Consider the following 67,855-nt stretch of genomic DNA (forward strand, 5'->3'; position numbering starts at 1 on the left):
GCTTAGAAACACAGCTTTACCTCTTTAGCCATCTGTGCGGCCTGCTGGTTCCTGCGGTAGAAAATCTCTTTATAGTCGTCCATCCAGACCTCAGCCAGTCGCACCTGGTTGCGGGCAATCACCTGCGTGCCCTTGGGGAAGGTGTGAGGGCTCTTGGTGCGAAACACATGGCCCACGATAGAACAGGGAATGATCTCCAGCTGACCCCCACACTGCCACACCTGCAGATAGAGCAGAAAAAGAAGGAACCCATCAAGAATATTTGGGATGCTATTGAAAACACTTTAAATTTTTGAACAATGAAGTGAAGACAGAGGTTTTCTCATTGGTATTTAAAAAATGCCAGGGAATTCCCAAACATTTCAGCTTTGAATCTGCAGAACTACGAGTGGAATCATTACAATTAGCAGTACATTTATCCATTATGTTGCTTTGTTGGATTTGGAGCCATAGCACATGCTATACGTCACAATTCACAAAAAGCTCGTCACAAAAAGTTCACAATTCCTCTTTCATGCATCACACCAAAGTAACTGGTTTAACTAGGTTGAGGTCATGTCATTTAATTTAAAACACTACATAAGTTGGGTTCCTTGGGTCGCTCCTGCTGTACTTTATGGGTCATTATCCATCTCTACTATGAAGAACCATCAGTTTTGCAGCATTTAACAAAATCGGAGCAGAAAGTATAGCTCTATATACTTCAGCATTCCTCCTGGTACTTCTATCAGAAACACCAGTAGCCCAGTTACAGTTACCCACTGGCAACAATAAAAGTACCTTCACAATGTTTGACAGGATTATACTGAATGCTTTTTATACTGATTTGTCTTGCTTTTTGTTGTCTTTCAGCCTAACAGATGCAAATTATAAGAACTAGGGAATAAAGCACACCTGGCCATGAAACCAACAGGTTCTCAGTCAACTGTCTAATAATAATAATAATAATAATAATAATAATAATAATATGGGGACTATGATAAAACTCCTAAATGGTTAATGCAATATTATTGTCAAACCTCTTGAATTAAAGCTGGAAGTCTACACTTTATCTACATGTTTCATTTCAAACTCATTATGGTGGTGTACAAAAGCATAATTGCATATTGTGTATACTGTACTTTGGCAATGAACTACAATATTATTTTATTCATTTTTTACTGCATTTGTAACCCTGTACAAATAAGTGTCACATTAATGTGTAATGATCATCAGATGTGATAATGACATTCTACATTTCATAAATTATTAACTGAAATGACCCGCTCTCTGTTAAAAACAACAGACAACATCACAGCAGATTGTAAACGTCTCTCTCTTACCCTGAAAGACATTTCAATATTCTCTCCTCCCCAGATCTCCATCTCCTCGTCATAGCTCCCAATGTGGTAGAAATAATCTTTAGAGATGGAAAACAGCCCTCCAGCAAATGCTGGTGTTCTGCACAGTACAGAAAGAGACTATATTAAAAAGGCTCATTTATATAAGTTTAAACATAAGCAACCTTTTACTAAATGGCATTTGTAAAAGTTCTAAACCATAAACAAGAGAAGACATAAGACAAAATATTATGCAAGACCGGTATAGTATCTATACAGTATCTTTCCTTATAGTATCTTACTTGATGGGGTAGGTCTCGTCTTTGCGTCTCTGTTTTTCGTGATCGGGCAGACTCTCCCAGCCAAAAGACAAGCCCCAGTCAAAGTTGCCCCGGTTATGATTCTGCCCATACGGCGAAGGCTTCATGAACTCAAATGTGTTCAGGTCGATGGTGGTGATGTCTGGGCTCACCACTGCTGTGAAGTTCTCTGCTATTCTGGCCAGCAAAGGCTCCAGCCACCCATGGAAACATTCACCTACACAAACAGAGCATGTTAAAAAATAAATAGGACTAGAGCTGACTAGAGGTGTAGAGCTGAACTGATTACTTTAATTACTCAATTACTGGTTGTAAAAATAATCGATTACAATTTACTGCTTCGATGAACCATCAATGATTAAATGGCAATGCAGAATGTAATCCAACTCTGCAGATCACTTTCTTACAGTAAGAAATGGCACCTCATGGGTGTGTAAGTATTTAACCCTGTGGGGTGGAAGCTTGGGGTTTACAAGAATGAAAACTGCGTTTTTGTTAGGACAATAGCTTTCATTTGTGTACATGCTTCCATGGGACAGGGGTCATTTCTTTCTTAGTAACGTTTGTCATATTGGCAAATCCATACCACTATAAATAAATAGCCTCCTTTCACCTTGTTCTACAGTGGTCAGGACCCCACAGCACCATTGCAGAGCAGGTATAAATTGGGTGGTGGGTCATTCTCAGCACTGCAGTGATGAAGGACTAGCATTCATGAAGGACTAGAGGATGACCAACACAAACTGTGCAGCAACAGACAAGCTTCTATCTCTGATCTATTGGCAACAGCCGAAGCAGTGGGTGAAGCCACACCGCAAAACAATCACTGACCACAGCTGAGATGGCTGTTTGTTTTGATCGAGTATGAGCCCTGCAGTGGTGTGTGGCTGAACATGCTGGAAACTACAGTATGGGAGTGGATCAGTGTGTGAACTGCAGTGTGACCTTGAGAGCCCTAAGCTCACGTTGACTCAGACATCTGCACTCACAGTGGGCGTCCAAGAAGGTGAGCGTGTCGCCAGTGGCAACGGAAGCTCCCAGCAGACGAGCAGTGATGAGGCCTTTCCTCTCGAGCTGTCGCACTACACGCACAATGTGTAGCTGCTTTAGGTATTCGTCCAACTCTTCCTTCAGTCGCCCTGTAGTAAAGGATATATCATTTTAGAAGTCAAGGACACCCTGTGTTACTATTCTTAGATACACTACATAGACAAAAGTATTGGGACACACACACACACACACACACATCTGACACAGATGTGCAAATGCACACACACAGCTTGTGTTGTCCCTGTAGACAAATACTAAGGACAGGACACTCTGGAGCAGATAAACATGAGCCTATTGGCACCATGCCTAATGCCAGGCATGGCCTAGAGGTGTACAACCCCCCCAAGCATTGATCTGTGGAGCAGTGGAATTGTTTTCTCTAGAATTATGGTGACACAAATCTGGTATTAGTAGGGGGAGTTGGGAATGAGGTGGGGTGAGCATCCAACATTCTGACCCCCCTGATGCTCCTGTCACTAAACGCAATTAAATCTTTACAGCAATGCTCCAAAATCTAGCAGAAAGCCTTCACTCTCTCTGTGGTAATCTGCCAGGCCCTGTCTGTGCTCTCCCTGAGTCTTTAGCCTAAGGATTACTTTTAGGACTATATCTTGTCACTGGGGTTCCTTTCAGGTGATTGAGAGAAGCCTACAGAGTGCAAGGCTCAAGGCATCGGTCTCCAGCTAAACACCCCCATGGCCACTGCTCCCTGAAGAAGAACTTTCACAAGCGGTTCTACTTTCTGCTCTACAGCCCTTCATGAGCAAGGGCCCCAAGATTGTCTCCAAAGCCCAGCTGGAGGGCTGCGCAGTGAGCCACCTGACTGAAAGCAGAATTCAGTGAAACACCAGGGTGGTCTGCAGGCCTGGGACTCTGAAGACTAGTTACCGTCTGTGCTGGCGTCATCCACCAGGATGACCTCCTTGAGAAGCAGAGCAGGAGAGCTGTGGAGTACGCTGTAGACCGTCCGCAATAACGTGCTCCATGCCTCGTTGTGGAAGACGATGATCACACTTGTGGTCGGCAAGGGCGGGCAGCGCCGGAATGTCTGCTCTATACATCTGGGGAGAGAGAAAGAGACATGGAACATTGTTGATGAGAGATGGAGCAAGCGAGATCCCTGCCATTCTTCCACAGCCATAAATGCTAGCCATTCAACCATAAGGTCAACGCAGCCGTGAAAAACCTGTGGTGCAGTGGATGACCAACGTGCTTGAAGACAGAGAAGAACAATAAAATTGGGCTTGGTGCTCTGTGAATCGCCCAGTCTAAATAACGAGGACAGGACCAGACTCGTTTAATTAGCCAAATAAAACTCAACCTCTTCCACCTCTCGTCTTTCTCTCTTCAATCAGCCACATTAACTGGGCAGACATGCCGAAACAATGTCTCAGGAAATAGTCCGTCTGTGGTTTTTCAGAGCAGTATTATGTAACAGTAGCAGCCAAAGCTACATGGTATGTTTGGATTTCAGTTTCTCCATCTGCTGAAAATATGTATTTTATCCTTTCTGTTTAAATGGTGGTCCTTCCACACTTTTTTGGGGGGTTAGGTTTGTCATGATTAGAATGAGATTTGATAGCCACCTCAAATTACATCACTGCACCACTAGATGGCGATGCACTTTTAAGTCGACCACTAATCACATGGTCTTACATAGTGCTCGACTGACTTACAAATTTATACACAAGCCAAGTGGAATATGCAGTGTTTCCAAATCAAATCAAAATCAGACTAAATAAGCCTAGTTTTCTATTAAAACCAGACAGATGCCAGATGTGACATTATAAACTAATTGAAGTGTAGCATTTCCATTTAGTAGGTTATTTTGCATCCCCTCTGGTTATTTGGTTTAGTATTGCTCATGAGGAGATGATTTAGCTGAATGTTAGGCATTTTTCACTTCATAACAAACTGTGGTCCCTCACTGGCTATTTGTAGCTTTAGTATAGCTCATAAAGGGACGCTTTGAGTGTAACTTTCTCCGACACTTAAAAATCACTCATGACAGTGTGCATCACAGTAATTAAAACTAAGGCCACAAAGCTATTTAAACACTGGTATACAGAAGTTCAATAAGTTCATTAGTGCTTAAAGTGATTGTCTGACAAAACAAAAACAGAGATTTTCACAATTACTTTAAATGTACTTAATTAGGACATGTTTAGTCTCTGAGCTTTGTTTCTTTAATTTCATAGTAGCTAGAGTCTGATGGAGCGGACGCTGGTAACAAGTAACACATGTTTATAGTTCACCAACTGTACAAACTTGCCTAAAGCATCCATTTGTTGATTGTCAAGTTGTTAAGCAATCTCAAATTGGACTGGCTCATGTGCTTTCGGACAAGGCAGGACACTCTTATACCACAATGGGCACTATAATTGCCTAAATATGATACTATATAATATTATATATATATAATATGATATGATATATATGCTACTACTGTTTTAAGTATGTGATGTACATTTCTCCATTTGTACACAACAGTGCCACAAGGGTCATTGAAAAATAATATAAGCATGATTTTTTTTTTGTCAAATTACGGCTTTGTATCTTGCTGATATTGGGCTACATACTCTGGAGGTCTGGTATCCGGGCCAAGGTCTCTGCTGAGTGAGATGCGGTCACTAGCGAACAGGTTAAAGCAGTGTTTCTCCTCTCCTTGCTCCTTCTCTTTCTGCTCCTCTGGGCTCAGGTTCTCCGTGTGAAAGGGCTTTCCCGAGGCCCCCGGGGCGCTTGGGTTTTGCGGGGGTCTTTCCAGCGCAGGTCTCAGCTCAGCAGCCGTGTAGTAGCCGGACAGACACGGCTGGCTGCCCCCGCTCTCCTGCTGCCTGACAGGGGCCCTAATCTGCATCTTTGGCATGGCATCCCTGAAGTTATTCACCGCCCCCATTACCATGCCCAGCACGGCGTCCCGTTTCCCCACGATCCCCTTCAGCCACGGCTCCTCCTCCTGCGGGCCCTGACTGACCACCTCTCTCTGCATCAGGAACAAAAACGTCACAAACACCAGGGCCACCATGGCAAGCTTCCATGGATGCAAGCGCCTGCGCAGCAGCCTGCGGAGCACAGTCATCCTTCTGTGGTGGGAAAGAACACAGAGGCGTGTGTGTGTGTGTGTGTTTAAACTGTTGCAGATAAAGCTTCACCTGACACACACCCTGTGAGTAACATCCCTGACTGAAGAACCTGTAACAAGAAAAAAAAAAAGAAAAAAGAAAGAAAAGGAAGAAAGAAGGAAGAAAAGCAATGACAAATATGATCTTCACTGTAATCACAACCTTAAAGCCACTACTCAATTACAGCTCTAAGAACATTGTAATCTCCAAAGCAAACCCAATTTAAACACTTCTGAGTGGAAGCTTCGGAGAGGAAAAACCTTATACTCAGTTTACTCCCGGTTCCAACAGCTAGGTTATCCAATATAAACATTTTCATTGATATTTAAGAGCTTTTTAGGGTGGCTGGGAAATGATTCTCTAGGAGAGAAAATGTTTTCACGAGCACATTGTGTTTTTTATGCATCCTCTAGGAATTTGCCATGAAGGTTACTCACTTCCCAAAATTACAACATGTCAATTTAACCAGTGGAAAAATCTATTCACAATAACATTTGAGATCCTGGAGGTCTCTGTACTTTGCGAAGCATATGGTAGTCTATATTAAATCAGTGCAGTGATTTAAACCGACGTTGTCAGGCTTGGAGCTCAGAACAAAGTCTGAGACTTTCAGCAGAGGGGCAGCTGAGACCTCCAACTTGTCAGCATTAGCCAGAAGGGTCAGCATGAGACACTCCGGCACTGCCATGCCAAAGACTTACCCGCACTACTGTCGAAACGTGCTGTGTGCCAGTACAAACATGACTAATCCAGAATTTCATCGAGCTAAAGCCCCAAGTGTTATTCCAAGCAGAAGTCCGACTGACCCAGAACCTGGGACGAAACGTCCACGAAAAGTCCCACAGTGGGCTTCAGGTAATCTCGACTCACTACTTCCGTCTCGTTGGATCCAGGTGCGCTACTCTCAGGTAGAGGGTGGAAACAAACTCCTGCCACGCATGCGCATTAGACGCCGCCCGCAGCAACCCATCCATGCCAAGTCGTCCCTGCAGTGTGTAGCCTTGTGAGTGAAACCACTAAAGCATCGTATCGGAATTAATATGAGAATCCTAATGTTAAACCTAAAAAATAGGGACGAAGGAAGAAATAAAGACACAAAAAAAAGACAAGAAAAAAAAAACACTTTAAAAATTAGACTAAATTATTCGTGGCTCTCGGGGACTTTCCCATAGTGGACACGGGGACTGTGTTACAGACGTCAGTCAGCGGCAGTGTGAGCTAACAGGAGTGCAGAGTAAAGTTAAACTGAGGCGCTTTCACTCACTGAAAGCTGCCGCCGCTGCTGCTGCTGCCGCCGCCGCTGGGAAACAGACAGCAGTCCTTTTTTTAACGCCCTTATTCCGACTTCTACGACACGATTGGCTACCGGCTCATATTCACAAGCAGTGCCACCGCTGTATGAAGCCCTAGCCAATAACAGAGCAGAACTCGGGTGAAACTAACCAATCATAGCTCAGAAGGCGGGGCTTGTCTGAAAACGGGTGGGGGAAAAAACTCATTCAGGCTCCCTCAAACTAGCGGTGAGAAATCTTAATGAATGTAAAGTGGGGAACTACGAACAATACAAACACTTAAACACACACACACACACACACACACACACTGCCACAACACCTAGAACATGAGGTTTAACGACCCCCAAACCAGTGAAACGGTCACCTTTATTCACTAACAACACGCGAACTGTAGAAACACTTGGTCGTTAGCAGCTCTCTCACGGAGGTCCGAATCTCTTAGCAACCGCGATGACTGACATTCTCAACGACAACAAAGTGAAAAGGGTAAAAACACTAAAGCGAGACTTCAACCCTTCACACTTCACCCTAAACGCGACATAAACCATGACAAGAAACTTACCGTCACACTCGCTAAAGTTTCTTTTAATCCACCATGGTGGCGTTTGCCGTGTCACCGTGCACACGGAACTCATGAAGTGTTGGTCGCTTGCGGGGGTAAAGGCAAGAACGCGGACACGATGGCCATCAGAGAGAGAAAGAGCAGCGGGGTGGCTTTGAATCCTCAGCTACAGGCGAACATCGTTTGCCAAGAAGGGGTGCTAGCCTCAAATCTACCGTGACTCCCCCCTCAGCCTTTACTGGCTTTTCACTGAGCAAGCAGAGTTGGGGAGGTGCAGCTGATGCGCAATTAAGAAAGTAGTAACACGCTGGTCCTCTCTGAACAAACGTGCCATGAAAACTGATGTTATTTTTGTTCTCTGAATGAAAGCAAAAAGATGCTGAAATAACTCAGCTACAGATCACAGACTACACCGTGGAACACCCGCCAAACACAGAGCTTTTCGCCCACACAAGAAGCTCTAAAAGCTGAATGAAAAGTGGATGCCTCGGGATCCAAAGAAGAGGTTAGTGTCTCCTAAAGTAACAGACCATAAATACATACATGAACAAATTAGATCACTGTGGTCTGTGCCAAAGTTAGGGCACCTAACATGGTCTACACACCCTTTCTCCACTCTACTTTGCAGAAGGCCTCTAGTTCTGAGATATTCTTGGGTCGTTTTGAATGCACAGCTTGTTTAAGGTCTATGATATTCCAGTCAGGGGCCTGTAAGCTATCCCAAAAGCTTCCGCTTGTGTCTCTTCAGGTAGTCTCTGGTGGTTTTCAGGTATATTTTGCAGTTTCATTCTGTAGTAGGATGCAAGAGAATGTAGAAAGTTTGGAAATTTGATGTAGCACTGATTCCTCCACCTTAAGGAATCTGAGATATTATAGAGATTATATATATATATATATATATATATATATATATAAATAATGCACCATGTGCACTCTTTTTTTTTTACATTATTTGGATCTGTCAGTTGTTCGTACCTTTGTGTCAAAATGTCAAGAAGAACAGACCAATAGAAATGCTGCAAAAATGACCTGGACTAAAAGCTTCCATTTAAAGGTTCCCTCCTTCCTTCCTGCTGTTTTGGAGGTTTTGCATGATGCACAATATTTCATATAATATATTAGTTATTTATCATACAGCTAATTTAAAATGAGAATACTCATCAGGTAATAATTCTTTATGTTTATTTGTGAGACACAAACAATATCACTCAACATTATCAAGCAGCAAGTTAATACAAAAGTAGATCACTTTTTTTTTTTTTAACGAACACCATTTTACAACATAGACTTTTTTTGACACAAATGGAGAAGCAAACACACACACGTATGCACGTACACACACGTACACACACACACACTTATGATCTTAAAGCAGCTCTTGCTTTGTCCAAGATGTCTTTTCTTATCCTTGGGTAGTTTGGATGTGCATCCAAGACCTGAATAAATGAGACAGGGTTAAAGCTTTTGTTGACAGGTTTTGCTTGATTTAGATCAATCCATAATTACCAATAATAAATAATCGTGTTTACTCACTTTGTGACAAACATCTATTGCATCCACATGTCTCTTTGCCTTCAGATAGTTGAAGGCAAGTTTGTAACCTTTAACAGAGATACAAGAGATATAAATGAAGGCCAAGAAAATTTAAAATCAACATCAGGAAATGTGAAAGTCTATACACATACCAATGGTTGGGTTGGTCTGATTGCCGTATTTCCAAGCCATTTCATAATTCATAGCTGCATCCCTGAATGATTGCTCCTTCTCCATGATGTAACCCATGTATTCATATGCTTTGCAGCACGACTGGAAAACAGACAACTGTCACATTCAAGATGAGGTTGCAACAGTACTACTCCTAGGGCTGGTTTCCCAAACAGGGTTTAAGACAAGTCATGGATATGTTCCTTAAAATGGAAAATCTCTATTTAAAATGCTATATGGTCCAGGACTAGGCCTAATTCCCGTCTGGGAAATCAGCCTCTAATGACACCATCAAAAATTGCTCCTGATATCTTGATCCAAAAACCGCAACAACAGTAGCTGAGGCCAAACCAAAAAATGTGCTAGCAAATTAAAAATAAGATTACAGACTAACAGGGTGACACTGTGATCAGTTCTTACAATTAATGCAAAGTTTTACTGTTTTTTTGTTACTACCACCACTAGATGAAAACCGTGCTCATGTTCTTTGTTAACATATTATGTGTCCATATAAACACCAAAGGGTAATTTTGGATATTATAATAAATAGTTTCAGTATGTGAAGGGAAGAATTTTTTATTAAATGATAAATCATATATTCTAATTCTCTCTTTACAAAAACAAGTTTTCAGGATTGAGATAGCTGGATAGCATTAAGAATTCAATTATAATAGAATTAATATTAAGTTTGCCCAGTATTTGAATCTTTTAAATAATTCTTACTTTTTTTTTTACAGCTTTGTAGCTTCTTACTGATTAACTGAAACTTGTGAATGAGCACAGAACTAACATTTTAGAGCCATTTTATACATATATCTGCTAACAAATATAAATCTGGATTTATATTATTGAAATCACTGATTCCAATCTTTTCAATGGAACAGTACATCACACAACAGACGTTCTCCAAGTTTTTCCAGCAGGACATTTTCCTTCTAAGACAACCTTATTGTGGCGCAGGCAGCGCTTCAGGAGCTCTCCTGCCATGTCGTATTTCCCAGACTGGATGTAGATGTCTGCCAGGAGCAACCAGCTTTTCTCAAACTCGTCTGCATCAATGATGTTCCAGTTCATCTTGGCAATACGTTTGAGTTGATTCCTGGCTCGTGGAGTCTGTTTTAGGATCATGTAGGCTGTGGCCATAGCCAGCAGTGCAGGAACGTGGTCTTTCTGTAGTGTAAGAGAGTGTGGAAGAAATCAGTTCCTGGTAGGACATACACTATATGGTTAAATGGTCATACTGTAGCTTAATTGTAAAGCTTGAAACTATCTGCAAAATTACTTTAGTTTTTTAATTTGTGTAAAGTTTTTGTCTGCAGTAAATATGGTCCTTGATTACTTGCATAAAAAAAAAAAAAAAAAAAAAAAAATGACTGACAGTAATGAATTGTGTGAAACAGGCTGATCGTAATGCTCTATTTAACTGGTGTTGAGTAGGTTTGCTGCTCAATGAAAAGCAAACATACAAATTTGGAGCAAGGATCTAGTTGTGTTTGCACTAAAAGCTCATTGTGCAAATGTGTGCCCATGGGTGTGTGGGAATTTACACATTGTATGAACAATCCACCCTGTCAAACTGCCATTCACACACCTCACTGTTTGCGATCTCAGTGAACACTCCTAGGGCTTTCTCCACGTTGGCCTTCTGCTTGGTGGCCAGGTAACAGTAGTGCTCAAGAATACGTAACTGCATGTGGCCCTGAGGGGTCTGTGGCTTCAGCTCCTTTAGCAGCTTCTCAGCTGTTCGTACAGCCAGTTGCTCCGACTCCTGCTTTTCTGTGGAATTCCTGATATTATAAGAAATTATAAAACAGTGCTTAACTCCTCAAACTCAAAGGACCCTTCAGCAGATCAAGATCTAAATTCCACACCCTTGTAATACTTTACAAACTTTACAAAGTTTCATAGTAGTTATTGAATAATTTGTAGTAGTAGGGGAATAATGACATTATTATTATTATTATTATTATTATTATTATCATCATCATCATCATCATCTTAGGGTAACTGAACAATGCACCTACATTTAACACCTACACCTACTGTTAACATACATCACACACATTACTATAAAAATGTTGACAAAGTTTTATGCACACCTAACAGTCACCTTTTACATTTTTACTAAAAAAAAAATTAGAATAGGGGCAAGTGTAGTTTCATACTTGTCTGTATTTTCAAACATTACTTTGTTGGTAAACTGTACATATTTTAATATTTAGATGTGCATTCTCTGTTAAAAATTAAAAAAAAAAAGGCCAATCACTGGGAGATTTTGATCCATGGCAATACCATGGTCATCTGTGGCTGTGAGTCTAAAAGAGCCTAACTGGTCTTGCTCTTTATAGGTGGGTAGGGTGGCCCTACTGCTCTTAATCACACACCTGATTATAGCCAGTATAGGCATCTATTAGCATAACAGAATTGGCAGTTGTTGTTCTCCTTTACGCATGTTGAGATGCCCAATGTTTTCATTAAGAGAGGTCAAAAAGGAGCCATGTTTTAAAGAAAAGACAACAACAATTATGTGACACAAATGTAACTTCCGCCTTGAAACCATCTGGGCAATAAACACACACAAACATGCCCACACAAGTAACAACACAGTGGACAGTAAGCACACATTCCCGGAGCAGTCGGCAGACTAGTGTGGTGCTCAGGGAGCAGAGAGGGTTAAGGGCCTTGCTCAGGGGCCCAACAGTGGCAGCTTGGTCTCAAACACTCAACCCTGTCCTCAATAACAATGCTCTAACCACTGAGCAACCACTGCCACCAGAAAATCTCCCACAGGAGGCACATGCTTATCTTCACTTTCATAACCTGACATTGAGTGTTAGGGTAATGAAAGAGGTCTTTAAATCATTGTGAAAAATTCTTCACAAATTCTTATCAAACATTTATACATCACCAAGCTTAAGCACAGGGTCACAAGGTGAGCATACTGCAAATATATTACTTTGTGTCTCTCATTAATTTATGCGCCTTGATGAAGAAAGAAAAAGGTAAATAAACATCAACTGCTTATATAACAAACAGTATAATACAAAACCGATGGGGTACCTTTTCTTCTTTCTGTGTATCTGAAAGAATACTCTAGAGTCAGGCTTTTTGTCAGACTGTAGTGCGTTTTCTTACCCCATGTCTCCATCCAGGTTCTCGAACACCTCGCCTCCCATAGTCTCATTATCTGGGTTCAGGCAAATCTCGATCATGTTGTACACTGCATTCTGTCCCCAGTCATTGTCCTTGCGGGCCTTATTGAAGTGGCGCAAGCCATCGTTGGGCTCCCCAGTGTACCTGAAATATACACAAAGATAAATCACCAGCCTTCACTCCCCCAGATGTGAGGTATCCTCATGTTATACTAAGAATGTCTTATAAGCTTATGGAACTACAGGTGATAGTCCAACAATATAAACAAAGACAGTATGTGCAAAGAAATATCTGCATCTCACTGAATTCTACCTAGTATTCTTACCACAGGTAAAGGCCTTTACAGTAGTTGTATCCAGGCTCAAACTTGGCCCTGGGTGAGTGTTTTTCAGCCATCTCCAGAAATCTAGGAACCTCCTCCAGTTTGCCTGCTCTGCGCAGCAGGTCAATCAGTCTGGACAGTGTTGGGTAGTTATCTAAGATGAAGGGGACATGGAAAAGACATTACCAGAAACCCACAGTGGGCCTACACAGAACTCTGTATTTGAGCAGAGTGCTCAAGTTTCCTTCAGTCCTCCCTCATTAACATCGCTCTGATGAGGTGCTGGGTGGAGGTGATGAAAGGTTAGCGGATGGCTTTTGGAAGGGACAGCTAAAACTGTCACACCTGGTTTCCTCTCTAGCAGCTGCTGGAAGTGGAAGACAGCCTGCTCGTAGTCTTGTTTCCTGAACATCAGATCAGCCATCATCTAGGGGCATACATCACAGAGACAGATCTGTTGATTTCACTGCAAACAAGAAAGTTAAATAGTAAGGTACTGTACAGAGACTAACCAGTGTTGCAGATTCATTGACTTGGTCATTCTTTAGGATGAGACTGCACTGCTGCTGACAGGCCTCAACATCATCCAGAGTTAGATACAGCTGGGCTAGCTCCAGCATCACCTGGTTTATAAGAAAGGCATTTTAATTATTAAACATGATAAGACAGTGTGAAGTTGTAATTAATTTATTCCAGAAGACTTTACAGCTTAAAAGGGTGCACGATTCCACAAAAAGTGCATCAGTGCCATCAGACCCACACGGAGGACTAAAAGGGTGTTGTGGAGCTCCTGGGATGCAGCTGCAGAGAGACAAGCACACTGCACACACTGATTCAGCCGCACTGACCTTGCTGTCACTCTCGCAGTACACAAGCGCTTCTTTGTAGAACTTGACAGCTCTCTCGTAGCCGCGCTGGTTACTGCAGTGTTTGGCGATTTCGGCGCAGATCTCGGCAGCGAGCTGCTTTTGCATGGGCACAGCATCGGGCTGCTCCAGCTGAACGCGCTTCAGCACCTTCGCCTGTACGTCCCTTGCCTGAGCAAACACACAAAATGTATTTATTTGGCTCTAATAACAATCTGGGGGGTTGCAGGTCAACTTGAATAGTTTGAACTGTTAAAGCATAAATATATATTTTTAAATATATCATTTTTGGAGCATGAAACCTGTTCTACTGGACTTAATTAGTGTAATGAACAAGTAAATGGAAAATGCATATCCTTTATCGGGATCTTAAAGTAATCCATGAAGCTGATCATAGAATCTTTTCTTATAATGAAAGACTGTTAAATGATAAGGCTGCAGGTCAAACGCTTAAGTGATGGCTTGTCCCACATCAGTACCAAAAAAATGGTAGGAAAAAAAAGAAGATAATTTAAAATAAATATTGTGTGGTGATTTATCATACGTAAACCATAATATAAATGGGGAGGCAACTTGAATTACTAATACGGACAATATTTATTGAAAAAAAAAAGTGCTACATTTTAACTACTTTTATTAGGTGGTTAAACATATTACTGGGTCAGACTGACCAGGTGCATTACAACCATTTCTTACAATTTGGCATAACAGGAGGGTTTACTGGTTCTTTATAATATACACAGGCAGTTCCATTCAAAGCATGCCAAATGTGACTGGATTTAGTTGGAGTTGGATCATTATATTGACTGATGTCTTTCCAGTGTTGAAGCCTGCCATAAGAGACTCAAACAAACAAAGATACATCATAATGAGGACAACAGAAGCTCATACTATAAAGAGACTTACACGATGTAAGGAAAGCAAAGCCTCATCATTTTTATTGACTTTGCTCTGAATCTTGGCCAGCAGTACAAGGTAACGACAGTCTTCAGTTAGAAATGGCAGTTCATTCACTAAAATACAGAAAAAAACAAAAAAGAGAATTAACTAACAGAACCGATAAAAACATCTAGCAGTAGTGAAGGGAATTAGGACTGAAATGGACTGAAACTCTGTGCTTGTTATTCAGGCAGTCATCTTTAGATGCATTATTTAGGAACTAGCATGAATTATTTCAGAACTACTATGAAAGAAATAAGTAATGATGGTCTTATGAAAGCCTTAAGGGTTTACATTAAATAGTAATAAATGGTTCTGTGCAAGGTTGTTGTGCTTTAGTAAGCTGGAACTGTGTGTGTACATGTAGGAAATTCTCACCAGGGTCATGTGTGAGAGCCTCATGCAGAACTCTCTCACAGCGCTCATACTGTCTCAACTTCATAAGGAGCTCGGCCAGGTCATAGCACAAGAAGTTCTGCTGACCACTCTTCAGAGCTGCCTCATAGTAGTTTATAGCCTGTGAAACAAAAACACTTTCAGCACAGTCCTACCAAAGCTAGACCTAGATTCCTAGCATTAGTTAGTGGTTTCTGACAGAGCAGCTGCACTTTATCTGTGTATTTAGCTCCTTATGCAATTGTGTGAAGGTGTATCTATTTTGCTTTTTCAGGTCAGAGCAGTCCCATTGTTGTCTCATTTATCCCATAAAGTCAAGCTGTCAAAACATCATGTTGAATATAACCTATTCAGGCCTGCATTTTTCACTTCTAGTCAAGAAAATGTTTGTTTCCAAATGAGTACATATATTCTGAAGCGTAAGCTGGTAGCCGAACCAACACAAGTATATTTATCCTGCCTGATCCTCCCTGATGAGTACAGGCTCTTTTTTAATTAGTTGAGCAGCACAAACAAAAGACGTCAGATGGGGGGGGGGTACGTTTGTTGATAAAGAACTTTGAAGAACATGAAGTTTGTGTATACTTTTCAGGAGAGGATGTTTTGGTGAACAGAATGCTGGGAAAGTTTTTCTCCTTGTGCTTACCTTAACATAGTTGTGGGTCTTGACAAGAGCTTTTCCAATCTTGCTAGCCACAGCACCATCTTTAGGGTTTCTCTTCAAAGCTTGTTCATAGACTTCAATGGCCAGCTCAGGCTGTAAGCACATACAATTAAATTCAATTATATTCAGACTCGATGCTGGAGCTTTTGGCTTTGAGACATTCCTGACTGAGCTATTCCTCTGAAGGAACATAACTCACAAACGTTTACGCGTTTATGCGTTTACTACAGTGTAAATATTTGGACAAAAGTTAGGGCAAGCACTTCACAACCATATGCTGCCATATAGCTCAATTCAATTCAGCCATGTAGTTACCGCCCCTAATTATCTATTAACACAGCTGTTTGAGCATGGGTGCAATATTTACAATTTTTGAAAACTAAATATGTACAATATAAAGGCAACGAAAACAGCGGATATGCTTTTTTGAGAGAGACTTGATATAGGAGTCCAAAGAGACACTGGAGTTTGATACAGATGGAGGAGGAAGCAGGGGAGAAGACGGCTTTAGTTATGTGAGTATATAGAAGGTTGTGTTTATTTAAGCCTGTGCAATTAGCTGACAGAGTCAGATGATTACAGGTCAGTTAATATTACTTATAAGGTTAATATTAATACAGATTAATACTGATTAACATACATGTGTCCACTTCATTGTGATAATCTACATCAGCCTAAAATAAGAAGTCATCTACAAGTGGAGAAAGTAAAAACAAGAATTTAATGTGTTTTTTTTATGCTATGACCCATGAATTGATCTGACCAAAACCATTTTTGGAATTTTGGCATACAACTGTACAATCCCAAGGATCGTAATAATGAAATAGCAAGTAGGTTAGCCCTTACGAGGGCAGATTTGTGATAGAATAAGCTAGCAGGTGGAGGCGTTAAATGTTAAAACAAGTACAGGGTCACTAGGGGTTACTTAATACCAACCTCTTGGATGTTTATGTAAGCATCTCCTAACAGAAGGAATGTATGAGAGCTGGGCATCTTTTCCACCAAATCCCTGATAAAAATAGAGGTACATTTAGAATGTAAGAAAATGTGCATGCGCGGTGCCATTTCTTAAATGTGAGTGTGTTCTCATATTTGATGCTTGTACAGGTTGTAATAAATTTTAGCCAAGACCTGTCAACACCGAAGCTGAAGATAAGAGGAAGACCTGTAGGCCTCATAGGTGACAACTAAATGAAGCACTTAATGCAATACATACAAATTCACAACATGAATGGGCAAGCTCAACATTCCTTAACATTTTACTCTCTGTGAACTTCTTTCACCATGAATAAGAACCAATGGACTTTTACACATTGTTTAATAAGACCAGCTTCTATCCCACCATGAATGTCTGCAATATTGTACTTTAAGAACTTACTGAATAAATTAGATTTTACTGAAACCCCAAAAAGTCAAACCCTAGATTAAAAACTCAACTAGGTGTTACAGCAACATGGCAAATTGTGTCTTGGTTGCACTGTTGTACTACACTCGGTTGCAATGTGATCAATGTAGATCATGTTATACCATGTGTGCATCAGAGGTCCAGTAGGTAGTTTTCCCTTTACCTGTAGCAGCCAACATACAGACGTTTCTCCCTCCGGTGGTTTAGGTAAATGTCAGCCATTTTCTCTTTGGCCTGCACATAGTAGGGCTGGTCCTGTGCAATGTTCCTGAGCATGCTCAGTGCGAGCTCTGTGTCTCCACGCAACAGTGCGAGGTCGGAGTTAGCGATGGTGACCCGCAGCTCCTCAGGAGTGCCCGTGAACTCGTTTATTGCATCCTGCATCACCTTAGCTGCCTCATGCTGCAGTTATCACAAGAAACATAGTAAGCAGAGACGGTTCCCCATGCAAAAAGTAAATAATAATGTATACACATCAAAATATATTCTACTAAGTTAGTCATGGGGAAATTCCCATCATTATCCCATTAACCTCAGGTTTCTGTGCAAATAATTTTATTTTGGCAAATGTTACCTGTTCTCCATTGAGCCAGAGTGCCTCAGCCAGCTCTAGATAGACAGAAACACAATCTGCAGCACTGAGCTCCACTCTTCTAGCCTTGCTTTTGGCTCCGAATCCAGCTCTCTTCACGCCTGGCAGACTCATGGCCAACTGCAGTGTCTGAATGGCCTCCTGCAGCTCGCCCATCTTCCTCTGAGCCTGGGCTTTAATCAGGTGATAGAGAGGATGTTCCCTCACCTGACCAACACAGAGACAGAGGAGAGCAGAAGGTCTTTATGTGGGACCTGAACGGACAGATCTAATACTTATACAAAACAATAATCTCCACAGGGAGTCTTTACAATTTTAAATTAATAGTTTATATTAATTAAAAAAATCAACTTTGTACAATTGTTCTACTTCCCAAATATAGGCAATTAGCCAGGACAGTTTTGTGCTTTTTTTTTTTTAAAGATTTCTTTCCAAAGTATTTACAAATCCAGTAGAAATTCAGTGTGTCTCACAGCTGCATTATGCAGTAATTGGCATTTCTTGCTCCTGGGCTCCCCCTACAGTTAGGAAGTGTAAATTCATGCTTTAAGCCATCCCTAAAGGACAAATGGTGCACGCATTTTTGGATAAGCTGAGCGATACAGATCAGTCACGAAATAAAGGGGAAAAACAGACTGACACAGTAATATTAATATTAAATAATAGCAATATTACAGTAATATTACAGGACTTTACACAAATTAAATGCATAACATTTTTAAAAAAAAAGGTAAAATGATAAATTGATGTTAGCAGCATATCGAGCCAGGAGTTTTTAGGGTAAAAATGCAACATAAATATTGCTTTAACAGTGAACCCCCAATCATAACAGCATGTCAACAAACTGACACAATCAACTGCGTATGTAGGAATGCAGTTCATACAGTGCTAATTGCTGTACATATGCTTTCATTATTGTTACCTAAATTAGTCTCTTACCTCGTAACAGAAAACACATGTTGGCTAACAGATAACACTTGGGGTAAAAGACAAACTGTGCATGCTTACAAATAGCATATACAAAGAAGCATATACGCTACTGACAAAAAAACCCTTAAAAAAGTTTTCACCTCAAAGTTGTGGCTGAGACAGAGCTCCAGCGATTGGGAGGAGAGTTTAAAATTGCCCTGCAGGAGATGGATCTGTGCCATGAGGAGGTGAGCGTCAGCAAAAGAGGGCTTCTGATCTAAACAGTGCTGCAGACTGCTCTGTGCTGCCTCTGTGTCACCTAAAGGATCAGACATGAATGCAGTCAATAAATAATGTTGACAAGATCAACAGAAGCTTTTAAAAGAACTGATGTTGGTTTTGAAAGCATCCTGTCTAACCCGAAACATTCACCTGACAGGAACCTGACTTTTGCCATTAGAAACACAGCCTGGAGGAGTCCAGGGACAATCTTGACCACTGTGTCCAGCACAGAGGCACAGTGCTGCAGCTGAGGTGCAGGGGCCTGGCCTTGGGCTGGAGGCTGAGAACAAAAACAAATATAAACATCAGTAACACACAAAACAATTAAACACAGATTTGTTCAAGGTTAGAAAAAGGAAGAGTTCACCTAACACTCAGATTTATTCCCCCCCTTATGGAAAACATAGTTAATAACCCAGGACATTTGGGCAAGACATTCTAATGTTTGCTACTCTTAGTCTTGCAGTAAAATAAAAGAACTGTTTTGTGATCATCCAACATCCTGACCTCACTAGCGCTCTTGTTGCTGAATGCAATCAAATTCTCACCCAATACTCAAAAATCTAGAAGAAATGCCTTCCCCAGACAGTTACTCTAATAAATGCAAGATAAAATCTTTAAAACCCTTGATTTGAGAAGAAAAAGTGAATAAGCAGGTGTCCCAATAAGTTTGCCCATATAGTGTACATTGAAAGCAGATTCCCTAGTTAGCTACATTAGCCTTGCAGCTCCAGTGCAAACCTAAAGAAGCAATTTTTGCACACCGAATACTATGGCCAACTGACCGTGTTTGGAATTAGAGGAAACCGGCCAATTCGATTTTATGGTGAACTAGTTTTTTTAAGAAGCCCAACAGAATCCTAAAAGCTGCATGGGGTGGAATGAAATACTGTCTCTTTAGTAAACACTGGGTTAACAAAGGAGGAATGCAGGATAGCCACACTAACTGCTAAGAAACCATTAGGGATGTTTTCCCTAATGTGAAAAGAGTTGCATTATTCCTCTGCTGCAACCCCATTCACCACCATATTAAAACTAATGGAGCGCCTATAATATATATTGTAAGGGCCACCAGAATAGTAGCTTAAGGATCCTGAAATTCGCAGCTTGGATATTCATTTTGGCTGATTCTTGGTACACAGGCTGCTATTAGGGGACTTCTCTTTCAAGGAAAGTACATTGTTGAAACACTCATCAGCATTGGTCATATCCATCAACCAATAACAAGGTCAATGAGTGTGCATAATGAAACAGTGGTTGCTGTAAATGCATATACTTCAAGTACAAAGACCTTGGCAGGGCAGAGTGCCAGGTACTCCTTTGCAATCTCCAGAAGGAAGTCAGGGTTGAGTTTCTCATAGTATTCTACACTCAGCGGTAGACCCTGAAGAGTGGAGAAGTGTGTGTCCACAGTGTCATTTAACAGGTTGGTTACTTCATCCTGAGATTTCCGTTTTTTAATGGCCAACACTGCCCGCAAAAACAACAGCTCCTAAAACACACACAAACAAAAACACACAGACACACACACACACACACACACACAATAAAATATAAAATGGTAGTCCAAACTTAAGGCACAAGATTAAATGGAGATATCATTGAATATTATCTTAACTTACATTGTGGAGTCTGTCATTATGTCTACCACAGATTTAACTTGAGAAGGTTTTTACACACAACAGCACAAATTACATAAACCATCACTGACCTACATCATGACCACTTGTTTATCAAGTCATTAAAGTCTTTCATTACACCGTGTTCTCAGTTCTGCAGTTCAGCTGAGTGCATACTGTGTCTGACTGATGTCACTAAGAAGAGCCGTAGCTGCAAGTAGCAGACGTTACGCACTGTGGATGACTCCATCTAAATAAAACACCAGTGGCTGCGTCAGTCTCTGCTGTCTCTGGATGATTTGCAGAGGACTGCCTGTGCAATTCAACAAAATGAGCCACTGCACTTGTATGATTCAGCATTACCCAACTCTCCTGACCTTAAACAAAGAAGATAAGGCAGTGGAATAACTAACATGAAGAAACTCTGAAGATCTAAAGAGATTTCAGAAGCAGCTACAGAGATTTCATTAAAGAGCTGAGAACCTGATTTATTTCTTTGTGGGGGGGGGTGATGGTTCTTGACACTCTCAATTCACTTAAAATCTCTGTTTTATATATATATATAAAATTTTTCTCAGAGAAATATAAATAGAAAGAAAATCTGAAACAAAAGTTTGGTGTCTCACCGCTGATTTGCCGATAGACTGTTGGATTTCAGTGAGGAACTCGAGCTGATGTTCTGCGTCCTCCAGATGCCCCTCGCTCAGCTGGCACCGAATAATACCTGCCAAAGACAAAGGCTTAGTTCAATTTAGGAAGAACCAATAAACAGTGGACACTCTGAGAAACATAAACTGCTGACATAAAGCCAATGATTGTTTCAAAACAACTCAGTCGTTGAGCCCCAGAAAAGATGGCAAATGATTACAGGTATTCTCAGGAGAAGTTAAATACAGTTTTCAAACCAAGGCAAATCACAGATCTGTAATCTCAACCCAATTAGACAGACCAACCTGCAGTTAGGACAAAACTCCACGTTGTCTTTAAAGCCTGGCAGCTTCTGAATTATTTCTGTGGAAGACACTAGGGATGACTAGATAAACTAGACAGACTGGGCTAACTAATTAGCCTCAGTTTGTCCATGTGGAAAATAAACATCCATAATCAAGGCACCACATGACTATAGAGATATTGTGTTACTTATAGATGAGTTTGCAAATTTGTTAGCGACCCATAGGGTGACAATTTCGACACATTTTTGAGACTGTGTATTATGGTTTGTAGATCAGCATTTCCTGTAACAGTGTATAGTTGGAATCAACAAATCATCATCATCAAAGTATTTAAGTCTGACTCTGTATGTCTATGTCTACTTTACTTTCTCTGACACTCTCTGACAACATCATAAACATAATTAATTTGTGATTTTAGATGGACATTTTTTATCTGGGCTGGAAAATACCTTGGCAATTCAATCCCTCCATCAAGTGTATTGCTAAATAACAACAAGTCCCCTTTTTCCCAGCCCTTTGGGGAGGCATAATACTGGAATTTGGTCTTACCTGTCAGAGCTGAGACACTGCTCTCATCCAAACTCATTGCAGTTTGGTACCACTTTATGGCTTCTTTAGTTCTTCCTTGCAGGACCAGCTGGTAGCCCAGTTCAGTGGCCAGCTCTGCATCACCAGACGCTTGGGAGAACGCTCGCTCCACCATTGTATGGGTGTGCTGTAGCACCTTTTCCGCTCTACCACACTAGAGACCAGGGAGTATTATCGTTATTATTGTTGTTGTTGTTAATATTTTTACTATTAATTAATCTGTACTCTAAGCAATATGTTTCTATATAGTACTAAGAAGCATTTTCTGACTTCGGAACCCATTTCGGTGGTACATAAAAACATTTTTAAAAGGTTCTATGTATAACCATCTACAAAGAACCATAAAAAAATGAAAGGACCATATGGATGCTTAAATAGCTCTTTGCTTGATTAAATTATTCTTTAACACAGAACAATTCTATATACTATTTAAATACTATATTTTATATGAACTGTTAATAACCTTTTTTGAGTCTTTCTAGGACCATTTTTGCATAGACTATAGTGCTAAAGTAAGCTGTAGTGTCAATGATGTTTAAATCCCTTTGAGTTAAGTTTTGGGCTTAGTCTGGGTCTAGGAAAGCCCTGGAAGGAAGGAAAATCTCTTATGTCTTTTCTAAAACAGCACTTTTCTAACATTTCCCAATCTTTAGTTGGATTATTTTTTATCATTAAGATTCTCAGGTAAAGTGTTAAAATTCTAACATCCATTCTCTGGTTGTAACTGTTCAGGTAAACGTCTGTCGAATATGTCCTGCAATCAATAAATTAAAGAATAAAAAAAAAGTTTAATCTTACCACTCGTGTGAACGCTAAAGAAGTTCTATAGAGGAGCTCTGAGTTGTTGGGCTCTTGGGTGTCCATGTTGCTGATAAGGTTCAACAGCTGCTTCACAGACTAGGAAAAAAAACACAAAACTTTAATGGAGTAAAGCATAAATTCACCATTTAAGAATAAAGTATAAATTAACTATTTAGTATAATTTTGGCTACTTTGGCCTTTTTGGCTTTGACTTTAGGTAAAAGTCTCAAACCTCTCCAATGTCTCCCTCTCTGCAGAGCGAGTGCAGTGCCAGCATTCTGAGAGCCTCCAGATTGTCTTTGTCTCGCTGAAGAAGCCTGAAGTGAAAGACACAGTGAATGCTAAATGAAAAACAGAACTTAAAACACACACAGCATACTTGTCACAGAGGATCACTGTTTATTGTTAAAGTAAAGATATGAAACTATAAAGTCATTAAAACTACAAACAGTCTCCAAACCTAGAGCAAGAGCATTCTGAAATTTAAACACATTTATGTAGCAATTGCTTAGAACAACATTTTTTAAGAAACACTTTCAATGTATCTCACATTGGGTATAGTAACACTTGCTGCTGTTGGTATCGGTTTGGGAAAATGATGTATGCTAATTTAAGTGCTTGAAAGAACTTTATAAATCACCCTAAGATGCCGGGACAAAACGCTACACTGTTTTTTTAAATGTCAGCTTTCCTTCACCTGGTGTCTTGACATAGTCCATTAGCACATTGTGTGGAGTTAAGTCTCGTTCCCATTAACTTAAATAAAGTTCTGTTTTTTTATCCTGTAAAGGTACTGATGTGGTGATTCAAGATAACAGAGAGACAGTGACAGACAGACAGACACAGAGAGAGAGAGAGAGAGAGAGAGAGAGAGAGAGAGAGAGAGAGAGAGAGAGTGAGAGAGTGTGTGTGTGTGTGTGTGAGTGAGTGTGTGAGAGAGAGTGAGTCTTTTCATTCATTGAGCCCAGCAGTGGCACTACCAAATCCTAAACCAGCTCTCTCAGAGTGAATGTTCTTTCTCCACTCACACCCCCCCCACCCTGCAGCAGTGCACCCTGGGATATATGTGGCTTTAGCACTCAGCCTCAAAGGCCCTTTTGATTCTGCTTGCCACTGGCCCTAGTCCAATAAGCAGAGGAGAAGAGAACAATGCACCAGTCTTTTAGAACGGATCTGTGGCATCACATTTGATTTTCATTTACACTCGCGCATTGACGGACTCTCAGGGGTTTGCTTGGCCTGGCCTAGTGACTTTGCTGTGTTTTTGTGTTTATCTGCTGAGAAATCAGGCTCTTCGAATGAAAAACAAAGATAGCTGAACATTGTTCATATAAAAGCCAGCCCAAATGACCCCTAAAAAAAAAAAAAAACAACAACAGATAAACACAGCAGCGAATGCTGTTCTACCTCTGAGCGGCATCCACAGTCTGCTCCCATTCCTGTAGGCTCAGCAGAAGCTTCATCTTCTTTACCAGGGCAGGCATGAAGGATGGATATCTTACAATGACTTGGTTAACTGTCTCTAAAGCACCAGAGTAATTCTGTCTGAACTCATAATACTGCACCTGAAAGCCAGCAAATCAGAGTTAGTTTTTTGTTTTTAAAAAAAAAAAAAACACTTAACATTTAAAGCATTACCAAGTACCACCACAGTACAATGAACATCACGTCATATTTGGTTCTATTGTTTGTAGCAGTTACCTTTCCCATTAAAGCAAAAATGTTGATTTTCTCCTTTAGAGCCTCCTCAAAGTACTTTCCAGACTTCTTGGCATAGGCATCTTTACCGGAAGTCAGATCTATCCACCCTTTCAGTACAATCCCCTGAAACACACACAATATCTCCATAGTTAGCTAAACCAAAAGAGTCCAGAATGCATTATGCAATTTAAGACAAAACTACAGCATATATCTAAAGTCTGATTTCAGTCATTAATTACCCTTCTAAACATAGGTTAGGAGTATATGCAGCTGCCCTGTTTTGTTTTTTGTTTTTTTATTGCAGATTATTCATTATAACATAATACAAAATTCCCAAAAGTATCTCAGCGGTACTTGTGCAACCATTTATTAATCATATTTGTGTTAAGTTCTTTTGTGAAACCCAGCTCTTCTTATGTTATCTCTTTGCACTGCCTTTGTGATCATCTTTACATATTTGAACTTAAACAACTGCTAGAAATGAATGAACCGATTTTAAGGTTACCTCAGTGGAGCCACTCAAGATTTTGATCATCCTGTCCACATACTCTCTGGCTTTGTCATTGCGGCCCAGGAGCCACAGAAACATTCCAGCATGGTACAGAGCCTTTGGGCTGGCACTTTTACGATCCTCCTTAACCTTGGCATCAAGCTCTTGAATAGTATCTCTGTCTGAAGTCAGAAACATGTAGTCAAGCCATCACGTCCCTCACAAATGACGGATTCACATATGTCAAATTACCAACTGAATTAAACTCTACCTGGGTGAGGTCTTTTCTTTTGGGCATAGACCAGAGCCATAAGTGTACACAAAGACACATCTTTCTTGTCCTTCACCTGTTCCAGCTCCTGAATGGCCTCCTGCACACGGTCTACAGAATAAAAGTGTTAAATTCTTCCACACAGAGAATTTGCACACTGTAATTTAAGCTGTAACATAAAACCAGATCTTGACATACTGATTTTTTTTGGTTTGTTTGATCTTTTTACTTTTTATTAACACTACATTTCAAAAATAGTGAATGTTATAGCCATAGCATACAACAGCACGTGCCCATGTGGGGAAGAATATTTACATTTTATTTTATGCACCTTTCACGTGGTATACAGGACCTGATATTTAACTGCAATGCATGTCATGTGCTGGGTGTTTTAGGCTTTGACCAACTGGACATAAAAAGGGGTCTTGTAGGTCTTTCTAAACATTAAAATTTGCAATATTTTGTCTGGTTCCCTTAGCGTAGTGCAGTAGTATTCACAAGCATGGGTTTATTATCTTCACTAATGCTAACTTCAATATGATCTGATAACATGGTACTGTATTGCAATCACTACCACCCAGTACTACTATGAAGGACTGTGTTGTAGGAATTAAAAATAATAATTAAAAAACATTTAAACAAAACCCCTAAATAATCAAGATTAAAAATATATATTTAGAAACTTCAAAAGTCTCTCAATTTAATAAAGAGTTCCCTCGATTTAATTAAAGGTTCCACTCTAAACTGAAGGAACTTTTAAACTGAGGCAGCGTTTGAAGTCTCTGAATATTATATTTCTGCCTTGATACTTTAGGGGCTCTGTAAACTCATGAACCCAAAGTGAGTAGTTTTTAGAACCACAAATTTCAAAGTCCAAGTCAGCTTTATTGTCAAAACTGTGACATGTACAGGACAGACACAGGATTTTGGTGCAACAAAATAGACATTAAACATTTAAATAACTATTACACATTAAATAACAAAAAGAAAGAAATGGTAATTTACTCATTTGTAAGAATGTATGAGTTTAAGCTATGTAAACTATTTAGTTTGTATAAATAAATAGAGGTCCCTGACATTGACATCAGAAGTAAAGTGCCATATGCGTGTATGAATAAAGTTTATGTACAGACGTCCCTGAAATGACATAAAAAGGTAAAGGGACATATGCAGCAGATTAAAAATCTGGGTATGGTCAGTGCAAATTGGAGCTTGTAGACTCCTAAGGTGACGTGTGCATAACCAGTTCTTGATATGCAGAGTTTAGAGACAGGCCTGAGTGTCATGTTCATGCTCATGTAGCACAGAGTGATGTGTGACATTTCTAAGGATACTTAGCTACTTACCTTGCATGAGAAGCCCATAGGCATGGAAGAATATGAAGACTGGGTCGCTGGTGAATTTCCTTTGGGCTTCACTTGAAACATTCAGGACATGACTGGAATACTTCTCTCGGCAGTGATATATAATCAAGGCCTGGAAATGTTAGACATTAAGAGGGCATGGTTACACTTAGCTAGATAGATGTCATCCTAAGAAAGACACAGGAGACAGGACGGCAGGCTAATTGTATGATATAGCAAAAGAAAGCAAACAAGACGCGAGAGGGGCTGTAGCAGTTATTCTCAAGCTAATAAATGACCAGCTAGCTAGCTAGTGTCCCTGAGACCGTCGTTTAAGCCACTGGATCAGAGCAGCAGGAAACCTGCCATCCTTTTTGCTCTGCTAGTGCTAACTTTGCCATCCACCGAAGGTAGCGCTAGCCGACGTCCGTTAAAATGACATTTCCATGGGCTTGACTGGAGCTAGGTTAGCCACTTACCAGTGTTAACTCTTCGTCCTCTACGGTAGTCATGTTTGCGCGCTTTTACGTTCACAAATGATCACGTACTGACATTTCACTGACATAACGGAGCACCACAAACACTTTCTTTTTTCACTCAGTTTTCGCCATCTTGGAGATCATGCACGGCGTCCTGGTAACCAAACAACCACCGCCATTTCTGTCTGGAATAAGGGAAGTGGATTAGTCCCCCTTGACGTTCTTCGTGAGTCCTCGTGGTGGCGCCATGTACCTTCCAGATTCGCACCACCAGTTGCGGTGCAGGGACTCCTGCGTGCTCGTGAACGCAAGCCGCCACACGCAGGCTTTCTCAGTGAGCAGAGATGGGGGGGGAGGCTGTCCCCCTCAACTGCTGTAGTATCCTCCGCATTGCTGTTAGGATGTGATTGCATTCAGCATTAGTTTAGACCCCAGAACTCAACTTCAGCACATGTCAGAGGCATTAGATGGAGCATTATTAGACCAGAGAACACGGCTCCGCTGCTCCGCTGCTAAACAGCTCAATGTCAATGCTTGCTATTGAGTGTAGTGACCTTAGGCCCATGTGTGACTGCTGCAGAGCGTCCCTCTCTAGTGGCAGTGCTTTTCTGTAGAGATTACACAAGCTGTGTGCTCAACCTGTGTCAGTAATGGGTAAACGCTTCTATACTTACTAGACTAGTATCTTCATCTCAGGTCTATGCAAGTATGCTACATATTAAGAGTAATAACTGCTACAACAATGTAAAATATGAATATGAAGACCTGGAAACTGTAAGGGCCACCAATGTCCACACACTGCAGTTCCTTATGCTCATAACGATATAACTTATAAATTAGATTTGCAGTAAGTATTTCTAATTATTTCTCTTTTTTATAGTTTTATAGTATAATACTAAATACTACTGTATATCTTATGAATAATTGATCTGAATAAATCTCCAAGTTTAACAGATTAGGAATAGGCTCCCTCTTTATTGCTCTTTTCATCCTGGTCTCCAGGTCATTTTGAATGAATGAAGCCCAGTGCAGGGGTGTTGATATGGTGAGGGATGTCTCTAACCCATTTGGGTGGAATAAGCCCCATCACATGATGGATCTTTGAAGGAAAGTCAAATGCTGCACAAGTGCCTGAAGCTCACATTTTATTGTAATGACAGCTATACCAAAGAGAAGTGTTGCAGTGCCTAGCAATCTACCAATTTGTTATTATACATATTACATACAGAATGGGGCCAAATTTATATTCTCCCCAATTCACACAAGTCCATTTGACATGGTGGTTGTTATTCTGGAACAGTATAAAGTCAATGTAAGTTTTTTTTTTTTAAATGCTTGTCTGTGGCCACTGTCACACACTGTCCTACAGTTTGTGGAAAGGAAATGCTGCTTATCCTCATCAGCAGTAATGAGTGTCTCAGTATTACACAACAGTTTGACAACATTGATCGTGAAATTAGAGCTGTGTATGTCTAGAGCGATGTAGAACAGCATGGTGGCTGTGAGCCCAGCATTGGGAGCCCCTGAGCCTAGTCTAAACACACGGGCCTACCTAACTGCTGTCCCAGCAGAGACCACAGCCTAGCCTGTCAGATTCCATTCCATACATGCGCTGACAGATAATCATTAGCCTGGGCACCATTCATCAATGGGGGAGTAAATCAGGTTGATATTGAGCTTTGAGCATGGGGCAAAGCAGAGCATGCCACTGTGTTCCTGCTAGCTACTTATTATACATCCACTGTGTTATAATGGCTTTCGGGGGAGTTAGAAGATTGTTTTGTGTAAAGTGGGGCACAGACATAGTCTAGACTAATAACTGCACATGTATTGTCTTGCACTGCAAATTGTAGATTTGAAACATAGCTAATAATGGACTTTGGAAATATTAAACTAATTAAGAAGACTGAATTATTATTATTAATTATCTGAGATTTTGTGAACCGTTGTAACATTTATGTGTTTAGATGAACCATATTTTACCAGCACAAGATCTTGGCTGGGTTTCCCAAAAGCATCTTACAAAGATGATTGCTAATGGCAAAGTGAGCATCATCACATCCTGTGTTCTCTCTCTACCAGTTAAGATGTTCTTAATACTAATATACTTTTAGGAACCATGATCAACAGTTTGTATTAGTTCTTAGAAATAATATATATGCCAGCTCCTGAAAGACCTCTGAATCTTAGCAGAAATCTAGTGATTAGTAGCTTCTGACATAAGTATACTATATGTGGCCTGCTCCATTGCAATTTATCTACATTATCCCTAATTGATCAATCTGCAAATCTCAACAGAGCACGCTGCAAGGGTGGTTTACTTGCATACAATACTCACCAGCCCCCATACTGCTAACTCGACCCTATTCTAAAGTCCTTACTATCAAGGATGTTGTTATTTTTTGTGCATTATAACTGTGGTCCTATGCAAATAAAAAACTTGCAGTTTTTAATGTAGATGAACATTTATTAAAATGTACTTAAATCCATGCATTCACTCATAATCATCAAAGCCTCTTCCTGGGTCTAATGTCATTAGTATTTATGGCTTTTGGTAAGAAAAAACACTATGTTGACCTAAAGCAGGGTCTTACAATGCTTTAAGGAGGAGCATACTTTAAATATGAATGACACTGATGACCACACTTCCGTACATGGATACACAGTAGGTACTCAGTCCCATACAAAATGGACAAAACTACATTTTCCTGTGAGTGTGCACTCTTATTGTGAATCCAGTAGAATATACACTAGTTCTCATTTTTCACACCTGTGAAAGCATCAGTATTACAGTATTACATAAAATATATTTTATATTTAAAATCTATTTAAATATATTAAATATATATTATATTTATAAATATATTTAATCCTGAGATGTAATACAATTAGTCTAAATAAAGCTGGTAAATGCTGGTAATGTCCCAGCTGGGTGAGGGCTGTTGGTGCGTGTTTGCTCTGGAATACTGGTGCTAGACAAGGATACACATAGTGACGCCCACAGGCAGAGAGGGCCGGGCTCCTCATTAGCATTCCTAGCAACAATTGGCCAACGGACTGGTCTTGATGTCACGTTGCCAAGCAACGGCGAAAAGAGAGACTCTGCAGCCTCACTCTTCATTTTAATGGTCGTCTGGTAGAGAAGCTTCATGAGCCGGTCAATCATTACAGAGGCTATGACACTGCTGTCACATCTACAGTCTCCTCAGACAACGCACTGATCACAAAAACTCAGCCTTTTTGTAAAATGCTAAGGCTTTCGGTAAAGAATTACAATTTGTGCCTCGGCCTGAGTGCTATTTACACTAATTCACTTTGAGGGGCTGGCAGGGTCAACTTGAGGCCACTATACGGATATAACATAATTATGCTGGATGAAATGAAATAACTGAGAAGGAGCTTTTAAAAAGAGAGGAAATTGATAGTGGCAAGTTTAATGACCAGCAACACAACTAATACGGCTAATAAGGAGTGGTGAATGAAACAAAATACCAAAAAAATGGACCCAGTTTCTATAGGCCTGAAACCATCTACCACGCTACAGTTAAAAGCCAGTACACGGTATCATCTTAATAATTCATCAAATGTCTCTTTCACTCCACATGGTATTTTAATAGCTCTTAATAGCGGCCACAGCTACTCGCAAACAGATGCATGCACTTCCTGATCAACCAACAGTCCAATGTGTACCAGACTCGAACACACATTGGCCTGGCCAATATTTCATCAGTGTAGCGATTCCTACGACCTTTAAGAAGAAGAGGGGTTTATAACCGTAGGCTAGCTGCAGCTGCTTACATATGCAAACAGACCATTCTAATAAAATGTATTATATAGACTGTAAATCACATAGTGTGGGCCTCTCTCGCTCTCTCATGCACTCACACATTCACTCACTCACTCACTCTCTGAAACATTTAAGTGGTCATTAGCTGCAATAGAAGAAATGGACGCTCCAAGAAATAGTCTTTTCCGGCTGGGTGAAAGGCATAATGCTGATTGTGGTTGGGTTGAAATGAGCATGGTGAAAGTCATAAAAAGAGTGACTAATGCACAGGGCACTAATGCTTTCCTAATTAGGTGTGGTTAGTCACTTGAGACAGAAGCTCATGCCCATAAAACAATTTCTTTTGCCCAAACAGCATTTGAGCCAGCAGACATGTGCGGCCCCTCCATATTGATGGAAAATAGGAAAAGGCCTTTCTATTGCAAATGTATAATTGTTGTTAGATCCATGCTCGAAGGTGAAACATCCAGCAAAACAGACATTTATCACAACAGGCTTCATAGACAGTCATTTGGTGGATAAAAAAAATTAATGCAAAATGGCTGAAAGAAACTACTTGAAATTAAGCGCCCACACCCAAATTAAGAAGGAAAAGTACTTCCACCAGTTCTCCCTCCTTGTAAAATATCTAGAAACACAGAATTACCAATGGATTTAAATGCACAAAGCTAAAGTGAAAAACAAGTTGTAGATGTGCAAAATGCCAGCGTGCACAGATATTATACCTCAAACGAGATCTAGCATAGAAGTTTCTTACAGCATTTTACCCAAAGGTCATGTTAAAATGTAAATAATGCGGTTAACTGTGTGTGTCCATGCTAAATGAAACCAATAGAAAAGAACATCACACATGTACCTGAGTTACATGGCATCTTTATTCTTTTGGCTTCCTCAATCAAATAATTCATAGCAATATCTTGCATGCAGTTTAAGCTGAATGCATGTGTAAAATATGTCATCTATTACCTGTGCTTATGTAATCAAAACATTCATTTTTTATGTTCATTTTTTTATATATAAATGTAGATTTCACTGACAGCAAAGGTTTTCAGTCCAGGTATAATATGCTTACAGAACAGTATTCCATACATCATAGCAGTCTTTATGTGGAAAGTACATAATGGGTCAAAATAATAATAATAAAAAAAAAAAAACCTGATAAAATTTCCAAAAATGTAAACAAATGCAACGAGCTGTCGAATCAGTCTCTGGCAGAGGCATGAGCAGTCAACCAAGAGCTTTCCTCTATTTCAGTCTTAGATAATATTTAAGATAATGCCTGTGGAGCATGCACAGTTTGCAAAAATGTCTCTTCAAAATGCAAATGAAACTGAAATACACAGATTTGTCCTTTAGGGAAGTTAACCAAAGACAAGGTGCAGCTGAGCAAAGTGCCATGTCTTCAGTGTATTGTCTTATCAGCAGGCATTTATCAAAAATAAATAAATGAAAGACACACACTCACAGATTGTAAAAAGCAAAGTGATTATACATTATATTACAGTAATGAAATACAGACATGAAAACAAATGAACAAACTGAACTTATTGTTCCTTCCCATAACGTCTTCCTGACGCAGCTTTAAAATAAGCAGAACATATTTAATGTACCATTTCTCTATGATTACATAGTCTTTATTTGCAAATACCACATACCAAACATACTCCATACCTATTAGAAAGTATGCCACAGAAAGCATAGCCACACAATACATTTGCATGTATAAATAATGAAACAACTGCTCCGATGAAGAAACTCTTCAAGAAGTGTGTGAATTCAAATGATTCAAATGGTTGTCTAGCTGTTTCTTGCCTGAGAGTGTTAAAGCACTCTTGTGTTTCTACACATTTATATACACAGTAAAACAGTTCATTAAAACAGTTAATGAAAGACTTGCTGTGTGCAGTAGATTGTCAACAAAAATGCAGAGTTAAGACTTAATAATATTTGTTCAGGAAGCGATGAGGTTTATACTCTTGGAGATAGGTCGTGACGTAGGCCAGCATATATACTAATGGCTTTTTAGTATGGTTAAGAGGCACCTGAGAGGCATAGGGACATACTGAAATTGCTGGATACTGGACGGGATAGATGACTGTGTTTCATTTTGCTGCAAAAAACTAGATGAAAGTTAGTCATTTTGTCTCTCTTTCTAAAAAAAAAATAGAGATAAAGTAACACATACTAAAACTAACTAAAAGAGCTGTGTTCTAGCCAGGCTGCAGCCTCACTGGGCTGCATTTCTAGATCTGTCATAAATACGTCATCAGTCTGCTCCAATCAGCAGAATCCTTTTATCCAAGCCAATTTCTTTCCTGCAATGGGACAAAGTGGCATTGGTAAACCATTGCGTTTTGCATGATGTAATACAAACCAGCAGCCTTCAAATAACAGTGGTACCACGGATAAACCTTTCTCAGCTGCAGTCTAGGTTTTGCAATGTAGCTAAAGTGACTTTAAAACAAGGAGCCAGATTCATTAAAAACACTGCTAGATAAAACTAGTGTGACCTTAAGAGGGAATAGCTTTATGTTTTGCAATAAAAATGTATGTAAGCACCTAGTTGTTAGTGTAAAAGTTGTCTATTTCTATTTGATGCATGCACACACACACCAATATATTTAAAAGACTAATTCTGATGTTTGAATTGAGCATCATGATAAAAATCACAGGTTGCATTAAGATTAAACCTGACTTTCTTGTGAAGGAGCATTAATATAGAATTCAATATTGAGTATTTAAAAACGGCTTTTGACAAGGCTCAGCCAATCAGAAAGAAAAACAGATATTGATTAAAATTGAGATCATTCTTCTGCTATGTCATGGTTTAAAAAGAACTGAGGTCACTGACTCAGCACATTCATGCAGTTTGTGTCAATGAAACTGCCCATGATATCTGGAGGCTTTTTCCTTTTTCATGTTATTTTGTTTTGCCATCACTTTTGACAGTGGATAGAAATTATTATTACATGTGAAACACTTGTTTGTTGCTGTAGTTTTCTTGCTTCTTCTCTTCTGAGAAATGCCACTTCTAAAAATAGGGCACTTTTGCAAAGTGTGGGGCCAATACCACTGGGTTTTATGCATCAGGCCCAATGTCAAACGTTGCAGAGTAATATGGTTTTAAAATGCAAGACACTAGATGCAGCGACATACCATTAACATTACTGAAAGGCTGTTCGCTCATATGGTCCATGGCAATCTGTGACATTCTCTGAGGAACAATGGAAATTGTGCAGCCTTGTTACATAGCTACAGTAATCACTGCCACATTTCAGGCACTAACCCTCTTAAGAAACTCCAGTAAGCTTCTTCAGTTTATCTGTATAGATAGCCACCGTACAGACAGACAGTAAATGTGGTTGACAGTTGATTTTTTAAACTCTCCTTGGAAAACTGTAAACACTTTACCCCATTTACATCATACATTTATTTAAGGAGTTTTGTTTTTTGTACACTTTTGCATTCATTTCTTTCGCTCCTTGTTATCTTTGGCTTTGACCTCCTTCTCCCTTTTGTCTTTCTCATATTTGTCCTTCCCAGGTTGTGTTACACTGTTGTAAGAGGGTGGGGTAGCCGTGGGCTCTGAAGTGGAATGGTTGTTCAAATTCTTTCTGACCACAGAGTCCTTGTTTGAAACCTTCCCATTCTCCTGCACAGTTTCTTTGTATGTGCTGGGGGCATGTTTCCTGCTGTGTTTGATGGCATACGTCCTGTAGGCTCTCTGAATGACGGCCGCTGACATGTCCTCATGTTTGCGGCGCAGCGTCGAAGTGATAGGCTCATACGACACCTTGGACGGGTTGGAGGCCATGAAGCGGTCCTCCATCTGCCCACGAAGGATGTCCATCTCACCGCCTTCCCCAAGAACACGTTTCGTGAATGCAAACAAAATGTCAAGGCAGTGGATTCGTTCTCCAGTCACCATTGGCAAGTCCATATTGATCAGCTGGATCTTATTGGGCTTGGGCATGCGCAGAGGAGGGTCCAGAGCATCAGCAAAATCAGACAATTTGTTGTACTCCATGAACTGTGTAGCTTTAGGGTCAAATTTCTCCCACACCTCATAGAACATCTCAAAGTCATCCTCGCTTAATGGCTCTGCACTCTCCTCTGTGGCCACACTGAAGTTTTCAAGGATCACGGCGATGTACATGTTTACCACGATCAAGAAACATATTATGATATAGCTCACAAAGAAGGAAATGCCAACCCATGGGGTGCCACAGTCACTCTTAACTTTGCTGCCAGTATTTACCTTGTCCGGGTCACAGTCAGGACGCTTGTTATTAAGGATTGGTGACAGAAGACCATCCCAGCCTGCAGAGGTGGTGATCTGAAACAAACAGATCATGCTGCTGCCAAACGTCTCAAAGTTAAACATGTCATCAATGCCAGCTTCCTTCTTGACATACGCAAAATTCGACATGCCGAAGATAGCAAAGATGAACATGACTAAGAAGAGAAGAAGGCCAATGTTGAACAGAGCTGGAAGGGACATCATCAGAGCAAACAGAAGGGTGCGTATGCCCTTGGCACCTTTGATGAGACGCAGAATCCGGCCAATCCGAGCAAGCCTGACGACACGCAACAATGTTGGTGAGACAAAGTAGGTGATGACGTCTGAGATGCACATGGCTGTTGGAAAGGAGCAATGCAACATTAGAAATGTTATTTGTCATACCTTTAAACATGAAATATTTTACCATTTTTTATCAAAACCTGTTATCAGATCTTACCAACTATTGACAGAATAACCACTACAAAGTCAAAGATGTTCCAGCCGATAGTGAAGAAGTACTGTCGAAGTGAGATCATCTTCAGCGCACATTCCATTGTGAAGAGCACAACAAAGACCAGATTGAACCAGGAAAGAGTTGCTTTCATTTTAGCTGACTGTTCATCTGTTTCCACCATCATGGTGACCATATTAAGGCATATAAGAACCATAATGAAGATGTCAAAGGCCTGATTTGTTACAACGTCAAAGATAAATCCCTGGAGCTTATTCTGGAATACACAAGAAAAGAGATACAAAGAATGTTTTCAGTTTGCTTATTTCCGGGTTTTATATTGGTTTATATCTATATAAATTTAACATTTACAGTGTATAACATAATTGTTTACAAAAACTCAAACAGCAAAGTAAATCTAATAAAAAAAATTGTGTTAGCTCTCCCATTTCCAAAGCTTTGCCCCCCCCAAAAAAGCCAGTACTACAGCTACCATCCAAAACCTAGTTCAACTAATCAGTTCTTCATTACATAAAATCAGGTTCAACTGAACCTGTCTTCTTCTAACTCTATTCCTCTGATCAAAATCTCAGCCTTACTGCCTATATATATGTATATATATGTATGTGTGTGTGTGTGTGTGTGTGTGTGTGTTGTAATGTCTTACTGTTGGCCGAGGAATTGGTTTTTGAAGCTTCTTTGACCCCAGTTTCTTCATAGCATTGTAATATTTCTTCTGTTCCTCAGTCATAAAAATGTCCTGACCTCCAAAGTAAATACACAAACCAAGAAAGTTTAATTTGGGATTCAACTAGCTTGGATAAACAGTAAGCAAATCTAAACTAATCCTTGGTATAGATCCTGCACAACATGTAGATACTTTTTTAACCTTAAAAAAGACTCTTTGTCATCACCTAACAAGCTGGGGACATAAAACAACTTGAGTTTTCCCATTTCCTCTGTAACTCCCTCCAGTCAACATTTGTCACTCTGTTAAATATTTATTAAACTGGCATATTCACACAGAGATACAATGTACAGTACTGTACAGATAGGTTAAAATGTTAAAAGATGAATGACAGTGACACTGACATGAAGGACAATACAAAACAACTCATTGAAACTACTTTAGATACTTATCTTTTTCTTCTGCTGATTGAAGTTGTCGATAATGACACCAATGAAGAGATTTAAAGTGAAAAAGGATCCGAATATGATGAAGCCTACAAAGTAGATGTACATTTGTAGACTTTCTTCATACTTGGGCTGTTCATCTAACTACAGAAAGAAACAGAAAACGATTAGCAAAGCTTTGAAAAATAAACCCTAGACATTTTGGAACTGTGAGCCACATGTCTTCTAAATCCTGGCATTTAGGATTCCTATAGAGCAAGGACTTACATTTCGGGAATCTACAGCTGCATACATAATATCCGTCCAGCCTTTGAAAGTTGCCTTGAGGGAAGCGAGGAAAATAATGTATGACATGAATACAACTCAACAGGAGCCAGTAGTTTAGTATCTTCTACAAACACAGTTCTGCATCATTCCGTTTGCTGTAATAACAGCCACATCACTCACATGCACTCACATTTACACCTACAATAAGCACTTGGTTTCAAAGTCATCAAAAGACACCTTACCACTTGTAGCAAAGCCAGATATCCTGCTCCAACATTGTCAAAGTTAATCTTCAAATTTTTCCAGCGGGCAGTCTTGTTGCCTAATGAAAGGCAATCCGTATGGTTTGCTACTTCAGTCACGTTAAAGCGAACTCCTGAGGTTATGTTCACACACTCATAAAATTTTCCAGCAAATAGATTGACACCCATGATGCTGAAGATGAGCCAGAAGATGAGACAGACCAGCAGCACGTTCATGATGGAGGGAATGGCACCAAGAAGGGCATTGACAACCACCTATCAGAGAGTCATAAACCACTGCATTACAATATTGTTACACACAGAAACCTCCTCCTGGTAGCACTTTATTTTACAGCTACAAAAACTGGCAATAATCTGTGATAGCTGACATGTAAGTAAAAGAGGTTTATTTGCTAGAAAAAGGGAACGTTTGAGACTTCTTGAAAAACAAATTTCACACTGTACTGGCAGATGAGATTTCATAGACGTTTGTTAACAAAGACCTAATGCTTGCTGTCATGGTGGTCTCTAATTAAATCAGTGTGTTAAATATTTAAGACGACTGCTTGTGCGTGCTGCAAAATAAAGTGCAACCTGCAAACATTACTCAAGCTGTTTTATCTGGTTGTGGTGAAGAGAGGAAAGCACAAGAGTGAAGTGAAGAACTGCCAAATGCACAAATTGGTAAAGGCACCACAACAGCACAGTTAACAATGCTGACGTTAACAACAGCAGCTTACTACAGGGGGCTGTAGCAGGGAAAACAGGATAAGGAAAAGAAGGGGAAGTGTTCTGCACAAGCCATACTGTGGATTTGCTGTTTTCTTTTTCTTTTTGGTGTTTTTTTTTTTGTGCTGTGCAACTAGAGCGTAATACAACAAGAACGGAATAAGAAACCTTGTTGAGGCACCATCATGTCACACATGTTTTACTGCAAATGAACACATGAAAAACAAATGATAAAAACACACGATGAAGTCACACAGCAGGTGACACATGCTGACGCAGTGTGCAGTTTTCAAAAACATCAATACAGATCTGGCACAGTGACAAAAGGCTGGTCATGGAGATGGGAGAATTCTGTGGCTACCACGTGAGGAAAGGCCATCGCAGCAGCAACACTGCATGGAAAACTCTGTCCGACTAAAACATGCAAGTGTTTGATCAATGCCAGCTTTATCAAGCCCTCCTGGATATTTCCCATCGCCTCGACCCTTCCTGCAGTTATGTAAGCAAGCACGTCTATCTCCATGCTGTCCTGTCACTAGCAATTCCCCTTTGGTCGTCGTCCAGTAAAACAATGCAGATAACAATCAGACGTGGCACTGCATCAGGGGAAAGTTCAACACAGACTATACATTACAGTTCACACAGGGATGTAGTGGTACAAAAAAGTGGTGGAAAACCTTAAATCTCAGTCAGTGGCCAGTCTGAGTGTAACTGCAGACCGATGGATCATGTACATAAATCAAGCATAACATATGCAAAACATGTTAATATAATTATTTTTGGACATCAAGTTTGCTTTATATTCCATTATCCATCTGGGTTCCAGCTGTATGACTAGTGATATTCATTTTTCACTGTTTTGTTTTTACATACAATGACATGAAAAAGTTTGGGCACCCCCTGTCACTGTGAAGCTAAGTGGGTAAAAGATGACCTGATTTCAAAAAGGCATAATATTAAAGAAAGGTGCGTAAACACAGGATATGTGTTTATCCCCCACTACATCCCTGAGTGCAACTCATAAATCTATATAAAGATAATGTAGAACATTCAGGAAATTCTATTAAAATAAATGCATTTGTGCTTTAATGTCATGTAAGAGATGAATTTTCAATTGCCATCCATCCACAGATGCATTCTTTTGTAGCAAGTGTTACAGAACACTGGCAAAAATGCAGCCCTTGTGATAGCTTGCATTTACTGTTTTTTGATGCATACTGGAGCATAATGTTAAAATTGTGGTGAAATTGATTAGTTTTGATTAGTTACCACAACATAGTCCAGCCCAGCAGAGCAAAATTTGAAACCGGAAACTCAACATTGTACATTGTACAAACATGTAACTTTAACTTTAACTTTAACTGGTTCCTAAACGCTTCAATAATCTCTCTAACAGGAATATCTAGCAGGCAAGAAATTTCTCCAACTGACTTGTTGCAGCGGTGGCATCCTATAGTACCACGCTGGAATTCAGTGAGGTCTTTTCAACGACTCATTCTTCACTAATGTTAGTAAAGGCAGACTGGATGGCTAGGTTATTCATTTTTTATACACCTGTGACAATGTGACTGAATGACATTCAACGATTAAGATGTGCATCCAAATACTTTTGTCGACATAGTGTATGTTCTGCATATGATAACAATTAAAAGGATGATCAATGAAAGCATTTTCTCATATAGGTCTTGTCTCTTGGTTAAAGGTTTAATATCTGGCTCACAGTCTGCTTTTTGAGTTTGCACAATTATAGTGTATTCATTAACTGGATAACATGTTGGTAATGTTGGCTCATGTTTAGCAATATTTGTCTAATATACATTTCATGTCAATTACATGTATTATGTCGATTATTTTAACTGTCTAAACATGTTTTTATTAGTTAGGTCAATTTCACTTCATTAGTAAAACACAGTCACATGTTCAGTAAAATATTTTTGCAGAGCAGTGTTTGGTGAAGCACTTTAACATAAGTGAATTATTTCATCATGGTTTTAATGCACTTTAGGTGGCAAAATCTCCAACAAAAACATGTAAAAAAAATATGTAAGAATGAAAGCTACAGCACTGAGGACTGTAGGCAGCTGTGCTGCAGCTTGCTGGACTGGGCTTTTCTGACAGGATGTAATGGAGGCTAAATCTAATGTACTGAAAAACACATTTGGCTGGAACAGTCGGAGGAGGAGACAAGGAAAAGAAAGCATCTGCCTTACTGCTTGCTCGCTTGCATGCACACACACTCATTCGCAGTGCACTACGGTTTAGGGAGCTCATCAACACAGAGGCCCTGCTTTAAATGACCTATGAGCACTTACTGTTCACTTAAAGCACACTGATAACACTATTGCCAGTCAGCTTATTGTTAGGCCATTATGTGCCAATGAAATATGTATTACCAAAGTTTTGGCGACATACAGCTTTAGAACATTTGCGATTACAAGTAGTTTTCTTTGTCAAATTGCGGAGAGCTTGTCTAAAGATAAGACAGACAAAAGTGAACCACGTATGTTACCGTGTGATTAACGACTTACATTAAATTTTTTATGCCCCTTTTTGTTCTCATCAAATTTTAACGTGTCAGCACTCAAACCTTGTGTGTAACACATGTGTGTAACATTTTAAGTATATCCTTTTTAACATGGGCAATGGTTTTAGAGAAATAAATTGTGTCAGATCATTAATTAGGCAAGATCTTCTCTGCATACCAAAGATGATCAGAAAGTTCAGATTTGGAAAATTGGAACACATATCCATAACTGTTGATCAATAACTATTTTATGTTAAATAATACTTTTGTCATTTTAGTAGGCATGTGCTGATAGGAAACAACTAGAAACACTAATCATACATCTAATAACAATAATTAACCACTTCATGTTATCATGATATTGTACTAAGAAAGGTTACATGAATAAGCCTAGTTTTTAAGTCATTTATGTGACTTTGTCAGACCAATACCAAACTGAAACAGCTGTAGAGAAATTTTAAAAAGCATGGGATTACAATGTGTAATACATTTTATTTATATGTAAATTATTAATCAAGCCAATTCAATGTATCACCTTTTTTCAGGGTGATCATAAATTGAAGCAGGTCACTAGCGGCTCTGTCTCTTACCCTCATTCCCTCGAAGCGTGAGAGTGCTCGGAGAGGTCTCAGGGCCCGCAGCGTACGCAGAGATTTGATGGCACCGAGCTCCGAGTAATTAAGGGCGTTGGCCACCAGGCTGATCAGAGAGACCTACACAGACACACACACATACACACAGTGTGTTCATGCAGATGATGTAATCAGGAGCCACTTCTCTCATCTCATCTCTCTTTCTCCTTCCATCTCTTTACTCCCTGGAGTAGTACCCTTAGACCCACAAATGGCTAATCCATTCACTCAAACCTCGTCCAACACAATCATACACTCAGCACATGCAGCTGCACTCATCTGTTTCTGTCACACATAAACGATATGCAGGTCACACCCAATAACAGACTGCAGCATGAAAATATTAACGAGTACACTGCACTTCTGCTTTACAGTAATTACTCAAAGAAACAATGTTCATAAATGAGAAAAATTAGGACATACATCGACAATAAGAAAGTCCAGCCAGCACCAGGCATTGGTGAAGTATTTAGCAAATCCATAGGCCAGCCATTTTAAAAGCATCTCCAGCATGAAGACGTAGGTGAAAACTTTATCTGCATATTCCAAAATCATCTTTAATGTCTTGCGCCCCTCAATGTATATGTCTTCAAATGCCTGCAAATAGAAAATCACACACATTACAGCAAATATCATACTTAACAAAATCTATTTTGTTCCATACAAGAACACCCCCACCCCCCTCACCAGTGCTCCACTGCTCAGCAGGATCATAAAGATGATGAAGGATTCAAACCAGTTGTGCTCCACTATCCTGAAACAAGTGCGCCTGACTATCCACCAAGTCTTCCACCTGCCCTGCTCTACGTTCACCTGGCAACACGTACACCTGCGTACACAGCCTAGACAAATGCAAGCATAAGAAAGGGGCACAAATGCGGAAAAAAAAAAACATTTCTACAAAATGGAACTTGAATATATAGATATGCTTGGATAATATATTATATCATATCTGATCATGATTTCTGTCTAACTGTCTTAAAAGTTGATTCTCTTGAAGGACCATTGATGAGCAGGTATCTACAAACTTTTGGACATGTATTTTAATTGCCTTTTGAACTTGAATGAGTGAACTGCATTTGGACAGTCAGTCAATCACTCACCATCCGTGAAGCATGGGTCTGGGTCCATGGACTCCTCCAACTCAAAGTCCAGTGACTCCCCTTGATCTTGTATGGCCCTGATGTCCACTGTGCTGCCCTCTGACGAGCTCATTACCTCCGATAGCTTCTGCAAGAGAAGTCCAGACACAGCCCACATTTCCATGACAACGTCTTTGCTGGGGACACAGCGGCGTCGCAGAGGATATGGCAAACGGGGTCAATCGTTTTAGCTGAGTCATGTGGCTAGCTTGTGAGGGCAGCCTTGGTCTGGGAGAACTCACAATACAGTTAGCCACATCCTGATGTTCATGCAAAGGCAATCAAATGTACCTACATACTCGAGGTATAATATTTACATGCAGATTACAGTGTGATGTAACCTTTTAAAAAAACAACAACAACAACAATTGCTTTGTGATCAGAGTTGTAAGAAAAAATTGATTCTACTGATTTCATTTGTATGTCATGCATTAACATAGTTGAAATATGAATGTTTAGCAATTCAGCAATGATATGGTGTTTTTTCAATATGGAAACACATCACATTTACTTCATTTCAGTGATCATGACACTGGCTTCTGTGTTCTGTCTGTCATTAGACTAGTAGCAACGTCATGCTGTACAACTGTTCAGAAGTAACAGAAGAGGGGTTCAGACAAGAGGGCTAAATTGTCCATGACTGTAAAATCTCACCTGTCAAATAAATAAACAATTAAAAGACACCAGGCTTATACTGACTGGCTCTAAAATGATTCTTTAACGAGCCAATATCCAAAACTGTCTTCTATTTTATTTTCCCCTTAAGCTCCACTTGTGTTAGTGTGGTTTGATGTTTCAAAAATGATTGATTTCATAGATTTTTATCATTTTTGGTCAAAAAAAAAAGAAAGAAAGTGTGCCTCTTTGAAAAAGCACTCAGAGCTGAAACGATGGTAGGCTGAATGGGTGGAGATATGTAAATGAGTTGGTGGAAAGTTTTTTATATGTATAAACTGTATGGATAAAACTTTAACCGTGTTTAAATGTTACTTCACACTTCTTTATTTAAAAAGGAATACAGTTTTCCATGATATGGGCTCTTTAAACTACTCATTTTAATGTTCAGCATAGTCGACAAAGGGCCACCCCACAGTGCCTTTCTGAAAGCATGTACCAGCTCGCTGCAATCTACCATGACGAGACCCAGCTAATGCAACATGGGGAATGATGTAAGCACATGAAATCCTCTCAAAATCCACTTCCACCAGAAAGCAGGTTATTTTTTGGTAATAAAAACACCTTAATTATTAAGTATAAATTTTAAGATTTCAACACTAAACAATATGAACAATATGACTGAATGTTTTATGTTCTGACAGAATCTGCTTTCATCATTCCGACATGTGAAATGAGAATGTGAAATGTCATCAAACATTATTAAGACTCATTCAATGATGTATCCAATGAATTTTGACATTATGAAGCAAAATCCATTCCTGCAGGTTGATGTAATCAGGGAGAACATTCTCTGACATTTGGGAAAACAACAGCAAGACATCAAACCAGCCAGAAACATCTAACAATGAGCTGAGCAATGCTGCTCATTCAAGACGTGACAGTCTCGCAGAAACATTGCATGTAAAAATGAAAAATGTGAGTGAATAATGAAATGAATATGTTGTTCATCCTTTTATGAGATCAAATAAAATTGTGGTCAGGCAAAAACAAAGAAATTAGTGATTTCATAAGGATGCTGCCTATATCTCTTTTTTCATGAATGGTAAGAGCTCCATGGTAGATGTGGTATGTACCATAAATGGGTCTTACAAGTCTCCTCTCTGAAAACCTTGAGAGCATCTCAGAAAGAGCTGCAATAACAAAGCAGGTTAAGTGGTCAGACTTACACCAGTGAGAGCAACAAGCTTTTCTGTGTTTGCAAGAAAAGAAGATAATTTGGTACTGAACACCAAAGCATATGTAGGAGATGTGACTTATGTATGGTAAAGGCATGAGCTGCCATAGTCAATGAGTCAATGTAGAGCTTACAGGTACTGTCCATTACATTGTCTACATACAAGTTTATCTCAGTAGAACTGCACAGCCAAGTCCAAGAGTACACTGTATGGTCTCTTTAGTCTATACCAGGATATTACTGACCCTTCACCTAAACCCTCCCCTCAGTACCAATTGTCCAATCATAGCTTAGGGCATGTAATTAGGCCCATCACCTCTGTCAAGCTCTTCTTTTTTCATTTCTCATTTTGGTATTCAAATAGGCGCCCATTAGCAAAGGAATCAGCAACAAGATTCCTCAAGATATAAGCAAAAACAAATCAAGTGAAGGGATTTGTTTACAAAATGTTCATGAAAAGTTTTTGTTTATCTTGTAAATCTAGCTATCCTACACAGCGTGTACACTAAATACACCCTTCTCTCAATATCATAATCAGAAAGAGCATCATATTATCTAACTATTTGTTTTGTTTGTAAATTAGACCCCTAGATTTGAGGGATGGGTGAAATTGAAGTCTGAAGATACAGAAAGGATCTGGAATAAACAGTGTGGAACACCATATTCCCATTGAATCCATTCATAAACCACACAGTACATGGCTAAATTATCTAGTCAGCAAGTCAAATTGCCAAAGAATTTTACAGGTAAAATCACCTACCTAGTTGACATTCTGTCTACAAAAGCAAACGTAATGAAGGGGGAGAAGGCTTAGAGGAGGGTCAATTAAGCAACTCAATAAAGACACTTTTTAAATACATGATGTAGATCTGGATCACCTAGATTTATTTTATGAAGTTAAGCTCTTCAGGGGCTGCCAGAGATCTTGGGCCCTATCAAAAGATATTACACCACCCCACTGCCCTAAAAAGTGTTCTAATACATTTTAGGGCCCTTGGAATCACCCTGTCTTGTCACCCCCATATGGCAACTCTGAAGCTCTTAGTTATCTTTGTAAGTCAGACATCTTACCTCTTTATCTTCCTCCATGTCTGAAGAGTAACTGCTGTAATCCTCCATGTTTTGGCACTCTGCATCAGACTCTGCCGTGGCTATGGGCACAGTGATAGTCACGTTGGAGTTGATAATGAAATTCTCAGCGTCACCGTCTGCTCCTGCTACCTCTTTTATAGACCCTGAGTCTTTGATCAGCTCTGCTGTGGTATGGTTGGAGATGTCAGTCAGCTTCTTGCTGTTTTTCAGTCCATCCTCCTCTGATGCTTTCTTCTTTCTCCTTCTAAGGCAGGCACTCCGAAAGAAGCGCCGCAGACAGGCCTTCACAAAGGCAACACCTCTCTGGATGCGACCCACTGCAATCTGCAAGTTGTTCATTTCACTGTCATCATCTGTTGCGGCCAGGTTATCTGCACTAAAGGAGCTTAGCAGCAAGGCCAGGAACAGGTTCAGCACCTGAAAGAGTTGAGAACGGAAGTCATTACAGGTACTAAACACAGTCTTAACCTAACCTGACAGTGGTAATCTATGTTGTGTCATAATTATATAATAAATGAACCAATAGAAATGCTCCAAAAGGACTTGGAATGAAATCTTTTTTTACATTGACTTTTCCTTCTACTGTAAAGTTGCCATTTTGAGGGTGCAAGGTTTTTGTCAGACAGTGAAAATATACAAATGCTTCCTTGAAAAGGAAAATATCTGGCATAGTTCAATGATCTTTTTTTTAATGTAGAAAATTCAGAAAGGTGTGAAATATTTCATGCATACCACAAGATTTCCGATCACCATGACCATGAGGAAGACAATTAGGCACCGGGGCGGTCCAGCAACCTCCATGCAATCCCACATGGTTTCAATCCACTCCCCGCACAGCACACGGAACACAATCAGAAACGAGTGGAAGAAATCAACCATGTGCCAGCGAGGGAGATTGCCATCCGGTGAGATCTTCATCACACATTCTTTGTAGCTCTTCCCAAACAACTGCATGCCCACAACAGCAAAGATGAATACAATGATTGCCAGGACAAGGGTCAGGTTGCTGAGGGCGCCCATTGAGTTGCCAATGATCTTGATCAACATGTTGAGAGTAGGCCATGACTTGGCCAGCTTAAAGACCCTCAGCTATGATGGAAACATATACCAGGTTATATTATAGTAAGTCATTATAACAAATGCAATGGCAAGGAATTTATTTTTGGCTGAATTATGTTACTTACTGATTACACTTTTATCATTTGAACTGAGAACAATGTAGTTACTGTAATATGCAGCTCTCTTACCAGCCGGAATGACCTAAGAACAGACATTCCAGATATGTTGGCCAACCCAAGCTCCATGAGACTCAGACTAACAATGACACTATCAAATACGTTCCAGCCTTCTTGGAAGTAATAATAAGGGTCCAAAGCTATGATCTTGAAGATCATCTCAGCTGTGAAGATGCCTGTGAAAACCTGGAGGAAGGTGATTGGTAAATTTAATAGAAACTAGCACTAGCACATGTTCTTTTATTCAACTCTAAGGCCCTTCTCACTCTTCTAAATACATATATGCCATACCTACATCAATATAAATGAAAAAAACCCTAATAGTTGCCAGACCATAAGATTAGCACCACAGGTGAAGTAAAAAACTTTATCTACAGTGGCATCTGTCAAGAGGTGGATATATTAGGCAGCAAGTGAACAGTCAGTTTTTGGAGGTGATGAAGGTGTTAAAAAATAGTCAAGCATAAGAATCTGAGCCACAAATTGCGATGGCTAGACGACTGGGTGGGAGCCTGTCCAAAACATCAGGCAGGTCTTGTGGGCTTCTTCTGGTATGCTGTGGTCAGTACCTACCAAAAGTGGTCCAAAAAAAGGAAAACCAGTGAGCCAGGCAAAAGGGTTTATGGGCACCTAAGGTTCATTGATGCCATCCATGGTGGCCCCACCTCACCACTTATAGGACTTAAAGAATCTGCTGCTAGCATCTTGGTGACAGATGCCACAGGACGCCTTCTGAGGTCTTGTGGAATCCATGCCACCAATGATCAGATCTACTCAATATTAGGCAGGTAGTGCTAATGTTATGGCTGATCAGTATAATCTATTGTTGGATAGAAAGAGGCTTACATAGTTTCCCACTGAGAGCATTGCACTGAAATCCTTATCCATGGGGTGATGCTCCATGGCCATGAATATGGTATTCATTACAATGCAGATGGTAATGGACAGATCTACAAATGGGTCCATCACAACCATGTGTACCGCTTTCTTTATTTTCACCCAAGCTGGGCAGCACTTCCAGATGAGAAAAGTGCGGGCAAACCTATACCAACATGGATGGCACTTCTGCCTAGACTCTTCTAGCTCTGGAAAATTAAAAATAAATAAATACAAAGGTTATGCTGTATATTAAATAAACACCTTTTATTACAAAAAAATACTTTTAGGCAGAAAACAAAAGAATTGACTATATCATTACAGAGCTGTAATGTCTACTTGACCACTCATGGACACACAGCATATACAACTTAGCTATGTCTATGCAACCTAGAGTTCACATAAGTTAAAAAATATAGAATATATAGAGTATACAGAGTTCACCTGAATGCTAAGTTGGAGTGCACCTACCTTCCATAGTGTTGGTGATAATACTGGCTACACTGAGAGCTCTCTGTCTGGCTGTCTGGTCATCAAGGTACCCTGGTGAGGGTTGGTGGGAGTCATATCTCATGCTGTATTCCTGTTCTGTGTCATCCTGGGTACGACATAATCATGAAGATGCAAAACAATGTAATATCAGACTTTATAGCAAAGCACCTATAGCACAGAATACACTGATAGAAGTGCAATTGTGAACTGGAGTTCATTTGACTTAAATATATACACAAAATGTATATAAGGTTAATTGTTTTAATGTAATTTATTATTTTTGTATCTAGAACAGATATGGATTAAGTAAATTCAATGCAATTGTTTGTTAGTGTGGATACGGCTGTAGGGAATGTAACACCTCACCATTTTGCCATCATCTACTACTTTTGCTGAGTTTACTTGCTTTTTAACATTAAGGCAACAATGACAAAGAACCTTGCATACAAATGTACAGCTGTTATTAAACACAGTTAGACACAGTTTTGTCTCTTAGTTCACTTTCTTATAGGCACAGTTGTATGCATCTGAATCAAGCATTTGAATCTGGATTTGAAATAAATCCATCACTTTTCTGGGTTATCTCCAGCAAAAATTACAGCAGTGCTTCACAGCCACTTTCTAGCCTAGAAGACATTTCTCTTTCTGTCTAATGTTCTTCTGCACAAAAGAAACAACAAGAACAACACTGAGCATCCCAGGACGAGCAAGCTTTCACACAACCAAGCTTTCCTTACATTTTCATCTGTAGTGGCATTATCTATGGTCACCTCGGGCAGTAGCAATCCAGCAGGTGAGCTGGGCAGCGAGCGTCCAGCCACGAGTGATACCACACCATTGCAGTCCACAGAGCAGCGCACTTTGCCTTTGGTGGGCAGGAGAATGCGCGGGCTCAGACTGCCTTTACTGACGCAACTGTAAAGCCGCTCTGAGCGGTGTGACAGGAACAGAGAGTCTCTCCGGCTGCCTGTGTCATCGAATGCACTGTGCTCATCATCTGCGAAATCGTTTTCCGATCCCAGGCGTCCACGAAAGCTAAAGATGCTAGCTTTGCTGTTCCGGCGGGGGGTGAAGACTGAACCCTGGATGCTCAGGACAGACTGGAAAAAGAAAGAGGCCCCACACTCAACTCTCATACCAACATCATTTCAGGTGGCCATGAACTGATGATCATAAAGATCATGATGATGAATGTTCATGAATGGTAAAAGCAGTCTCCATGGCAGATGTGGAATATACAACAAATGGGCTTTGGGATGTCCATGCTGAAGATAACAAAATGTAATAAATGATGAAGATGATGACGTTGATGATGATGAGGATGATGATGATGAGCAGATGCTTAAAAAAAATAAAAGATGCTGCAGATACTGATGCAAGACAGTTTGTGATGTGGATGGATGATGTTACTGATGACAAATAAGGCAATGAGATGAGAGCAAAGTGGAAAATGATAGCTACGCTGAGGAGGATGCCAAAAATGATTAAAATGGAACAACTGAAAAGGTAAAACAATGAAAAAGCTGGAGAGGATGTAAAACAATGACACACACTGTATAAAACTGCAATGGATGATCCGGAATGTAAATGGCATTGAACAGTAATCATTATGGTCAACTGATACCCAGCACTAATCCGGCTTTTAAAATCATAGAGTGGCATGGCATGCAATGTGCATCAGAACTACAGCATTAGAGAAGAATGACAGCTGACCTGATGAGGAGATGTGTACGTCCTATCATATGAGAGTCGGTTTCCATCTAATGAAAACCTGAAGCTGGGCCTTCTTATGCTGCTCTCTGACACAGAGTTGTGGGTCTTCTCACTATCTGCTTTCTCCTCCTCCTCCTCTTCCTCCTCTCTCTGCTTCTTCTTCTTCCGGTTGCGGCGTTCTTTGGCACTTTTGGAACTGAGTTTAGAGACTTCAGAAGAAGTCTCTGTCATTTCTCCACTAAAATCTCCACTTTCGCACATTGCAGCTGCTGCCTAATAAACATACAAACGCACAAAACAGAACATCCTCAAGCCAAGACAAGATTATTATTATCCATAATTAGCTAATTCTTTTATTTTATCATTCATTTTTGTTATAATTATATGTCCTTCTTGTTCAGTGCTTTCTTCATTTTATATGAGACAGAAGGAGAGAGAAAGTGAAGTGACTGAAACGACTGGCCACGGATGGCCTCGTCATCACCAGAAATGGCCAGGGATCTGTGTTCTCTGAATGATAGAACCAAAAACCCTTCACAGCTGTGACACTTGAGAGCCCCAAGAGTTATCCTATTTTGGTTGTTGTCATTGTAAGAACAACCTGCAGCCCTCTAGTACAAAGTCAATCTCACCTCATCACAAATATACTGAATGTACTGAATTTGCTTTATAAATGCATGATTTCCACATTAATAAAATGTATATAACTGTTCAACAGATTACTTTTTTCAGCAAAGTGTCCCATCACTATTCTAATCCACACACTGTCTAATTCATACTGTGAAGCCCTGTCACTGTACTGGCAATAAGACATAGAGGCACTTAAATGTACCTGGGCATCTGCCTGTTGCTTCTTGAGCTGCTCCAGCATGGCCTGGAACTCTTCCTCTTTCTGCTGAGCCTCCACTATGGTAGCTTGGTTCTGTTCATCGTAGGCCATGGCCACCACGGCCAGGATCAGATTCACAAGGTAAAAGGAGCCCAAGAAGATGACCAGCACAAAGAAGATCATGTAGGTCTTCCCTGCAGCACGAAGAGTCTGCAACAACCCAACTCACCATCAGCCATTATCAAACTGATAAACTAACTTTCTGTACTCTAAGGAAACTTTTTATAAAATACATTGTATTATAATTGTATCATATCATATCATATCATAATCTCCTGACACTGTTCTATTTTTTACTGGTATATACATTTACATAACCACTGCAAATCATCATGGTGGGTGGGAACAAATATTGATGGAACAAATTTGAATGAAGTTTAGACTCTTTCTGTAGGTCTATTCATCACCAAAGCATCCTAAAATGTGTTTAGTACACTTATTTAGTTACTAGGTTTTAATATGTCAGTCGCTAACTGCATCTATATTGACTATATTGACGTAACTGCTTTAAAAGAAAACACACACCTGTTGGTAGAGATTCTCCCAGTAGTCTTGAGTCATTAGTCTGAAGAGAGAGAGGAAGGCCCATCCAAAGCTATCAAAGCTGGTATAGCCATAGTTTGGATTTCTGCCTGTTTTATAACAGAAAAAGCCTTCTGGGCACTTCCTAGAGCACAATAAAACAGTATTAATATCTGTAAATTAATTCAATTGTGAAAATAATGGAAAAATAAATGGTTGGTTGAAAGGGAATTTTATATTATATTCACCCTAATGGTGTAACAATACACATATCAATCAACCTTTATTTTTGACTCAGAAACACATTGATTCAATGCAGCCGAGCATTTACAACTTCAAGCGATAGAAAAGAGTAGACTAGAGTTTAATCAGGTTAAATTTCGAGAAGAAACTACATAAACAAACTAATACTAAAGTCAGCAAAAAGGAATGGCAAAAGAATAAAAAGAACAATTAAGATTTAATTAAGAAAATAAATGATATAAAAATAAAAGCAAATAATAATATTTCAACATAAAAAGATGAGCTAAAATTAAGTAAAAGGTTTATAAAAAGTAACATTGTCTATAAACTACATCAGCATAGTCCAGGGCTGATAGTATTGCTGACTCCATGACTCTTTTTTCTGGCATACATAGACAGACAATATTTATTTTGATAAAGGAATCCAAGCCTCTGCCTGCACTTACTGACTAATTTATTAATATCAGATATAAATAAAACTTTGTCATCCAGCCAAATACCAAGATACTTATTCTCTGTATATATTAAATATGACAGGAACCTGAACTGAGCCTTTGGGACTCTTCAAAATCAGGTTTAAGTTAGTATTTATGAATAAATGACCAGCTGTAAGAAAATATACAATATAATGTTTTACTGGTTAAATTTAAATTTTGGATGGGATAACAGAGGAACTGTTTTTGAGGGTTTTCAAAAAATGTTGAATGTTGGCACAGCTGGTGAACAGGCTGAGATAATCTGTTTTGGCATTTCTAATTGCAGATGTACCTTTATTTTTTGTCTGTATATGAGCCAGTTCTCTCCATCCCTCTGTGTCTGGCAACAATCTAAGCTGTATTTATAAATTTCTTACCAGGGACTTCATCTATTTCTTATTCTTCACTTTTTGGGGGATGTGTTTGTTTACAGCTGCTAGGAACAATTTACTAAAAAGATCTAAAGCTAGAACATCTGGAATACTGAATGTAAGGTGAATTTCACTCATAGCTAGGTCAGAGAGAAAAGCGTATGTTCTGGTTCCATAAAACAAGCCCCCCACTCATTTCATTTGCAAGCCTCCATGTGTACTTTTGATCATTAACAGTGGTTTGAACAAAAGACAGTCTATATAAGTGGCACACTGTTTGAATTGTTCCTTTTTTGTTGCGTGTTGACATCTGAGGACCTGTTAACATGTACCTCTTAAGATAATCAGTCTGTGATTATAAAAAGGCTGTACAGCGTGGTGAGTGCTGACTTACCCTGCATCTCTTGCCAATCCACAAAGCAGGGGGTCTTTCTTTCCAGAAAGCTTATAATAAGTAGCTACAGGAAAACAGGAAAGAAGAGCTTTCAGTAAACTCCCAAAACAGAACAGTGCTCAGCTGCATGTGACAAACATACATATGCATCCCTTATGTATATGTAAATGTCTATGGAATACTAAAGACCGGCTCACTTAAGTAGCTGTAAACTGAGAGAGAGAGAGAAAGAGAGAGAGAGAGGCCCACTATGGAAATCTGTGACACTATGAACAACGACCAGATAAAAAATTTTTTCATGATGTGATGATGTACTTCTACAGAGATAGAGTAAACAGATCAAAAAATGATTGCAAAGGTGACAGAAAAATCCTACAATTGCGTACTTCCATCATGCCTAGAATAATAGCTGTCAAAGCCTGCGAAGACAACATGCTCTTCATAGCCATTCTCTTACTATGAACTTCAATCTGACATGAAAGCTTTCCTCTGTATCTGGCTAAAGTACTTTATAATGGGTATCATATTTCCTTCCCACAAGCAACCATGAATCTCTTTCTTTGCCACACTCTTTCTCACTAACACTCTCTCTCCTCCTTTCTATTCATATTTCCCCGAATATCATTTTACACACATATACCAGTGCTGTCTACTGCTCAGGAACACATGCACTCCAGTGTTCTTTCTGTTTCTTCTAAGCTGCTGCTGTCAGTGTTTACTGTCATAACCGTGATGAATTCACTCTCCACTGTATTCTTATTAAGCACCGTGTCGGCTCCTCCTTCCCAGCATACAGTTACACACTCCCTCGAGCAGCTGCTGTCAATCTTCATTAGCCCCACCCCAGCCATGAACCCTATCATGCTTATCTGTGCTTATCACAAAGGGTCTCAAGACTTAGCCCTGCTAATGCTTGCTAATGATCCCGGGGGATATGGAGTTAGAATCATACCATTAGAAACATGGATTTGAATGGTACTATTTTGAAGCTGTATCACAGTATCGGAAATTAAATTCTGAATTGAAACTGATTTTTAAGGTTTAAGGTTAGAAGAGCAGTATAAAATCTGAAACTGAAATCTGAAACCAAAATTATTTCCGGAAGTCTAGCAGACAAAAACAGTTGAATACAGATCACAAAGGGCCTGTTTACACCTGGCATTAACATGCGTTTTGTATATAGATTGAGACTTTTAGAGATTCTGTTTTACGCTTGTCATTAAAATGTCTCTCCCGTGTGACCAGATTAGATCCAATTACACTTTCCTGCGTAAAAAGTACATCAACAACATGTACATCATTCCTGTAAACAACGATTTCTCATCAAAGTTGTCCTGCTACGAGAAAAAGCAAATGACTATTGAAACAAGGGAACCAACTCTGGAAAACTGCTCTCATCTACCGGTAAATAAGCACAAGCACACGAACACGCACAAGACACAAAAGTTAGAAAGAGAGAAGCTGAGATCCACAGTAATATTAACTCATATTAAAGTTTTTTCGACAGGTGTATTTCTACTAAATCTGATCACAGAAAACGCTTTCCGTTTACAACCTGTGTTAAATGTAAACAAGGTTGTCTCTGACCACCTCTGAATATGATCTGATCACAATGTGTCTTGGAGGTGCCAGGTGTAAACAGGCCTTAGTTCAGAGAGAGTTCAGCTCTCAGATAAAAAATCACTGATATATACTGATATATTTTATAATATAAATAAATCATATATTTAAGCAATTTCCTACAAAAGGCCATGTGTTACCCACAACACCAAGCAGGGTGAAATCACTAGCATGCCTTTAAATTGTAATAAAAGTTTTTAAACTGAACAAACACAATTACTCAGTTTAAATAAATGTATTCAATACAATACATTCATGAGGTAGATTATTTGGTAATGATAATCAGGGTACTTCCACTGCAGACTGAAAAATCTCCACAAAAGTGACCAATCAGCACATCAATAATAATTAAAAGTAGAAATAGAGAAAATAAACAAGTAAGAATATAGTTTTGTTTAACCAGATGTGAACTGAAGGGTGGAACTGATATTGCCAATCTAACAGGCTAACGGGTTCCTTATCTAATATTTCAATATGGCTTTAAGCTGGAGTTGACATAAGGTTGCACTGTAAGTGTAACAGAGGAAGTGAAAAACAGATTACTTAAATGTCTTTGTGCGTTTAAGCTAGAGCTGCCATAAATAGTATGAAACCCAGTGTGAGAAAGAATATAAAAAAACGCTGAATGCTAATATTGTGAAAACACTGTGTGTCACTTGCTTCATTGAACAAGCAATTGTGAGTGCTTGCAAAGCAGCTGAAATAATGTCAAAATGACTTTTTGGCATCCAGCCTTTCAGCAATAATGAAACCTACTAAAATATTCTTTAGATTGCAGCATAACAGCAAATGTCCAGTTTAAAATTCAACCCAACCTGAAATGTGCTATCCTAACCAAACAAAGCTAATAACACTCACATGGGTCTGCAGTGTGGTTTTTGAACCATTCTTCGTCGTTGGAAACTATGCTTCCATTTAGAAATAGGCTTCCATTTTCAGCCACAGTGCAATTAAATGGTATCTGTACACATTTATATTTGAGGTGCCCCATGAAGAGCTGCAGACCAATCAGGGCAAACACACTGAGACAGAAGACAGTCAGGATCATCACGTCCGAAAGCTTCTTTACTGACTGTATCAGTGCTCCTACAATGGTCTTCAGGCCTGCAAGCAACACAAGAAGACTCAGACGGTGTTCAAGAGTTGCAATGGACTGTATAACCCAAATGTCACTCACTCACTTATGTTTAGCAGGCTAATCCAAAAGGGCCGCTATTAGCTTTTAATAGTTATCAAAATTAACTGAAAGAGAAATGAAATGGCAGAAAACAGAAGGCAAAATGACAAGGTATGACTAGTTTAAAATTAGAATTTGAAAGTGATAAGTGAACATTTTATTCATGTAGAAATGATGAACATGCCTTAATCAAATAAATTTAAGACAATACATTTTGAATGTGGATGGCACAAAAAGAGTGACACCTCTTGACATTTGCCTCTAGATCTTACCTGGGATGACTGATATAGTTTTCAGGGCTCTGAGAACCCGGAAGGTCCTTAAAGCGGACACATTACCCAGATTCACAAACTCTGTCACATATCTGTAAAGGGGGGTGGAGTGAAGAAGGGAGAGGAGGTCATACAAACATACCTATATATATATATATATAGCGTACCTGAGATTACAGAAATAGTTCTAAAAGTTCAGAAATAGTACCCTAAACATGCTCAGTACTCTAAACATGCAGAGAGCTGACACACTGCCTAGCTTTACAAACTCTGTTACAATTCTGTAGGATCAAATGCACAGTAACAAGGGGTGCCAAGTTTAAACTAAGAATTTTAATCCCCAACTCCAACTGAAGCATTTTTACAGTTGTAACAGAGGACACATCATATAATAGATTTCCAGGGCTATCCTTTGGCCTGTAGCAAAGTATATGTTGCTCATGTAAGGCAGGCACTTAATGATAAATACCCTACTTAATGATAGACTTAATCAATAAGATAATATTTGGCTCAGCTTTAGGGCTTGTGTGCCAAATCAACTGTGCATTATGGACTTACGCAAAGCTGTTGACTGCTAGTGGAATATTCACCAGTATTGATCATTCTCAAAACAAGTGTTCAAAAAGAAGTACAGTGATTTATCATTTTAACAGTTTGCAAATGAGGCAGAGTGTCAACTTGACATTTCATTTTTGAATGGATCATCACTGTCAAAACAAAGTCGCCTATTTCTGGAATTTCTATTTTTCTTACATGAACTGTTCCTACAATGAAAAGAACAACTGGTATTTACAGAATTACAAAGCTTTTGATATGACAATGATATTATCTGAAAGTTGATCTTTACATTGTGTCAGGTGCTCCAAAATGGCCTGGAGTAGGTAGTAGTAGTAGTTTAAAACTGTTTACACTAGTAGTAGTTTTACACTGCCTTCCATTGGACGTTTTTTTCCTTCTCCAGTAAAGTTGTTGTTTTAGAGATACAAGGATTTTGTGTGACACTGACGATATGTAATACATGCTCTGTACTTACGCCATCACTATAACACTGAAGTCCAGCCAGTTCCATGGGTCTCTGAGGAAGGTGAATTTCCCTACACAAAAGCCCCTGGCTAGGATTTTTATTAGGGATTCAAATGTGTATATCCCCGTAAATGTGTACCTGTTAAACCACAACATGTCAACCAGGGCAAAAAGACTACAGCATTTCATAAGAATCACTCAATCGTTCAACTGTATTAATTAACTGCATGTTTAACTGTGAATATAGAAAAGGACTTACTCTACATTCTTGGCCCAATCTGGGGATTCATGCATGGTCATAAATGCACAGTTAGTAAGGATAGTGAACATTATCACCATGTTGAACAATGTGATAGTGGCTGTCAAGGAAAACCTGACATAATGATTCAAACACAGTTGGAAACAATATTTGCACCTATTGCATGGAAAGTATGAAGCCTCCAGCTTAGAAAACTCACAAGTACTCACAAGTAATTTTGCAAGGGGTTTCAACAGTAATGCAATGTAAAAAAAAACTGTTTCTATTTACAGCAGTTCAGAATATTGTATAAGAACTAGGGCTGGCAAAGTTAACATGTTAATAAGAACATTAATGCAATAACTAATTAATTCCACTAATGTAATGTAATGTAAGTAATCACTTTAAAGCACTACCGGCTGCTTCAGAATTTGTTAATTGGAGTTGTTCATGTGAGTAGTAAATATTTCCAAATACAGAATTATTCAAAGTAATGAATGTATTCTGATGTTTTTTAATGCCCCTTTATGCTCAAATTGTTAATAAACGTATATAACTTATTTAACTATAGGTTAGGTTTAGGGCCAAAGTTAAGGTTAAGGGTTTAAATAGAATCTATTTCATTTAATCATTTTAATTTAATCATAGATATCTAAGTCAATCTTAAATAATCATAAAAAAGCTGAAATCAATCAATAAAACAAAACCAATAAACCACCAAAATAAAGTACTACCATATTATTTTCCAATTTAGGGGTTAAAAGATTGATTGATTTATAATTGTGTTAACTCTTACATATATGTGCACTGCTTTTGAAATGAAAATGAAATGTGGATAAAAGATTCATTGTTATTGACTACACAATAAAATATTTTATATCATTTGACAGCCAATAACAACTATACACTCTTTATAACTACTCTTAAAAAAGGTTTTAGCCATATATGAAAAGGATATGAATGTACCAAAATCTTTATTGATATTCTTCTAATAAGGTTGAAGGGGCTTAAGATATACAAGGCAGGAGTGGCGTTGAATCTGAAGATGGTCTTCCCTCTGTTCAATACTATAAAGGTCTAAATAAAGGAAAAAGACAAAAAAACAAACAGAAAGCTAATACACAGCTATGATCATTTCCAATACAACATGTCAGACTTTTGTGCTACATGTGCTTCACTATTGACCCTGCACAAACTATACCGTTTTCTAACAAAGCCTGAAATCCTGGTCAGCAAGCTATAAGCCACAATGAGCAACTCATTCAGCCCTCAAAGTCGCAGTTTAGAAATTTAATATGAATCATTTCTCATCTGCAGCATAGTACGACCAGTTCAGCAGAGCTAACAACCAATTATTAAGATTATCTATCTTAACTAGAGCAGAATTTACCAACTTTCAACCTAATCTCCTCTGAAGACATAACTACTGTCACTTGCTCTAGATTATGTCACTTAATGTGTCAGTAAATTATTTGTATAGGTAGGTAAGAAAAATAGGTTTTATATAAAAAATATACTTGTTATAAAATGTGTAATACTATATAATTTGAGCATGGGTTTGACATTAATTTAATTTATATTTATTATTTATTTATTATTTATTTATTATTATATATAATATTTATTTATTTGTTAACCTAACTTAAACACCTAACTGGCACGAATGTATAGATTTTAAGATCCTTATGGTTTAGGTTGCCTTTTTCAGTCATAAAAAAAATTTGGAATGTAAATAGAAAATAGAAAATAGAGCACAGAAAATGTAATATGACCTGCTGATTCGCTGCTTGCATGCGGTCACTCAGGTTTGTGGACGGTGGAGCAGATGGAAGCTAGTGTTTCAGGGTGCTCCCGTGTCTGTGTTACCTTCTGGCTCTCTCCTTTTAATTAGGTTGTTATAGTCAGACCTGCCGGAGTCTTCAGACACACTCTGATACTGCCCAACATTCTCTGCTCTCTATGAATCCATTCAGAACTAACTCTGTCTCTTTCTCTTTTCTCTCTACCTTCTCAGAGTAAATGGTCACCCAGCCCGACCTGCTGGAAGATTGCCCGCTAAGGTCCCCTCTATCTGCGTCAGACCAGCTGCCACCTACCAGTCCGGCCAGCAGAAACACCCCCCCACCATCACCCATGCCAGACCAGCAGCACACCCTCTTACCACTGCTACCTGCCTAATGACCATGTTAAAATCTAAATGGACTCTTAACTATCTGCTACTATTAATATTACCACTATTATCTATAATTACTTGTCATTACTCTTACCATCACTGCCATGACTATATTAAGTTATACAACTCCATGATTATTATATTATGATCATGAAAATGTTGCACACCAGAACAGTTCAACAGTATAGATGGTTTGATAACTTTTATCTAATAGTTCTGACCAGAGGAGGATGGGTCACCCTTGTGAGTCTTGGTTCCTTCCAAGGTTTCTTCCTCCAGCTCTGAGCAAGTTTTTCCTTGTCACTGTTACCTTTGGCTTGCTTTATTTTTCTTTTTTTCTGTCTTTTATTAATCACTGATTGTGTAAAGCTGCTTTGTGGTCTGAAAGCCACATTAATGTGTTTTAGATTAAAAAAAAAAGTTTGAGTTAGTGAATGCATTGTAAGCTGTTTTTTTCACCTTTAGTAATCATGTTAATCATCTGAAGTTTGTGCATTATGCAAATTGACAGCTCATTATTACAAGCCACTATTACAAGTCACTGCATGAATAATCAATTATAGATTGACAGTCTAACAACACTTGAATTACGCAGAACAAATCAAAACTTACTTTCTGATTGCAGTAAAATGGGTCCATATCCTCCAGTGGTGTGGACACCAATCCATTGGGAATGTCCCCATATATGAGTGGAAGTTTCTTTCCTGCTTCCAGGTCTCTGTTTGGTGTTGGTTCATCCTCATCATCAGTATTCCTTTCCTGCTCTTTTTTATTATTCTTGGCATTCTCCTCTGCGATACGCTTCTCGATGGCCTGAAGCGACTCACGTGTAAATGGGCAGAAGCTGTCTGGTCCTGGTGGTGCAAGCATCTGTGCCATCTTCGCATCCTGTACCTTCAGAGTGAATCGCTAGCCCCCTGCACAAGAAGCCGCTACAGATGCAAAATAATATTTAAAAAAAAGACAAAACTTAATTACACAAAATTAGTGAAGATTGAATTTCTACATGATAAAAATGTGGTTAAAATGCAGAACTAGGATTAGTCGATGTATAAACATATATATTTTTACTTCCTTTACAATATTATGTAATTATTTTAGTTTGCTGAAATAAATATTTAATGCAGTGCAATAAACATTTTGTTCTTCTCAAGTTTTAAAAGTTCATACTTTGCACCAGTATTACAAAATGCACCAGTATTAGCCACATTAAAAAAATGTCAAGAGCTATGAATACTGATGAAATTGGTCTAAACAAACCCCTAAACTGTTAAATTCTTTACAGTCATTACTCACGTGTGCTGCCCCAAAATTCACATACACCCAGCTCTCTAGGAAATGCCCTTAAAGGCTCGACGTAAGAGCTATCTCAGGGGAATACAGCGGCAGTCAGAGGAAACTAACCCATCCCACCTAGCTAACCGCACACCAATTAGTACACAAAGAGGACCACACACTGTAAAGTACAAAGAGGACATCAACACTGTTAGGTAAGACTCAGGAATACTTGTGTCTCAATGTTACAGTACTATGCTAGTCTAGGCTAGACTAAACTGTGCTGCATTCGTCAGCCATTGTGATGATGAGCCAATGAATAACATTTTCCACAAGCTCACCATAAAAGGAACATCAGTGTGGTTCATGCTAAGGCAGAATAATAAGATATAATAATTCATCTTTGTAGTAATTTAAGCTTCATAGAACCAATACATTTAATCACATAACATATAAAACACCAACTCTTATTTACACAATGAAAAGTGTAGTGGGACATAATTTATCATAATTACAATAACAGTCACATTGTGTTACCCCAGGCAGCCTTTAAGATACCCATTCGTTTTTAAAGGTCAATTAGGAACACAGCCATTTCTTCACTGTCTCTCCTATCAAAATACTGCAAAGGTGCATATTCATCCAGTTAAGTCATGGCAACATCTATACATTCTGCAGGTCTACTCTAAAGGTTTACAGCCAAAACAAGGCAAAAAACACTACAGTTCTAATAGATGCAATAGACTTACAGAATGAAACCCACATACTGCTCTAAGTGGCATTTACAATGTAGTTAATCGAGTTCTTCGAGTATTTCCACACAGTTCCAGAGAGAAGAGAGAAGTGGGCAAAAATACCAAGAAAATGAGAGAAAAAATTGAACATTCCTGGTAATCCTGAACTAGTGTGTCAGCATCAGTAAAGCACATGTGCCCAGAGCATGTCACGAGCACTCAGAAATCAATTGCAAAATCCCAAGGTAACATTAGCCTAGCTGAATAGTGCCAAAGAGAAACAAAGAGGAACCAGAAGTGTCATGAGTTTAAGATTTTTTTTATATATATAAAAAAATCTCACTGAATCTGAACTAAAAGTAGATATTAATGTTACATTACTTAGCATTATTGTAGATACCAATGCAGAAACTAATGAACATCCACTGAACATATTGTGACATTAGCATTAGATTTGACAGACAAAGTTTAAATAAATTTCTGATTATTTATTTACATACTTTCTTCATTTTAGATCACACAGATCTGAACAAAACAACCACATAAACTACTCAAATCAAAAACCTCCTTTAAACAGGCCACATATTTAAAGTAAACTGGGAGAAGAAGCCTGGTGAGGATCTGTTAGTAAAATTCTACTGTAGACACAATCATGTTGTTATCATCATGTTTGAATAGGAGCATCAACCAGTTCTCTAACTATAATAATAACGTAACTATCAAGTTATACTAATGCTAAATTAAGGCAGCTAACACCCTGTGCAAGTGTATGGTCTTAGGCCGTATTTCTTCTAGTGGGATTATGCCAAAAGGGCAAAATGCAGCTGGAAAGTGAAATATGACCTCAGTGTAACTCACTGGAATTTTGCAATTTTCCCCACAGCACAGAATTAACAAATGGGCGTTAGCTGACATTTGTGGTGCTGCATGGAATTTCTGAATGGAAACCACAGCAGCTGTACTGTGAGGATTTGCTTAGCTGTAAAAAATATATTGGTGTTCCCTGATGAAGGCAATGGTCACTACACATAATATTATAATATAAAATGGTACTTGTGATGGTATGACTGATATGGCATGATCTGTTTTGAATGGCTGCCACGACTCCTGCAGAAAGCAGCACTTATAACTTCAGTGTGGAAGTAATGTGCTTTTTTACCTCTGTTTTTAAACTCTTTACATACTCAGTCAAACTTTAAAGTTTTATTAATTGTGCCGCTTTAAAACTTCCGAACTTCTAATAATAAGTTTGACACACAATTATGTACAAGCTCATACATGCACATACTGTCCAGCTACTGATCAAGCTGAAATACTGCTTTAGTGTACAACTCATTTAAGAGCGCTGTTACAAACATTATTATCTACAATGAAAAACAATACACAATAACCTGTTGCTTTTTTTTTTTAAACAAATAATAATTCAAACATTTATTCTTTATACATAACACAGCACCCAAAGCACTGCACAGTTTAAAGAAATACTGGTACATAATATACAGAGGTAATTACTGACTAGTTATTTTCCCAAGAGATACTCATTTTGCTTCCAAGCAGAAATACGTATATTTGTGAACAAAACAATCTAGGTTTTACTCAGCAATGTTTTGGATCATTATCACTTATTTTTGACATTGTGTTTTGTTACATTGGCGACAAAGATTAATCACACCCCTAAAGTTTATTTCAGACTGATGATTTCAGACCAAACATTCATAAGGAAGAGAATAACTAAGTTCTGTTCCAATACTGATGTGTTACTGCAGAACTTCTACTGGGGTCACTGACACACAATATGTCCAAATGTTTGTGGACACCCCTTCTAATGAATACAGTCAACTATTTTAAGTTGCACCCATTGCTGACACAGATTTGCAAATGCAGACAAAACGCTTGTCTAGTCCCTGTAGAGAAATACTGCCAATAGAAAAGGACTTACTGAAAGCGGATAAACATGAACCTATTGGCACCATGCCTAATGCCAGGTGTGGGCTGGAGGGGTATAAAGCCCCCCAGCACTGAGATGTGGAACTGTGTTCTCTGGAATAATGTCGCTCCATTTAACACTTTGGGGGGAGTTGGGGATGAGGTGGGGTGGTGATTATTCAACATCCTGACCTTACTAATGGACTTGTCACTGAATGCAATCAAATCCTTTCCTGAACAGTAGAGACAGTTACTCCAACAAAAGCAGGATAAACACTGTTTTAATACACTTGATAAACAATGATTGAGCAGGTGTCCCAATACTTTCCTCCATACAGTGTATAGCAATGGCTGGAGGTCTCAAGGTATCCACACTTCCTAATCAAAGCAACCTAGATGACTAGATATTGGAGAATAAGGAATCCTTCCTTAACACACTTCTAAAATGCTGATTTGTGATCTGGTCTTAAATCATAGCAAGGCATGCAAATGAGCCAATGGTTTACAATTTTCCTAGATCTCGCTCTCTCTCTCACATACATACACACCCATGCACATAAAAAGACACACACAAACAATAAATTGAAGCAATGAACAGTATGTCTGAGTGGTGCTGTCCGTGGTCCTGAAGCCCTGACCACAAAAGGTTTCTCCTTCATAAATGAAACATAAAATACCCTACACACACACACACACACACAGACACACACACACACACAATCAGTATTTTCTCACTGTCTCTAGAACCAAGAAGCCTCATAAGTACAGACATTTCCTGGAGTGAAACTGAAAACCACTAATAGAGCACTTGGCAGCAAATCCCTGAAACACTCACTGCATTCGATAATGGATCTAACCACTTATATATATATTTATTTGTCTCTTAACAGACAGCAATTTTACAATAGAATAGAACAGATGTATGTAAATGCACAATTTCTATTAGATATTAACACTTTAAACCACATCAAGTTTATCCTAGGTGTACTGCTAACTCATACCTTCACCCAGCACTCCCAACCCCCCACCCCAGCCCCTTTGTCTCTCACCCACTATTACACTCATATACAGTCTCGAAAGCTATAAGTCATATTCCTTCACTTACAGGAGAAACGCCCAGTTGCAGAGAAAACCCAAAAGGTCAGCCACCTTACTCATTCTGCAAGGAAATAAATGAGTGAGCAGACTGGTCTCAGGCTGGATACAGGCTTTACACACAACATGTAGACTAGGCCAAGCTCATACACCTGCTAAATGCCCAGACCCAGACTAAAGACCAAACCCAGCAATGCAGCATCACTGAGATTTCTCCACACACATGTAGATAAGCCATGCTCTTCTTGGCACTTGTTGTTGAATATACTGTACATGACACCTGTTGTGATCCATCAATACATTTACAGGTAAAATACAGACAAACTGATTTTGTCTCAATTTTATGTCAGTTAGAAAACTACTGTTATGCTTACTGCTAAATCAAACATCCAAGCTCAGTCCAGAACCTGCTGAAGGTATGCACAAACCCACTGGTAGACTGGTCACCACTGCAGGGTTTTGGAATTTTATTTGCGCAACGAAAATTACTGGGCTGTTTTAGACATAATTAGAGAAATTAGCTCAGCTCAGGTCCTCACAGGCCTGAACCCAACATGATGAAACCGCCCTACACTCTGCTTACATCACCCAGCTTCTGTGTTCATGGATAATAAGAGAATCAATCACTGGAAAAGGGAATAACCTGTAGGGCATGAACCGGTTTAGAGGCTGTTGGCAGGTCTATTTCTGAAATAATTTCATAAAAGAAACATGACGTTGAGCATCGACTAGCTTTTCTATTATTTTAACCTGTAAGGTTTTGTACAAGCACAAGAGCAACAAGTCATATGCTTAGGCTTTACATTGTGAGTGAATGCCAATTAAATGCAACACCAGCTGCTCTGGCTTGTCCACAAATGTCCGGTACGCATAAAGAGAAATCAGAGCAAACAGAGAGAAACAGACTAGACATTACAGCCTACATGAGACTGCATACATACAAATACAAACCAATATCTGAACGATAAAATCATGTCAAAAGAAAACTTTAATTACCAGACAGACGTTACTTGACTTTATATAATATTTCTGTTAATAGAAAACAAATCTATAAGACATTCAGAATAAGATCCACAGACTACTCGACTGATTACTGAACATCATTTCTATTTAAATATGAACTTCAATCCACTTATCACAAGTATATAATATCTTTGTACCTTTTTTGATTATAGGAGAACAATGATGCATCGGTATATATGTATTTTTTCTTTTTATGTTACTTTATTTTATTAATTTGTTAAATTATTATTTTTCTTCTTTTAACATCCTTTTAAAAACATGCATTTCAGTTTATTTTTATTAGACTAATTATTATCAGACTTAAATAAATATTGCTTCAAGCATGCAAATCAAACATATACGTCAGTCTCATTAGCTCTCCTTCTGAGATGATTTTTGGGGTCATCTCAATATTAAATATCAGAATTTACCGTAATACTACTGTTTATAATGTTATGTATTGTAAATATTAAGCTTTAAGTTGTTTTCTTTTCCTTTTTTAGAAAGAAAAAATACATTCAGCCTTTTTGGTACAACCCATCCCTACTTTGGACACTCACCATCCTCATCCTTCTCCGGGTCAGGTAGTTTGTTGCCCAAACACGCCTTAAAGTCGCACTTTATCCTCAGCCTCCACAGCAAACAGGGGAAAGGGAGGGAAAACACGGGCTGGGCTCGTGCAGAGTAAATTCCTGGGTGTTTTCGAGAGCACACTCTCCCACACACACTCGTACACACACATACACCAGGAGAGAAAAGCACTCCCTGTGCACCGTGATCTCCACACCGAGGGGCGCCTGAGAGAAAAGCCACGAGCTTCCGGTCGTTCACTGGCGGAGTGGGGACGATGACGTCGAAACAGGCGCGAGCCCCGTGCACGTGCGCTGGAGGTACCCAGCACTAATGAGTACTAGAACAGTTTGAGCACATGTACAAGTACAGTCTGGGTATGTAAGTGTAGAGTGTGAGTGCATATGAGCACAGTCTGAGCACATAGGAGTAGCTTGAGCGCATTTGAGTACAGTTTTGGTGCAGAGGAGTAGTTTATATGTACACTATATATCCAAATATACAATATATGACCCCCACCCTGTGTTCCCTGGATGGATGGTGCTACATTCAATACTTTTGGGATAAGTCTGGGAGTTGGGGATGAGGTAGCTGACCTCACTAATGCTCTTGTTGTTGAATGCAATCAAATCCTCACAGCAGTGCTCCAAAATCAAGTAGAAAGCCCTCACTGGACAGTAGATACAGTTACTCCAACAAAAGCAGGATCAAGTATTTTTTTCAACACCCCTGATTTAGGACAAACCAGTAAATGAGCACCTGTCCCAATACATTTGTCCATACAGTGCATATAAAACAGTTTGATTACATGAGCACAGCAACGCGAGGGTACATGAACATTTTGAGTATATAAGGTTTAGTAAATATATCTGTAAGTAATTATAAGTACAATTTGAGTAAAAAGAAACAGATAATATTTTGTAAGATGCTTTCTGTTTATTCCCTTCTGTAGGTTAGGACTATGAGTGTAGATAAATATGGGTAAAACTATACCAAGTAAACTTTGGGTAAACATGAGTACAGCCTGAGGACATATTTGTATACTTGGTGAATTTAATTATATTTTAAAAGCATGGCCGAGTAAATGAGTACACAATGAGTACATATGACTACCTAACGGGTAGATATAAGTACTTTAAATATCTATAATTGTACAATAAGTGCTTTAACAGTACTTACAAGTACACTTTGTGTAAATACGACTACACTTTTTGGTAAGATGAATAAAGTGTACAAGTACATTAAGTACAGTTTGAGAAAAGTTTGAGTATACATGATGATATTCTGTAGTTCTGTGTCAAATGTATCACCTCTATAATTGTGGGTTCCTTTAATGTGTGTGGGACACTCCTGTATTTATATTATTTCATGCAGTTAACAGAGTTAATAGTTCACAGTTGCCATTTTTGGTATTTTATTTGAACTAAAACTAGTTATATTATTTAATAAGCTATTATTTGCTAGTGCTTCCCACACCTTTAATGATGGAAATGAGTAGGCAAACTGAGAGGGCTTTGGGGCTGGAGTTCAGTGCTGCTTCTAGGTGAATGAAGCTCAAGCCCCCCTGCTAGATATGAGAAAAGGTGAAAAGAGGAGGAGATGGGGAGGCGGAGGGTGCAAAGTTGTTCAGCGTGGTGATGGAGTGTGAATGTGGCCAAGTTTGGGGTGTGGGCCACCTCCAAAAATTAAGTTATGTCATAACTCCACTTTCTAAATTAATTTTAATTAATATATTTAAGAAACGAAATTCTTGGACACAAAAACATGATCTAAATAAGTGTGTTACAAAACTGATGGTTCTTTCAAAATGCAAACATGTTACTAGGTGAAATAAAGTAGTGATTAATAATCAGAATGAATAATTTAATGATATATCCCAGACATAAATACCCATAACTCTTATTAACAACAACAATAATAATATAATTAAAAAAAAACAGTCTAATGCATCACTGCAGTAGATGCACATTGTTCATGGTTTACTTCTCAGTTTTTATTGGGGGCTTCTGGAATTAGTGAGAGGCTGTGACTGTCATGTATGTTTCATTGCTGTGTGTATCTGTGAAATTTAAGGGGTTATTATCATTTTATAATGTCAGCATGTGTTCTCAGGTTGCTGAACTGCATTTAACACTGTGAGAGAATTTAATGCTCATAAATCATTTTCATTGGTGAAGAATAAGGTTGTATAAACATATCCAGGCCTGTTGAGGTGAATGCTGCTTCATTAATCAGCACATGCTGCAGCTCAGGCACACAA

At 39.1% G+C, this 67,855-nt stretch overlaps 3 protein-coding genes across 9 annotated transcripts in view; all 3 read right to left on the bottom strand.

The window, feature by feature from the left end:
* Positions 1–7,800, bottom strand: part of galnt3 (UDP-N-acetyl-alpha-D-galactosamine:polypeptide N-acetylgalactosaminyltransferase 3 (GalNAc-T3)) — a 14,770-nt gene extending 6,970 nt beyond the window's left edge. Inside the window, exons 1-7 of one of the 2 annotated variants that reach the window (XM_072685100.1) lie at positions 7,669–7,800; positions 5,269–5,881; positions 3,578–3,750; positions 2,629–2,778; positions 1,622–1,856; positions 1,323–1,440; positions 21–221 (exon numbers count right to left, since the gene is read on the bottom strand). In XM_072685100.1, coding sequence (XP_072541201.1) covers positions 21–221; positions 1,323–1,440; positions 1,622–1,856; positions 2,629–2,778; positions 3,578–3,750; positions 5,269–5,768 — 1,377 coding nt within the window. In that variant the 5' untranslated portion in view covers positions 5,769–5,881; positions 7,669–7,800. Of the gene's footprint in view, positions 1–20; positions 222–1,322; positions 1,441–1,621; positions 1,857–2,628; positions 2,779–3,577; positions 3,751–5,268; positions 5,882–6,512; positions 7,097–7,668 lie in introns of those variants that run through there. The other variant, XM_072685099.1, reaches the window with a different exon arrangement.
* A 1,033-nt stretch (positions 7,801–8,833) lies between these two features.
* Positions 8,834–27,320, bottom strand: ttc21b (tetratricopeptide repeat domain 21B). The gene is made up of 29 exons (XM_072685754.1): positions 27,146–27,320; positions 26,670–26,799; positions 25,324–25,434; positions 25,068–25,234; positions 24,563–24,685; positions 24,269–24,426; positions 23,094–23,178; positions 22,859–22,957; positions 22,022–22,214; positions 21,146–21,243; positions 20,192–20,392; positions 19,051–19,180; positions 18,780–18,937; positions 17,692–17,916; positions 17,281–17,519; positions 16,649–16,721; positions 15,695–15,805; positions 15,031–15,169; positions 14,620–14,726; positions 13,696–13,884; positions 13,360–13,470; positions 13,193–13,274; positions 12,851–13,001; positions 12,508–12,669; positions 10,964–11,159; positions 10,318–10,542; positions 9,354–9,474; positions 9,202–9,269; positions 8,834–9,104 (listed from the first exon to the last, which is right to left on the bottom strand). Exons 1-29 carry the CDS (start codon positions 27,176–27,178, stop codon positions 9,027–9,029), a joined length of 3,963 nt encoding a protein of 1,320 aa, XP_072541855.1. The 5' UTR covers positions 27,179–27,320; the 3' UTR covers positions 8,834–9,026.
* Positions 27,321–31,835: 4,515 nt separating this feature from the next.
* scn1laa (sodium channel, voltage-gated, type I-like, alpha) lies at positions 31,836–59,872 on the bottom strand. Of its 6 annotated transcripts, XM_072685765.1 has the most exons (27): positions 59,606–59,872; positions 57,779–57,897; positions 56,842–56,931; positions 56,593–56,721; positions 55,560–55,651; positions 54,969–55,214; positions 52,491–52,554; positions 51,010–51,151; positions 50,428–50,634; positions 50,194–50,196; positions 49,596–49,868; positions 48,620–48,982; positions 47,862–47,973; positions 47,361–47,599; positions 46,527–46,700; positions 46,012–46,368; positions 45,259–45,696; positions 42,297–42,423; positions 41,881–42,035; positions 41,617–41,790; positions 41,152–41,274; positions 37,309–37,584; positions 37,063–37,120; positions 36,806–36,939; positions 36,333–36,437; positions 35,672–35,942; positions 31,836–35,570 (listed from the first exon to the last, which is right to left on the bottom strand). In XM_072685765.1, the coding sequence occupies exons 1-27, from the start codon at positions 59,870–59,872 to the stop codon at positions 34,399–34,401; spliced, it is 5,910 nt and encodes a 1,969-aa protein (XP_072541866.1). In that variant the 3' UTR covers positions 31,836–34,398. The 6 variants fall into 6 exon arrangements, with proteins under 6 accessions (XP_072541866.1, XP_072541867.1, XP_072541862.1 ...); XM_072685766.1 differs by lacking the exon at positions 50,194–50,196 and having other exon boundaries at positions 47,862–47,988; positions 48,701–48,982; XM_072685761.1 differs by lacking the exon at positions 50,194–50,196 and having other exon boundaries at positions 36,806–36,943; positions 37,067–37,120; positions 47,862–47,988.
* Positions 59,873–67,855: the final 7,983 nt, after the last annotated feature.

This window comes from Salminus brasiliensis, chromosome 8 (assembly GCF_030463535.1).
Source record: "Salminus brasiliensis chromosome 8, fSalBra1.hap2, whole genome shotgun sequence".
NCBI classification, from domain to species: domain Eukaryota; kingdom Metazoa; phylum Chordata; class Actinopteri; order Characiformes; family Bryconidae; genus Salminus; species Salminus brasiliensis.

Coding starts and splice junctions, on each gene's coding strand:
- ttc21b (XM_072685754.1), bottom strand. CDS start 27,178: ATGACTACCGTAGAGGACGAAGAGTTAACACTG. Junction 24,686..25,067: donor TCTTGAGTGGCTCCACTGAG/GTAACCTTAAAA, acceptor TGTGTGTTTCAG/GGGATTGTACTGAAAGGGTG. Junction 13,885..14,619: donor CTTTGCTTTCCTTACATCGT/GTAAGTCTCTTT, acceptor GTGTTTGCTCAG/GCAAGGGACGTACAGGCGAA.
- scn1laa (XM_072685764.1), bottom strand. CDS start 59,872: ATGGCACAGATGCTTGCACCACCAGGACCAGACAGCTTCTGCCCATTT. Junction 37,121..37,308: donor ATCTGGCTTTGCTACAAGTG/GTAAGGTGTCTT, acceptor GCTTCCCTCAAG/GCAACTTTCAAAGGCTGGAC. Junction 35,943..36,332: donor AACCAATTCCTCGGCCAACA/GTAAGACATTAC, acceptor TGTGTATTCCAG/AATAAGCTCCAGGGATTTAT.